Source organism: Macrobrachium rosenbergii, chromosome 27 (genome assembly GCF_040412425.1).
Source record: "Macrobrachium rosenbergii isolate ZJJX-2024 chromosome 27, ASM4041242v1, whole genome shotgun sequence".
Taxonomy (NCBI): Eukaryota; Metazoa; Arthropoda; class Malacostraca; order Decapoda; family Palaemonidae; genus Macrobrachium; species Macrobrachium rosenbergii.
In genome coordinates, this window is record NC_089767.1 from 22,802,200 (window position 1) to 22,874,288 (window position 72,089).

Below are 72,089 nucleotides of genomic sequence, written 5' to 3' on the forward strand. Positions count from 1 at the left end.
GGGACTTGCTGTTCTTAATCTAATTCAGTGATATGGTATCTGGGGGTCTGGTTAAGTTGAAAATTTTGGGCTGTGTACAAAAGCAATTTGGTTTTATGTTAATTGCCAATTTTACTGATATTTAGGCTTCAGTGAAGTACTTGTAACAGATGCAAAAAAACGAGCAGGTAAAAGAGAACTGCTAATTTATTCATGATCCAGGTGGTTTATATAGCGGCAGACTGACGTCGAGCCGCGGAATACAATGGGAGCCTCAGTGACCTGAGGTCGATAATAAATAATAAAAACAGCGATTGAGTACACTTTACAATGAAAATAGACAGAAGTGAAATTGGATACAATCTTGATGCCTGTGAAAGAAGAAATACAAGATACACAATTGACAACAGGCTCAGCGGAGACTTAGCGAATGACACATTCGATGGAGACTCCGCTGACGGCTCTGTAGGTGGCTTTACAAATACTCCCCCCCCCCCAAGACGTGGGACACGTCTGATCAGTCTGCGTATCTGCTGGGGCGCTGAAGGGTGCCATGGCTGTGGGAGAGCACCCTGTGCATGAGGCTGCCTGACTGCGGGTGAGGGCGGCCTTTTTCTGGGGGTGCGCTGTGGTGACGTCTGCGTCTTCCTCCAGAAGGGCAGGCTTTACCCTGTCTATCAAAACCCAATTTTTCCTCCCGGGAAGTGCAAGCAGGAACGCCTTGTTGTTCCGCTCCAGTACGCGGAAGGGGCCCCTGTAGGGCCTGGTCAGTGGCGGGTGGACGGCGTCATTCCTGACAAAGACGTGAGTGGTGGATGCCAGCCCCAGCGGTGTGAAAGTGGCCGACCTGTCGGTGTATGTACGCTTGCAGGGGGCGAACTTGCCGACCACATCGCGGAGCCTCTGCACTGACGGGTTGTGGCGATCTTCTGTCACAAGTTTGCCCGGGACCACGAGGGACTCGCCGTAGGTTTTCTCAGCTGTGGACAGGGCGCCGTCGGCCCTGGGAGCGGTTCTCAAACCGAGGAGGACCCACGGCAGCTGATATTTCCAATCCTTGGCGGTGCAGCGGGCCATGACACGCCTTCAGGGACCTGTGAAACTGCTCGACCAGGCCATTGGCCGCCAGGATGTAAGCCGTGGTGGTGTGATGCATTGTTCCCAGCAGCCGAGCCAGGGTGGACCATAACTCGATTGTGATGTGGTCCGGGACGCCGAAGCGGCTGACCCAGCTGGAAAGCAGGGCCTCGGCACAAGCGCTGGTGGTGACTTCTTGCATCGGTGTGGCTTCAGGCCACCGCGTTGAGCGACCTACCACCGTCAGGAGATATTTGGACCCGCCTGATGGGGGAAGGGGCCCGACGACGTCGATGTGTACGTGGCCGAAGCGCCGCTCTGGCTGCGGGAACTCGCCTACCCTGGACTGTGTGTGACATCCCACCTTGCTGGTTTTGCACTGCAGGCACTGTTTCGCCCAGGACTTGGCATCTTTCTGCACTCTGTGCCAGACGAACTTCTTTGACAGCAGCTTGGCCGTTGTCCTGCCAGAGGGATGTGAGAGGCCGTGAATGATGTCAAATACCTGGCAGCAGCGGGAGGCTGGAACCAAGGGGCGGGGCTGGCTGGTACTGATGTTGCAGAGGAGACTTGGGCCCTCGTGGGTGAGGGGCACGTCCCTCCACTTGAGGGACGTGACGGCGGTGCGGTAGGCTGGGGTTTCTGGGTCCGCGACCTGTTCCCGGGCGAGGTCTTCGTAGTTTACCCCGAGCTGCACCGCGTTCATCTCGACTCTGGAGAGGACGTCTGCCACAGGATTTTTCTTGCCGGGGAGGTACCTGACGGAGCAGGTGAATTCGGCGATGGCTGAGAGGTGTCGCTGCTGCCTGGAAGACCATGCGTCCCCCTGCTTGCTGAAGGCGTGAACCAACGGCTGGTGGTCCGTGAAGATTGTGAAGGGTGTCGCCTCCAGGAGGAACTTGAAGTGCCGGACTGCGCGGTACGTTGCCCAGAGTTCCCTGTCAAAGGTGCTGGAGCCGGCCTCTGCTGGGTTGAACTTCTTGCTTGGCTGGGGAACGCCGTTGACGACCTGCTCTAGGACAGCACCACAGGCGACATTGCTGGTGTCCGTTGTCAGCTGGAGGGGGCCACTGTGATCCTGGTGTGCCAAGGTCGTTGCCTCGGTGAGGGCGGCCTTCATCAGGGAGAAAGCCTGCTGCTGGCTGGGTCCCCACGACAGGGACTTTGGTTGGCCTTTAAGAACTTCTGTTAGGGGGGCCATGGTGTGCGCGATCCCGGGGATGAACCGCCTGTAGTAGTTCACCATCCCGAGGAACTCTTGGATGGCCTTAACGGAGGTGGGGGTAGGGAACCTGGTGATGGCTGAGACCTTGGATGTGAGTGGGCAGACACCTGCTGGGGATACCTCGTGGCCTAGGAAGTCGCCTTTCAGGACGCTGAAGGTGCATTTGTCGAAACGCACGACGAGCCCGTTCTCCTGCAGGCACTGCAGGACTGCCCGGATGTGCTTCTGGTGCTTGCTGTGGGACCTGGAAAATATAAGGTCATCTACATAGCAGACGCAGAACTTCAGGTCCCCGAGGATGCTGTCCATGAGCCGCTGGAAGGTCGCCCTGGTGTTCCTCAGGCCAAAGGTGAAGGCGAACACGTAGGACCCGAAAGGCGTGATGATGGCGGTCTTTGGTATATCCTCTGGTGTGACAGGTACCTGAAAATATGATTTTAGAAGGTCTAGTTTAGTGAATATTTTGGCTCCGTGGAAGGAGGCCGTGACGTCCCGCATGTTTGGCAGGGGCGTAGTGGTTGGGCTCCATTGCGATGTTAAGACGCCTGTAGTTGCCGCAGGGTCTCCAGGAGCCGTCCGGTTTCTGCACCATGTGGAGGGGGGAGGCCCATGGACTGGAGGCCTTTTTGCAGATTCCCATTCGCTTCATTTCTGCGAATGCATTTTTGGCCTCCTGAAGGCACCGTGGGGGAAGCCTCCGGAACTTCGCATGTGTGGGGGGGCCCTTGGTTATTATGTGATGGTAAAGGCCGTGTTTGGCTGGGGCCCCGGGGACTTGGCGGAGCTCGGGCCTGAACACGTCTGGAAACTCCGTTAGCAGCTGTGCATATTGGTGGGGGGGAGACGGAGCAGATGGTGGGCGCCTTGGGTCCCGTTGCCAGCGGGAGGGACCGGCAGGAGTCGGTGTCGAGGAGGCGCTTCCGCCCAACGTCAACTACCAGCCTGAAGTGCACAAGGAAATCAGCACCCAGGAGCGGGGTCCCTACGTCCGCGATGACGAAGTCCCAGGAATAACTCCGGCCAAGGATGGAGATCGACAGGGGCCTGGTGCCGTAGGAGAGGATGGGGGATCCGTTGGCGGCCGTCAGGAGGGCAGCCGGATCCGGTTCCTGCTTGAGGTCCTTCTTGGATGCTGGGAAGATCGATCTCCTGGCCCCCGTGTCGACCAGCATCATCCTGCCGGAGACGGTGTCGCGGACGTAGAAGCCTAGTGATTCTGGGCCCCTGGGATTTTTGGCTGCCATGGCGGTCTGTCCTGCTGGCCGCCGCCTCCCCCGTTTTTTGAACATGCGAATGAACAGGGCAGCAGGCAGTTCCGGGCATCTTTGCCAAACGGCTTTTGGTAGTGGCACAGGCCCGGGGAACTCCATTTGTTGTGGGGCGGTGGTCGCCTCCTGGTGACGACGTTGACTTCCTGCTCAGTGGCTTCTTCCTGCTGGATGGCGTTCACTGGGAGTGTGGGCTCTGTTAACTGCTTCGTTGCCCTCACGCAGTCCGTCAGGTGCTGCGCCGTTTGGATGAGGGCGTCGAGGGGCATGGTGTAGGGGTGAGGAATCTGGGTGCGGACCTCCGGGAGGAGCTGGCGAAGGTAGATCTCCCGCGATAGGCTTAATTCCTGCTGCTTTTGCTGCTCAAAGTCTGATAGTGAGAGCAGGTCCTCGATCATGCCCCATGACTCCACCGTGTTCAGATCATGCCGCGGGTTGACGGCAAGGTTGATGGCGCAGGCGGCCCGGTCAGCGATTGGTAGGGAGCATGTCTCGAGGAGGGCCTTCTTCAGGATGTGGTATGTGAGGGGGCTCGTGGCAGACACTCGCTGGACGAGTTTTTAATATACTTCCTCCGGCAGGGCATTAATGACTGTGTCAGTCTGCAGCACTTTGTCCGTAAGGTCTGCTATCCTGAACTGGCTCTCAACCCTGTACAGCCACGTTGTTGGGTTCCCGTGTGAACGGCGACAGCTTTACGGACAGGGCGGCCTGTGACTGTGTTGCTGGACCAGGGAGTGTGCGGGGCACGGGGATGGGTGTGGAGGAGTGTGAGAGCCTTGGCGCGGGCGAGATGGGAGGAAGGTAGACCTCTGAGTCCGCGAGGTTCGCGGTTAACTGTACGAGGGAGGGGATGTCTGTGTCCATGCTCGCTCCTTGCCCTCTTACTGGAGTTGGGTACTCGCGTCAAAACACACTTGGAAGCGCGCCGTGAGAGTCCATAAATGACGCTGGTGATTTTGCCGACGAGAGTCAGCACGCCCAAACACTGGTTACAGCGCCGTCTTTGGTCCGCTAATGGCTCCAGGTCTACTCCGGGTCACCACTGTAAGAGGTGCAAAAAAACGAGCAGGTAAAAGAGAACTGCTAATTTATTCATGATCCAGGCGGTTCATATAGCAGCAGACTGGTGTCGAGCTGTGGAATACAAGGGAGCTTCAGTGACCTGAGGTCGATAATAAAAAAACAGTGATCGAGTACACTTTACAATGTGAAAATAGAAGTGAAATTGGATACAATCTTGATGCCTGTGAAAGAAGAAATACAAGATACACAATTGACAACAGGTGAACAAAATACATACGTAGTTTAAATGATTGAAATCTCGTGACCTGGCACGTTAGGCGTGACTAATTGTACAGGCAAAGAAAATGGGACGCCATAGAAAACTTGCTCAGCAGAGACTTAGTGAATGACACTTTCGATGGAGACTCCGCTGACGGCTCTGTAGGTGGCTTTACATACTTAGCGATCTAATTGTTTTACTGTAGTCTTACTCGGGACCACCTCTTACAGAGCTGTTTATATGTGCCTTGCTATTTTTCCCCCTTTGTAGGTAGTTCTGTCATTTTATTAAAGGATGATTCCATTATTTGAGGATTCCAATTAATGTAAGAATGTAAACCTTTGATCCTATTGAAAGGAATTAGGATGAAAATTTTTTTTTTCGTGTCTACTTGGGATTGCGAGGAAGTATGGTATGCAAGAGTGATCTTTCAGGTTTAATAGTGTTTTTTTTTTTCATATTTAAGAGACTTTTACATAGAATATATTCTAAGATTTTGGTCTCATATATCTCTAAGAGAATATATGTTAAATGTTAATTCAGGTTGTATGATGAGATATTACAATGTATTCTGGATGAGCAGCTTGTTAAAAAATAATCTGGTCTATTTTGCATTCGTTGTAATTTGTTGTACTAGGTACTCTATACTCTTTTTGCTAGTAAAATGTTTTATTTTTGTAGGTATAAAATACCTGCATTTCCAATTAACCCCCTCCCCCATTTTCACTATGGACAAAGGGAAGGTTAAAATATGTAATATCACAAATTCTTAACTTCAGTAAAATTGGCACCATTGTAAGAGAACTTTTGAAAAGGAAATTTTGTTAAATGTAGAGAGTTTGAGCTTGTGTGATGAAGGGTAATTGGAGGAAATAAAAACTATATTACCAGACATTCTTTTATTTAATCAGAAATCTTACATTTTGAAAATTCTTTTTTTTTTTCTTCGGAGCCAGTAGTGCATGACACTTGAGGGAGTGTTGTCAACCATGGGGGGTAACCAATCTGTTAGCGACGTCAAAACAGCTTCTTGGAACTTTTCCAAGTTGAAAACAGACAAGAAGGAAAACCCTTTAAGTTTCCATGTGCTTTCCCAGAATTATTCCCATTTTCTGTCACTGCTAGAGAATATAGGTCCCTTTCAAATATAGAAAACAGTTCTGTACTGTAGTCGAGAGTGGTAGGGGTGATTATATTACCATAGACATGCAGCCATTCAAAATAATGGCTGTAATTTTGTAATGTACTTGCGCAAATGCTTCGTAAACAAGTACAGGTGTAGTCTGATAAGATATATTACATGAATCCCTCAGATTTTTAACGCCAGAATTTATCTATGAAGCACACAAAATCCTAGTTTACTGGTGGATACAATCTACAGAAAGTAAACACATTTCTGCAGTTTACTTTCGTTTGCAGTCAGCTTTGGAAGTCTGGAAAGGCCTCTCACGACATTTTACAAAAAACAGGTACCCAGCTTCATAGAAAACCAAGAAACAGTAAGTAAACAAGTGATGCATATATATGTATATATATTCATGAGCATATTAGCCACTTGACATAACTTGGTACCCAGTATCTTGGCTTCTGGGCTTCAAGGATAATTTAATCGTAAACATTTCTGGACATGGTTATTCATTCTTTAAGAACATTTTTTCAATATGTAGCCTTTAAAATTACGTATGGGTCTAAGCACAACCTGGGTAGGTTGGTTTATGGTGCATGACTTCTCCAAGCAAAGCATGCAAGCGTGCCATGATACTTAATAGCCTATGTAAGGTATACAGGCAGTTTAAGCATATTTAGTATGAAATGATGCTTCAGCAACACAAACAGCAGAACTGCCTTATTAACAAAGAAGCCCTTCAGCAGAAGAGAAATATAGATTAAAAGTAAATGGACTTCTCTAATACATGAAGCATTTTCCACTGTCAAGTGCTAAAAGTGGGCAAACTGCTTCTGCCATTTAAAACGGTGGATTGAACAGCTTCTGCCCAATGAAAGGGTGAGCTGAACAGTTTCTGTGAAGTAAGTGTCAACTGAACTGCTGCTACCAAGTGAAAGGGGAACAGAACTGAATTCTACCAAGTGAAAGGCAGACTGAACTATTGCTCCCAGGTGAAAGGCACTTCTGCCAAGTGAAAGGTGAACCAAACTTCTTTTACCTATAGTGAATGGCACACTTAACTACTGCTGACAAGTGACAGGCGAGTTGCACTGCTTTTACCAGATGAAAGGCTAACTGAACTGCCTTTGCCAAGTGAAAGATGAATGGAACTGCTATTGTCAAGTGAGAAGTGGGATGAACTGCAATTGCCACAGAGTTGCTAAACTGCAGCTGCTACATTAAAAGTGAGCTTACCTGCTGAAAGCAGAGTAAAAATCTAGCCAACCTGCTGCTCTTAGGTGAAAGGGGAGCTGTTCATCTACTACCATGTGATGCCTGGTGTTGTCAATGAAGTTGCTGCTGCCAAATGGAGTTACGGGAATTGCTGCTGCCAAGTGAAATAAAAACTGAACTGCTGCTGCCACATGAAAGGTGACATGAATTGCTACAGTCAAGTGAAAGTTGAGCAGAACTACTACTGCCTAGTGAAAGGTAGGAAAAACTGATGCTGCAAAGTCCAAGGTCAGCTGAACTACTACTGCCAAGTCAAAGGTGAGCAGAATTGTCTTTGTCAAGTGTGCATGCCTTCAAGTTCACAAAACATGTAAGTTCACTGAAATGGAAGTTTAAAGGGGGAATGCTTTCCACTAAAATGGAAGTTTAAAGGGAGAAGCAAGAAAAGCACAAGATTATTACAGCCTCATATTTTAGCAGAATTTGACCAATTGGGACTTTAATTCCAAGTTTCTAGATTCCAAAAATTCTCTTATGCAAAGAATACCATAACCCAGGAAACAACATATTACTACAATGTTAAATTACTGACAAGTATTTTTATAGGCATCATGCTTTCGTTGCTGTGCCATGAACTTCCCAAATGACACTAGTTACCATTTCCTAGCTAACTGAAGGTTAATCAACTTAAGAACTGAGCAAAAAAGCCGAAATACAGAAATTTGATATTACTTTCCCAATAAGAGCTGAATAAAAAAGAAATACAGAAGTCTTGGTACAGTCAAACCTCTTAAAACCGGCATTCTTTAGTCTGGGAACTCTCGCGGTTCGGCTTGATTTTGAATCAGCCGCCATTAGTTCATTGAGCTGCCAAGAGGGCAGTGCCACATTGTTTACAACTTGACAGCAAACTTCATGGCATATCTCTTTTGTTTTTATGAAAATCATTAGTAATGAAAAAGCCTGAAGTCAAACATGTTTTCAATATTAAATTTAGGCATATATTTTTTTTAAAGATTCCACTTGAGAAGGCTCCCCAAGTCAAAACTTTTAATCAAAATGAGACATTTGGCAATACATGAATTTCTTACTCTTTGAGTGCTTGAAAGATGTCACTTCTTTTTTACAGCTGTATATTTACCCATTCAATATGCCACCCGAGATCAGATGATGATAAGAGGTAAGAAGCGCAAGCAAAAATCTTTATCTATGCTAGAAATGTTAATAAATGGTGCTACTGTATTTTGGCATTTCCCGTTACCAAATATTTAGTGTTCATTTTCTACACCGAGTGATTGCCGAAATCCATTATTTTTGTCATTTCATTATCCTCTACAATAAAAATGAATGAAGAAATAGCAATAATTATGAAGATAGTAAATCTAGGAGATGAAAATCACCAATAATATTCTGCAGATACTGAGAACAGAAAATCACCAATAATATTCTGCAGAACAGTTAAGTAGTTGACTTACTGTTAGGCTAACTCGGGAATGTACGCTAAAGGTGTTAAAAGTATACTTTCAAGAACATTATAGAGTATGAAGTTGTCAAATGATACAGTAAGTGAAAATATGAGTAATAAAATATGTCAGCAACTAGGTTACTTGTATATGGAATTAGCTTGCAAGACGATGTTTACATAGGGGCTTAATTTTTTTAGGGGGGTCATCTATATTCTGGGATTTTCTATGGTCCAGGAGTGGCCTGGTCCCAAAGTTTCCAGATTTAAGAGGTTGGACTGTACAACAAAACAAGAGTACAAACTTACTATACAACACCCATTATTTCAAGTACTTAGTGCAATTGACAATAATTAAAGCTACCTGACTCTTATTTCATCATATTTCTGAAATCAATGGGAACTGTATGGGGTGTTAAATTTACAACCACCTCCAAAAAATGTCAATGATATTGCAAATTATTTAAAATTTGTAATGTCTACAATATCCAAGTCAGTAAGACCTATACCTCAGAAATGAAAGTGAATTTCTTAAGCCATTTATGTTAATAAAGCCACAGGCATTAAAAGGTTTCCTGGTTAAGATATAACTAAATACATTATGCTTCTAAACCATGACAAGACAATGCTCGTACATTAAAACTTCTCTTCACATACCTATCCTTAAATACTTAGTGCCCCGAGTTTACCTATACATCATTATGAAGCCCCCATAAGATAGTGAAGTTTTTAAGTGTAATAAAAAAAAACTCCTATACTAATCTCCTCTTTACTTCACTGCCAATTTTCATTCATACAAAACCTAACTGTATCCTACAAAACAACAGATACAACTTAATTATAATTTACTCTCATTGAACAAGTACAAAATCCATCTGAGAGTTGAATTTCCCTTGTACAAGAGACCTGGAAAATACCTAGTGTTCTAGTGAAGCAAAATACTGTGCTGTATTGCTAAGTTATGAGGGGGCTTGGACTCGTTTGAAAATTTTATGTATGTAACATTTAAGCAAATTAAACCCTTCTACTACAAGTTTCCCATTTACAAGATTAAAACCTTTGTCAGAAAAAATCTCCCCTTAATGTATGACTTTTTTACTTAATTCACTTACCTAAAACACCAAACTTGTCTTAAAATACCAATACCAACTTGAAACCTTTACACGCCCAATCTCTTAAAATATGCATTGTTGTCATTACAATAATCCTCCTGACTGTATTTAGCTATATTCTAACAAGTAAACATTTTAATTCCTTGGATTTTTTGGCTCATTTCTGTAATAATTTAAAGTAAAGATTTTTAATAATTTTATGCCTGATACATATAATCAAGATGCCCCACTGTCGTGGCAAACTTCGCACAATTTAAGAGTTCCAGTTCAGTATCTTTAAATTGTGGCAGGTTCTCCATTTGTCAACAACACTCAGGAAAGAACTAAAATTCTGAAATTTTTTTTTTATCTAAGTGTATACACGTAAATACTTGTGATAACTGTACAAACCTAGCTTCTACATAACCCTATTCTCTTGCAAGATGCAGGTACCAATGTTTATGTACTATACAATCACAGGACCTGGAACCTATTAAGAAATTAATTTTAAACTTTGCTATAACTTAGTTGATGCAACAAAAGGATTAAAGGATTTAGTCCCTACCATAATGGAAACTACTTCGGCAATATCTACAGAAGAACTGTCAGGAATCAATGGTTATGACAAATTTTTAGCCCAACATTGGTAATAACTTCCTGGCGCTATGCTCCTTAAATATTCCCGACTACCACGACATTCTCCTAGAACATAAATAGCCTTAATTTTTCATGACCAATGCACTAAAAATTTCATGTAACATTACCTATACATTATCTGAAACATAAGTCACTTGATGGCTAATAATTTATATTATGGGATATTCAAATAGCTAACTATATTCTAAAAGTACTAGACAACCTGATAACACATTTAGCTCATAAATTAGCTGATACTATGATATTTAAGTAAAAAACTGTGAAACAATGTAAATTACCCTGATAAACTATATATTATAAGATTTGCATTATACAAAAAAGGTCCCATACTAGTTTTGATAGTGCAATGAAGAGAAACTATCCTTACTAGTAGGCATGTAAAGCATTTTTCATGACAGCAAATAAAGCTTCAACAATGTCATTATCTACAGTTTACATCTGAATGACCACCAATTTCAACCCATACAAACTCCATTTAAAAAAGTTTCATGAAATTATGGTCGTTTTTCACAGAAAAATATACATTTCCAAGGGAGAGATTGCTAAGTCCACAACAGCTTTGTGGTATTACAGGTGATTTCTGATTGTGGTGGTGTCATGGTCTACCTTCTAGGTCTTCAATAGCCATTGCCTTGCTTACCCAGGTCTGATGCGGACAGTTGTAGATGATTTTCTGAAACGATGAGGAAAGTTTTATTAAATCATGTCACACTCAGGTCTTTTTAACTTACAAGGCATTAGGGCATTGGCTTCAACCTGACTAGCATCCTATACCAAGAGAGTAAGTGTTGAAAGCCAGTAGCATTTTTGTTTGGGGGACTATTACTGAAATGCCTTAAACTTACAGCTACAATAACTGTCAATAAAACTTGGATTGCAAACTTAATTACTTAATAAAAAAGGGGGGAGAGGAACTACCATGAGCTTCTTAGAGAAAACTTCGATCGGCAAAATACAACAAAGGGTTCTGTACCAGAGTTATTACTATTACCCGACTGATTAAAACAATTGAAAATATTTCTACAATTTTGCAAATAATTAAAATATATCTGTCCCCAGGACCCTCTTATTTTTGTTCAAAGTTAAAATACTCTACAGTACTTTTTGGCTCAGTCATTTTGTGAAACCTGTTAATAAACACAATACAGGGTAATGCATTAGAACTACTCAAAAAATAGTCCAGCAGAAATTAAAAAATTAATGCAAAGATTTTTATTTCTTAAAGTTAAGCATACCAATAAAATTCACCTTCTCAGCTCAACTCTTTAATATTTATTGCCTGAGCAAATTCACTCTCCCATTAAAGGCCTATTTGTACTGATGGTTCATAAAATAATTACAACTACCAATACCCTTTATTTCCCCAGATAACAGTAACTTCAAATGGTATGATTTTGCCTTCCAGTCAAACAAGATAGAAAAACAACCAAAATAATCAGGCTATCCATTAAATTTATCATATATCAAAGGGACTTCTGAGCACAACTCATACTATGCAACAACTTGTCAACAGGACTAAAAACTTATGGAAAATTTTCAAAAGATTAATAAAAACTACTATGGTACAGAAGCAGCCTGTAGCAGGAAATCAAAGCTGTACTTTTGATCTGGAACCAAATATTCCATAAAGACAAATTCATACCAACATGATTTTATATCTGTGTATCTTCCTTAATCACCTAACACTGGACAATCTTACAAACCTTTTATCTATACCCTAATCTGTTAATCTGTTTCATGTCATATACTTTTACATACCCTAAACTCCAAAACTTTTGAACCTACTGTCTACCAGGTTGAATTCTGCATTCAAAATGTACTATTATATATGCCATTTTGGCTGCAGGTACGGAATCTGATTCAAAATGTTATCTTTCAAGAGCTGAAATTTATCAAAATTTGGGTTTTTACACTTGTACCAAAGAAAAAATGTTTAGCTTGTAAAGCCAAGTTGTACAGTCTCTGCTGATCATGTTTGTAAAGTCCTCACTAAGCAAGTTTTCTTTGATGACGGCCCATTTTCTTTGTACCCACGATTTGTCACGCTGGACGGGCCAGGTCACGTAAAAATTCAATTGTTTAAACTGTGTATGCAATTATTTATCTGCTCATCAACTGTGTACCGTGTATTTCTTCTTTTGCAGGCGTCAAGATTATACTCAACTTTAATTCTGTCTGTTGTTGCATTGTATATTGTACTCGTTCGCTGTATTTATTTATTAATTGTTATCGACCTCAGGTAACCCTTGCTTCCATTGTCTTCCGTGGCCCGACGCCAGTCGGCCGCCATATAAACCGCCTGGACCTTTAATAAATCAGCAGTAACTTTTACCTGCTCGTTTCTTTTGCACCTCTTATAAGCTTGCTACTGAATTTAGGAAGTATCTTACAGACCTGAAAATGATTTACTCATACTGCAGGAGATGTTACAAGTTTCAGGAGATATGAATTACCGCCTTAATGACTACAGAGAAAGTAATGCTTCAGAACTGTTCTAAATTGTACTATTAAAAAAAAAAACTTCCTCTAAAATTGTGAATGGGAATCTTCTCTCAATTTTGCCTGTTCAATACCTGCTGTTGAAGTGAAGACTATTAGATCAGCTCTGAAGCTACTTGAAATCTATGATAGGAAGTTGACAACTGAACTCCACTTTTTAATGAAAGACTGGGTTCATCACTTTGCAACTATAAGATCAATCACAATATTGCAAAGAAAATAATGAGGTGGAAAACAATCAAGGAAGCCCTAGCTTCTTTCACTAATAGTAATTTCTAACAGTACTGGGATTAGTAACTAATTAAATACAAAGAATGAGATTCAAATTTAGTATTCCTCTCTGGTACACACCACCCACAAGAGGCCTAAGGGGATAGAAGTATTTTGTATACTGTAATACAGGTTCTTTCAATTTGGGGGTGTTGCATACTGGAAGTTATCCAGCAGATCACTTTCCACTTTTAATATGAGAAACCAAGAAAATTTATAAATGCTTTCAAAAGTGATTCTTATAACACAAACTTAGTACTGTAGTTTGAATTTTATTTTCAAGTTTATTAAAATGCAGTAATATGCCTCAAAAATATTTACTATCAAATCCTGAAATTCGAATCCAACTTTTTTTGTCACTAAAGCTTTTATTTCCAGTCTTACCTGCTAAATCCTGTCCAAGAGTATATTAACAACCATTTCTTCAATGAACAAAACCTGCATCAATCTGAAAAAAGATTAGGTCCTTCAGTATTGATTACCAAACTTTGTAAGTTATTTTCAAGATTTACTACATTACCCAGTAAAATTTATTTTAAGGATTTTACTATATCAAACACTTCATTTTATATTAATAGTAATACTGTACTATATGCAAATACCTGAACACAGTAAGTAAAAACTATTACGAAAATTTTAAATGTAACTGTCCTGTATGACTTTTTAAAATGTCAGTGAAACAGCCTAACTAGAGCCAACAGTTCACACACATTCTGTACCAACTACATGGTGCACCCACCTAAATAAGGATACAATTAAGCTTAAGTCTCTCATCAATTAGTTGAATACTGTAACACCTAACACCACTGCTCAACAATAATTCCCAGATGACTATAGGATGAAATATATGCGCTTGTACATTATTGATTAAAAATCAAAAAGCTAAAATATAATTGATGCTTTAATTCAGAAGCATATACTTAGCCTTGTGTTTCCCAACACTGACTTACCTACTGTAGCTATGGTAACATTTTGTTCTTAATTCTGAGCACAGATGAATCACCAGTTAAAAATTTAAACCAAAATTCAACGTAAATCTGCTTTTCATCATCATGCTGTAAATATGACACCACACTGTCATCTCTGTGGTAATTAATTTTAAAAAATCATGGTACTATCAGCCTCTCTGATATGTGATTTTTTTTTAACGAAACGGTATTGTCAACATACCCTTGCTAAAATGGGTTCAAATGCCCAGCAAAGTAATAATAGCTATTCTGTGAAAAAAATCCTTGGTAAATTTGTCAAGGTTACGAAGAGCTGTATGAACCCCTAGCCATAACTTGTATCAAAGGTATGATGGCGTTAGCTGGCAATGCTTAATGCACTCATGCCGATATACTGGTTTTTAACTATTTCTAAGTTAGTTGCATGTTTTGCTCAAGTTCAGTAAGATTGGCTGACTGACTTATGGATTTTAGGTATACATGCCAAGCACTGGGGCAACTATGGCCATTCAGCGCTTAAAATAAAAAAAATGAACTAAAATTCATTAAAACTATAAGATAAAAAATGTACCAAAAAATATACAGTAAACCCCCGTATTCGCGTTCTCAAGATTCGCAGACTCACGTATTCAAGGATTTCTCTTCGGAACGTATCTACCCCTTATTTGCGGAAAATTCGCCCATTCGCGGTATTTTTCACTGAGAAATATTCACTAAATACTGTATTTTCGTCTCACTTTCATGACTAAATGCACCTTTCGTGATAAAACTTGAAATACTCTAGTGCTCAAGTTACGTTAATTCACCTTATGATAATTCGATTTTATAAAATATTTTTAAATTTCGCGCGGGCGCAGGCAGCAGCGTAATCAGGCAGTGAGAGAGACCAAATTACTATAGACAACTTTTCCTCCATCTCTTTATCCCATCTTCTAGTTAAAAACGTAAAAGAGAATGATAAAAGTATTGTCAGTAATGTTATACTCTTGCGTAAATACCTACAACCATAAACAACCGACCAAGAAACTTGTTTTGCTTATAACTGAATTGGATAACAACAGCCGTTTACCTGCATTTCAACCATTCATACGGTAACAAACTGTTACCGTAGGTTATGGCACAAATGACCTTAAGTAGAATAGGACTGATATATTTTTACATCATACCCTTATTCGGTATGGATAAAAGATCAAAGAAATATAAAGCTAAATTTAAGCTGCAAGTTGTAGCTGAAGCTGAGAAAATGTTCAAGCTGCTAATGACTATACTGTAAATTATCGTGCATCGGCAACATGGATGAAACTCGATCGTAATTAAAATGGGAAAGCATTTTCATCAAAACCACTGGGCATGAAAGAACACATTACTGCTATTTTTACGCCAATAAACGATAAATACGTAAAGCTCGTATTATGATGAAATCCATTGAAAATTGCGAACGGAATCTTTTTTTTATACAAAACAAATGCCCCAAACGGCCATCGTCATCTATTATTAATGAAAATAGATGAATTAATTTCAAGAGACGTATTTTAGTTATATTTCGACTTAAAAACACTTTGTATAACGAAAAATAACCTTGCCTCTTAAGTATCGAGATTTATTTAAGCTAACTAGAAGTAAGAAAAGCGCTCTGAATGAGTTAAATGCGGCGAAATAAATGCCGCGTAAACATTGCCAAGCCAAAACATTTATCACTGTGATTGCAATTTATAATACAAAAGCAATAAAAGAACATACAATATGATTGGATACAGTGAATTACGGCATAAAATTTTAAACCATGGAAAAGATGCATACTCGTTATGTTGACGTTTGTATAATACGATACGCGAATATAGAGTACAGTATAATGTAAGCTACACTACCATATATGTATACAATATACCATAGTGCAGGCAAAGCTAATTCTTGTTTATTCAATTTCTCTTTGTATTGAATTACCATAAGTGACTTTGCATCAACCTCCAGAATTAGCCGATATTAATACTTACTATACTGTGTTATAAAGAGTATATTTTATAGTGTAGGCTAGGCTACCATATATACAGTACATGGTACCGAACACCCTAGTGTAGGCTAGGCTATGTTCGAGATACGTTTTGGTATTTCTTGTTTCTTATGTTTTGTCCGACAGCCAAGCTCGTATCCATGTTCATGCCAGAAGTCGTTGCCAGTGCTGTTAAGTCGTCGGATCCAGGGGAGGGAAAACTATTAGCCAAATCCATAAATTTATACCAGTCCACATGCAAAGTCCAAAAATTGCACACCTGACACCCAAGAGCCCCCGCAGACCCATACAGCGCATTAGAAAGGGAAAACCAGGCAGCTTCTACTGCCCGACTTCCCCACCCCAACACACTACCAAAGCCTGCAAAGAGACCCCAAGATGCCAGGCATGCACACATCAGACCACCACACACAAACCGGCTCATCCACCCACCAAAACTGGTTGGTTATATCAAGTATCGTGGATCAGTCAGATATTCGCATTCGCCACCAATCGCACAAGTGGGAGTTGACTCCCAACAGTCCTTCCCATACCCTACCCTTTCGGGATAGCACCAATACGCTTGCAGTGGCCCAGGTATAAGCCAATCTGCCTGCTGGGAGTTCTGTCCCCACTAACGGGGACAGACTCCCCACTCCAAATGTGCTGGTGGGCTTCGGACAAAAACCTGGAGTACCACCCCCAAAAACCAGCCCTCCCCTGGATTCCGATGGGCTGATCCCCGGAGATGGTTCCGCCCCCCAAGATAGCAATGAGAGAATCCCATCACTATCTTAGGTCCAAACCATATCGGGTGGCAACCCAACCACCACAACTCCCACAATTAGCTTCGAATGCGAACCCCTTACAAAAAACGACCCCTTCTCAGATTCATCTAAGCAGCAAGTGTGGAATGTCCACGCTATTTAAACCAGAAACTATGTAGGATGATTCGTCAGGACCCTTAACACCTCACCTCGTCAAGGTGTCCTACTCAAGGGGATATCCTGCCCTAAAATGGAGGGCTGTAGTATCTGCAAAAATACAAAACTGAGAAAAATGGTATATACAGTTGACCCTCGTTAAGACGGACTAATAGGGGGGCCAGTGTGTCTGTCTAATATATATATATATATATATATATATATATATATATATATATATATATATATATATATATATATATATATATATATATACATATATATATATATATATATATATATATATATATACACATATATATATATATACACATATATATATACACATTGTATATATATATATATATATAAATTTATATATATATATATATATATATATATATATATATATATACACACAACATATATATAACACACATATATATATACTGTACTTAAATTTTTATAGAGTATGCATAATAACCCAATGTAGAAACGCTAGAATTAAAGCTCATGGTAAAAGATCAAAAATGAAGAATAAAACAAAAATTATAGAATTCAGCCACATGTAGATGCCTAGGCTGAGACAAATGCATAATTGTTAAGTAAAATGATGTGGTGTCTCCAAAATGAAGAGTAAGATTTTTTTTCTTTTTTCATGTTTTGTTATTTTAGTTATTTATTCATTATAGTTTATTATCTATATTAATATATAGTTAAATAAATGTGAGATGATTAAGATCAGTAATAAAATAGTGGAACAATTAAGACCACAAGTTCACTAACACATTTTTTCAACAAAAGCATTCCGTAAAATGCAAAAATATACATGATCAAAATGATTGTATTCAACTTGAAAATTTTTACAATAAGACTATAAAATACATTTCATCATATCGATCTTAGAGAGGGTTGGTTTTTTATTGAAACCAATGTCGTCATCAGTTTACAGTCAAATCTGAGGACGGTCCGGGAACAGGATTCGCAAGTGATGATGCATCACCACAACAGACTGTTGTGGGATTTTTTTATAAAATTATTGTTGAATTCATGTTTTCATGAAGAAATAATTATATAAAGCAAATTGAGTAATTTTTGCCATCAGCAGTCAATCACAATCATGGCAACCTTCAAACTTAGTGCCGTTACGACATATGTCTATAAACAGAACAGAAGTAGAGGGCTGTCATTGGCTAGCAGATCTCCATGGCAAGGAGCCAGCCAATCAGGTTTTAGCTGTATTCTGACTGAGAAAGAACTTTTGCTTAGGGAAGCTGACGATGACATAAGAGTGTGTTTTGAATACAAAACACTTTTTAATTGTGTGTGTATTTTACTGGTTACATGAAGAATGAAGAATAGAATGAATTCCTTCTTATTACTTTGAGTGCAAAATTGTTGGTTCAGAGATTCTTCAGTAACAAAATTATATAAATTTCTTTTTTGCTTCAGATATATTTACTAAAGCTGCGTTGACATACCTTTAAAACAAAACTCTTCTCTTTAACCTCTTGAGGATAGAATTACACTGCATAAAGGGAACAGGCATTCTCTCTCTCTCTCTCTCTCTCTCTCTCTCTCTCTCTCATTTGCCACGTAAACACAAGTATTGTCCAGTAACTCAGCTTTTGTCTTCGTAGAGTTTACCTTTGTCATGTCTTTTCTTTCCTAAAAAACATACAAAGCATCGAACTGTAGCTACCAGTTGGGCAGTACATAGGTAAAACTGTTAATGCTCAGTGATTGGCTACGATACTTCCTACCGTTCCAGACAACAGCGTTTCTTAATGACGGTACATAGCGTGTCCAAGTTAAATTGGTTGGTTACAAGTTAAAAGCATTTCAGTTCAGTACAGTATAAATACAGAACAGTATATATATAAAAAAATATAAATGAAAAGTTTTTTGGTAAAAAGGAAAACGGTACGCGACGAGTGGAGGAACAGTAACTATCTTAAATCGTGGTCGAACATTACGTATTTTAAATTGGCTGACCCACTTCGGTGTCTGCCTTACCTGATGTCTGGGTTAATGAGGTCCAGCTTAATGAGGGTCAACTGTACTGCAGTTTTCCCTTGCCTTACTACAATTTTGCAGTTACTGTACAGTAAACCCCCATATTCGTGGTCCCACGATTCGCGGATTTCTCTATGGAACATATGTACGCATTATTCGCTGAAGATTCGCTCATTCACAGTATTTTTCAGAGAAATATTCCCTAATTACTGTATTTTCATCTCATTTTCATGACTAAATGCACTTTTTGTTATAAGACTTTAAAATACTCAGGTAGTGCTCGAGTTACGATAATTCACCTTATGATAATTAGAGTTTGCAATGGGGTAAGCAACCATCGTACATTAATACACAATTACCGTAGGTTATAGTACAAATGACATTAAGTAGAATAGGACATATATTTTTACATTATACCCTTATTTGGTATGGATAAAAGATCAGTGAGGAAATATACTGCTAAATTTAAGCTGCAAGTTGTAGCTGAAGCTGAGAAAACTATGTTCAAGCTGCTAATGACTAAATTATTGTGCATCTGCAACATGGAACTCGACCGTAATTAAAATTGGAGAGTATTTTTTAATCAAAACTACTGGGCATGAAAAAACACATTACTGCTATTTTTACGGCGATAAACGTAAATGTGTAAAGCTCGTATTATGATGAAATCGAGTGAAAATACCTAACGGAATCTGGTTTTTTTTTACAGAAAAATGCCCTCAAACCGGCCAATGTCATCTATTAACGAAAAAGTAGCTAAATTAATTTCATAACAAGAGTAATATTTCGACTTAAAAACACTTCATCTAACGAAAAATAACCTTGCCCCATGTAAATAAAGCATCTAGAAATTCATTTATGCTAACTAGAAGCAAGAAAAGCACTCTGAACTGAGTTAAAGTGGTGGTTATATAAGGCGAAATAAAACACTGCGTAAACTATTTCCAAACTAAAACATTGATAGCTATGATCGCAATTTCTAATACAAAAGCAATACAAGAACATATACGTATTATTGGAGACAGTGAATTAAGGCTTAACATTTTAAAAGATCCGTGGAAAAGTTGCATATTCGTTGTATTATGTTCATATAATACGATACGTGAATACAGAGTACGGTATAATGTAGGCTACTCTACCGCATATGCATAAGATATACTGTACCATAATGTAGGCTAAGCTAATTCTTGTTTGTCAATCAGTTTCTCTTTGTATTGAATTATCTATAAGCCACTGTATGAACCTCCAAAATTAGCCGATATTAATAATTACTATACCATGTACGTATAGAGTATACAGTACTTTATAGTGTAGGCTAGGCTACCATATATGTATACATGGTACTGAATACCCTAGTGCAGGCTAGGCTATATTCAAGATACGTTTTTTCCAACAAACGATGGTTTTTTTTTTTTTTGGAACCTCACCCTATTATAAGTAGGATTATACCTGTATAAGCATTTTTTTTTTTGAACTATCAAAATAGGCAGTTCTAAGTGTTTTTAGAAGGGTTCTATGTATTTGCGGGTTTTAGCTATTCGTGGGGAGTGGGTACAAATCACATGCGAATATGGTGGGTTTTACGGTACTGCAAAAAGGACCCCTTAAATACTCATGGAATGCATTGAAGAATCATTCTGAAACTGTAGTAACTTGTGCATTTTGTAATTCAGAGTCCAATAGGTGGCATATCTAAATTTCAAAAACTTTGCAGATACAGTGTACTGCAGTTTTCCATTTTAGGGCAGTATTGATTGCTATCACAAATAAGGTAACACTTAGCACACTACCTTGAGGGATACCACCTTGTATATAGGAAGAGGAAAATGCAGATTCAATGTGACTTAGGTAGCAATCTCATATAAAATCCTTAATGAAGTATTACATATTGCCTCCAATGCCCCCAGAAGCCAACTACTTCAGTATACCATCCCTCTAAGTGGAATCGTAAGCTTTCTCCATATCAAAGACGACTCAGACTTGATTCTGGATGCAAAAGTATTTTGGATCTCCCTTGATAACATTAGTGGGTCTATAGTACGTCTATTCTTTCTGAATCCAAATTGCCTATCAGATAAAAGATTTTTTGTTTCTAAGTACCAGACCAATCTGCTATTCACCATTCTTCCAAATAGCTTACATACAGCCTGAGAGAGCTATAGGCCTATAACTTAGTTCTGGGTTCTTACCAGGCTTAAGACTGGGGACTACAACTGATATCTTCCAAGACTTTGGAGAGGTATGAAGTTTCTATTGTCATTAAGGGTATCCAAGAGGAAGCCGCTACTGGTTTCTGGAAAGTGCTCTAACATTTCATACCTAATATCCTCTCCCAGGGACGCTGATGATGAGTTGGCTAATGCATTGATCATCTCATTCATGGTGAAAGGTATACTGAAAGCCTCTTTATTATTGGACTGAGGTGGAACTAATGATGTAGAATCTCGGATTCGCTGAAATTCAGCAGAGTACTGTATTGCACTATGAACTTTGGCAAAGTGCTTGCCAAACATCTCTGCCACTTCTTTATGATCAGATTTATATCCATTCTCCTTGATGATAGTGGGTCTGGAGTATATTTACCTTGCAATATCCTGATCTTATTTCAGATTTGACTAGATAGCATTTTTGCTGAAACCTTCAAGATGTGCCTGACGCATGATTGTCAGCCTTTTATTATTCTTTACTGCTTTGCACAAGTTCTGGGATAAGCCATTTTGTTTGCCTCAAGTTGATCTTGAATATCTACGAATGCATCTTCTAGTGACTTTCCTAGCAACTGAAAATTTCTAACTCCACCATGGAACAGCTGGATGCCATGGCAAACCTACAGTTCTAGGTATTTATTTCTCTGAACTATCTACTGCAGTACCACTTAAGTGCTAATAAGCTTCAATCGGAGAAGGGAAGTCCTTGGAATTTTTTTAAATGTGTGTTAATCTTTCATATGAACTCTGATCTGTTTCATCAGTTTTCCACTTTAGGAGGGATGGGAGTGGAGTGTTATGAATAATTTCACTAGTATGGACCAATGGTCACTGCCATTAAGGTCCTTACTCACTGACCACTGTTATTCTAGTGCAAGAGCCAAGGAGCATACAGTATAGTTAAATCTATGGCAGAAGAGGAATTATTGTATATATATACCTTGTTGGTGATCCACTGTTCAATGATAAATTGTTCTGTCAAGTAGCCTAACTGCTCAATAATGTTACCCCCATCTACTATATACATTACCCCCTCCAAAGTAGTTTTGCATTAAAATCACCCATTAATATCAATGGGGATGGCAGCTGGTCAATGAAGTGTTGAAGGTCAGATATTTAATTGCCTGTTACTAAATCGTTCCCTGTCAGGTAACTGCTCAATAATGTTATCCCCCATCTATTACATACATTACCCCCCTCCAAAGAGTATGTTTTGCATTAAAATCACCCATTAATATCAATGGGGATGGCAGTTGGTCAATTAAGTAATGAAGGTCAGATATTTAATTGCTTGTTACTACACATAGGTCCAATCTAGGCTGCAGATATAGAGAACAAAGAATGATCTTTTTATAAAAATATAAATTTGTACAGCACAAGCCTGAAGTATTGTGTCAAGTTGGATGATGGTGCATTTTATATTTATGGATATAAAACCTGTGCCTCCTTGAGCTCTTTCTCCTGTTTGAGGAGTTAGAATAAGCATGAAACATTATCCTAGATCATTAAAAACGAGTTAAAAACTAAAGACTCTTCCTTGCTAAACTCCTGCTGGCGCCTCAATATCTCTGACACAGAAAAGACAATAAACTGAGCAAAAGTTCAATGAAAGATAAAAACTTGAACAATCTAAACAGACTCCGTTTCAGCATGTCCAAAGCACTTGTCAGTCTCGAGTTCATCTCTTCACACTACAGAGAAAAGAAACCGAACCCTCTACTGAAGACTATTTAGGCGACGAATAAGCATCTTTATCGCAAGATTGCGAAAGTGGTACTCTGCGACTTCATAAAAAACCATAAGACAAGCCCTACCAAACCTAGAGGGAGCTTTGTGTGCCTGAGTACAAGAAAACTTATGAAACAAGCTCTAATTTAAGGAGAAAGCTTGGGTTCTCTTTTCAAATAGTTGAAGGGCACCAAAACACTAAGACAAATGAGACCTATTCTCTGCGTGGCCTCTTTCCTCAACTAAATGAGCACAGAGCAAGGCGCAACACTCCAGTAAACGCCTATCAAACCGAAGGAGATCCTCTGATTCAAACTTATCCACCAGAGGGCAACAGGAGGAGACAGGAGGCAACAGCTAGCGGCATCTGGTGACAGGAGGTGACAGCAGCTGATTACTGTATCGCATCCACGACTCGATGAAAGGGAGACAGTCTGAAGTGACTCAGCAGAGTCCACAAGAGTCAGCTGAGTGAAAGAAAATGGTAAATATTGGGAGGCAGTGGGGAAGAGTACAACACTCCCACCTCATCCGAAAGTGTCAACATTCTTTATGAGCATTCCCATACAACATCCTTAGAAAGCTATAAAACTAGAATGTTAACTAGCTTGGAAACACGAGAAGATACTGTAACCATGGTAGATTTGGAAAGAAATATTAATTAAGGCAAGGTAAGAGACTTGCCGATAGTTGAAAAATCACGTTAAAGAACAAACAAGAGCATTTCGATCAACCAACTGAGTTGACATAACAGAATAAAAAACTTGCTACAGACATTTTTAATAAACTGTCTACATATATACCATATAGTCCAACTAGTGCTAACCTCCTCAACCCAAGTGCTGATGATGGCAGAAGTCGCATAAGTAGCAAAAATTCAAGTCTACCAAAACGATCTTTCGGCTAATGCATTGTACAAGGTGATGGAGGGCCCAGAACCACATCTCCCCAAGAACCGGCCCAGTTCCCTGGTAGCGGACTCTTCCAACTGTCACAGGGTAGTCCTAGGCTCAGACTACAGGTGGGCGGGTGAACCGACACCTTTCCTCTTATAGGGGAACGTGAAAATGATCACACACCATGGGGGGACCCAGACTGGTTCCCTAACCAAATTAGACAAACCTTGTACAATAAACCCCCTGTATTCGCATGGGATGCTTACCACACCCCTCCGCAAATAGCTAAAACCCTGGAATACTTAGAACCCTTCCACAAACACTTAGAACTGCCTATTTTGATAGTTCAAAAACACAAAAGAAAACTAAAAATACTTATACAAGGATTATCCTACTTATGATGTGGTTAGGTTCCAAGAAAACCCATTGTTTGTTGGAAAAAATGAATCTCGAATATAGCCTAGCCTACACTTGGGTATTTAATACCATGTATACACACATGGTAGCCTAGCCTACACTATAAAGTATACTCTATACATACATGGTATAGCAATTATTAATATCAGCTAATTCTGGAGGTTCATGCAGTGACTTATGAGAATTCAATACAAAGAAACAATAAAAAACAAGAATTAGCTTATTCTACACTATGGTATATCAATATATATACGGTAGCCTAGACTACATTATACTGTACTCTATATTCACATAATATCGTATCATACAAACATCAACATAATGCATATACATCTTTTCCATGGATCTTTTAAAATGTTATGCCTTAATTCACTGTATCCAATAATATTGTACATATTCTTATATTGCTTTCGTATTATAAATTGCTATCATATTGATCAATGTTTTGGTTTGGAAATCGATTACACGGTAAGTTCATTTCGCTTGGTTTGGAAATCGATTATGCAGTAAGTTCATTTCGCTTACCTCAGTTCAGAGCACTTTTCTTGCTTCTAGTTAGCGTAAATGAATCTCTAGATACTTTATTTATATGGACAAGGTTATTTTTCAGTATAAAAAGTGTTTTTAAGTCAAAATAAAACAAATTTGTCTCCTCGTGAAATTAATTTAGCTATTTTTTTCGTTAATAAATGACACTGGCCGTTTGGGGGGATTCGTTTCGTGTAAAAAAAAAAAAATCAAGATTCCGTTCGCTATTCACTTGATTTCATCATAATAAGAGCTTTATGTGTTTATTGTTCATCAGTGTAAAAATAGCAGTAATGTGTTCTTTCGTGCCCAGTAGTTTTGATTAAAATACTTTCTCTCCAATTTTATGGTCGAGTTTCATCCATGTTGCCGATGCACAATAATTGATAGTCATTAGCAGCTTGAACGTTTTTTTCTCAGCTTCAGCTACAACTTGCAGCTTACATTTAGCAGTACATTTCCTTGCTGATCTTTTATCCATACCGAATAAGGGTATAATGTAAATAATATCAGTCCTATTCTACTTAACTTCACTTGTACTATAACTACGGTATTTATTACCGTACATTGGTTGAAATACAAGCAAAACGGCCTTTATTTGATTCAGCGATAAGCAAAACAACAGTTTCTCATTCGGTTGTTTATGGCTGTAAGCATTCATGCACGAGTATAAGGTTACTAACAATACTTTATCATTCTCTTTTACCTTTTTAACTAGAAGATGGGATAAAGAGATGGAGGAAAAGAAGGTGGTCTATTGTAACTTGGTGTCTCTCGCTGCCTGATTGTATGCTGCTGCCAACGCCCACAGGAAATCTAAAAATATTTTCTAAATATTGTCATATCGGTATTAATTGCTTATCCCATTGCAAAATCGAATTATTGTAGGGTGAATTGTTACTAGAGTATTGCCTGAGTATTTTAATAGTTTTATCAAAAGTGCATTTAGTCATGAAAATGAGATGAAAATACAGTAATCAGTGAATATTTCTCAGTGAAAAATAGTGAATAATGCATATATATATGTTCCATAGAGAAATCCGCCAATAGGCGAGTCCGCGAATAGGTGAAACCGCGAATACGGGGGGTTTACTGTACTGATGAAAATAAGGTGGACGTCCTGTTCTAAATTCTCAATACACTTTCCCTGAACCAAAAGGGGAGCAGGTGGAGCTAAAGATGAAGCCTTAGTACTAACTAAAGCAACAGCAAAGGAAAAACCTAGACTGAGACGAAGGACCTGGAGACCGGGGAGAAATGACAGGCTAATAACCTGACCTAACTAATTACTTCGGCAATCTGCTTCCTTTCTCTTCCTACACCAATGAATTAAAGCAGAAAGTCCTTCAAAAATCCCTACTTCCTCACACTTCTCAAGACCACACTTTATACCATTGCAGCCAGCATAAACTGTGTATCTCCTAAAAAAAATCAACATCCTGCTAACAGTATCATTCCTACAAAACCATATGTTATTAGCCTTTATTCCAGTGGAGGCACACTAGGAAAAATAAATGTACAGTACCATGACAGCAACAATCAGCAATGAAATACCAACAAAGCACCTATACACAATGGTGCAAGGAGAAGTCTGACAAGAGCTAAAACATTCAAAACACCTGGTGGAGAACAGGTGTACTAGACAGTCATCCAAGCAGCCATTCAACCTTTTGTTTGAATGCCGACTTGCCTATTGGCGTGGAAATATAAGCCAACTTGAACAGTGGTAAGATTCATCCCAAATAATGTCAGTTTATTATGTTACCAAAACTAGCATTTAATTTCAGTGTTCTTACACAATTAGTGACCTATTCAGAAATAATAGACCACTCCAGGCTCCTCTCAAATCAGGGAAGCCTGCTCAATTTTAACTTTGCCCTACTTGAAGTATAATTCTGTTCAAGCATGGAATGTGGAGCTTGCATGAGCACCTCATTAGATTGATTGATAATGAAATTTAGGTCCAAGACCAAGCGTCGAAACTCATCAGGATTACTCAGTGCCATAATGAAGGTGAAATATAAATAATGATGTGACTGATAATGAATAGGTGAATAACACTAGTAAAATTCAGTATCAAAATATGAATGTAAAAAATGAATATTAGATAAAACCAACAAAAAATTTACACAACTTTTATATTTAAAATATATACTATATAAAATGAATGACTAAAATCTTTATTAAATATACTAAAATCATCTCATTAAAATAGCCAGATTCTTTTGGATAACCCAAACAGTTATCTACCTCAAAATTATTTAAAATTTCTAAAATAGTTTTCCCAGTTACTTACAACTTTGCCTTAAGGCAATTAAATTTAGGACAGTGCACCAGCATGTGTTCAACGGACAGCTGACCACCACAGTGAGCACAAACTGGAGCACTGGCTCCCTCTAAAATATAGCTATGGGTGAAGCAGGTATGGCCAGTCCTAAGCTGCGTTAGGATGATCTCAAATGTTCTGTTACGATTAAAACCCAAACTCCAAAAATTAATACTTTTCCTAATGTTTCTGTTCTTCCTACTTATGGATAAAAAAGGGGAAGACTATCTTTACTGCTATTTCATGCGAATGTATCGTCTGATAACTGGACACATATCCAAATGTGGCACCTTATTAGTTAAATCACATCTTGCAGTGCTATACTATCAGCCAGTCCATTCCCTTGTAGACCAGTGTGCCCAGGGATCCAACAAAACTTAATTTGTGGTGAACAGAAAGATAAAAAAAGCCACTCCTGAGCCTCTTGAATTAAGGGATGGGTAGGGTTAAACTTTAGGGATTCTAAAACACTCCTTGAGTCACTATATATTACTGTGGATTTAAATTTCTTATCAGATGCAAAATTTAATGCAACTATGGCTGTTGCTTCAGTAGTGAATATGGATGAGGAGTCTCAACTTTATATAAGATTCCCCCTCACACACCACTGCACATCCTACTCAATCTTCAGATTGTGATCCATCAGCAAAGATTTTCCTGTCATTTATATGCCTCTCATGCTCCAACTTTTTTCTGACTACTACTTCCGGACGATCTTCTCTCTTTAATGCAAAGATCTATTGCTGGAATAAACCATGGAGGGATAGCAGGATGTTTAACTTTTAGGATCTTCTGCATTCTTACACTTTCATCCTCCAGTTCACCCAGCTGTCTGATTTGAAATGGTGTTGTAGATCTAGATCCAAAAAGACTTAAGTCAAACTGTGTTAAGATCTCAAAAGGATTCTCCTTTGAGCTTTTCAGCCGCATGGTGTATGTCAGACCTAGCTCATGCCTTTTAAGTCCAGTGGTAGCTGAAATACTTTCAATGAGTGAAGTTCTAAAAGCTCTAGTGCAGATCCTAGGCCCATATTATGCACAACATCCAGTTCCTTAAGTTTGGTCCTTGAAGCAGATAAGTGAACTTGGCAGTCATAGTCTTAGATAAACATACTACATTATAAAGCCTGAACAACAATTTCTTATCAGCAACCCAATTAAAATTAGATACTACTTTTAAAACTTTGCGATCTTTACACTTTTAACTAGTCAATACGATTATTCCAAGTGAGCTTTTCATCAAAGACCACTCCTAAAGATTTTACTTCAGTAGAGTAAGGTAAAATAGTTCCATTTAAGGTAAGTGTAAAGTCACCACATCGACGCCAGCGAAGTGTTTCGAAGGCGTCATTAATTAAGTCTCCGCTGAGCAAGTTTTCTTTGGTGACTTCCCATTTTCTTCACTCAATTAGTCACGCCTAAAACGTGCCAGGTCACGCATTTTCTACCATTTTAACTTTATACGTATTTGTACAAATGAATGTCACACATTATGTATTGTATGTTTCTTCATTCACAGGCATCAAGACTGTATCCATATTGAAATTCTGTATGTTTTGTATTGTAAATTGTACTCGTTCACTGCATATTATTGTTAATTGTTTTGACCTCAGGTCACAGTCAATATCATTGTCTTCTGTGGTCCGGTGCCAGTCAGCTGCTATATAATCTGCCTGGATCTGTAATAAAGTAGCAGTAACTTTGACCTGCTCGTTTCTTTGACACCTCTTACAGTGGTGACCCCCAGAGTATCCCGGAGCCATTAGCGGACCGACACGGCGACTTAGTCTTGGCTCCAGGAATTCTCCAAAATGCTCTTAGCGGACTAAACACAGCGCTGTAACCAGTTTGAGCGTGCTGACTCTCGTCGGCGTACCCCACCAGCGTCACTAGCGGTCCCACAAGGCGCACAAAAGTGCGTTCTGACGCGAGTACCCCACTCCAGTAAGAGGGCAAAGGAGCGAGCATGGACGCGGGTATCCCTTCCTTCATGCAGTTAACCGCAGACCTCGCGGACTCGGAGGTCTACCTACCTCCCATCTCACCCGCACCCATCCCCGCACCGAGGCCCTCCCGCACCTCCACACCCACGCCAGCGCCCTGAACACACCATGGCCCGGCAACACAATCGCGGGCCGCCCTCACCGTAAAGCTGCCGCCTTTTATACAGGGGAACCCAACGATGTGGCTGCGTAGGGTGGAGAGCCACTTCAGGGTGGCGGACCTGACGGACGAAATCTTGCAGGCTGACACAGTGCTCAACGCCCTTCCGGAAGACGTGTACAGAAAACTCGTCTCGCGAGTACCCGAGACACACACCCTCACATACAGCGCCACGAAGAAGTTCCTCCTCGAAGAGTGCTCCCTGCCTATCGCCGAGCGGGCCGCCCATGCTATCGACCTTGCCGTCAGCCCACGCCACGACCTCAACTCAAGAGACGCATGGAGCATGGTCGTGGATCTCCTATCACTGCCAAATTTCGACGGCACAAAAAAGCGACAGGAGATAAGCTTCGCACGGGAAATCTACCTTCGCCAGCTCCTCCCGGAGGTCCGCACCCAGATTGCTCACCCCTACACCATGCCCATCGAGGACCTCATAGAGTCGGCGCAACACCTCACAGACTCCGTCAAGGCTTCACAGCGGCTAAAACCGGCCACACAGTCGGTCAGCTCTGTCCAGCCGGAAGAGGACGTGGAGCAGACTGTCAACGCCGTCGCCAGGAGACATCCACCGAACAACAACAGATGGAGTTCCCCGGGCTTCTGTCGTTACCACAAGTGGTTCGGAAAGGACGCCCGAAACTGCCTGCCGCCCTGCTCGTTCGCCCGTTCAAAAAACGGGGGTGGTGGCGGCCAGCAGGACAAACCGCCATGGCAACCGAAACACCCAGGGGCTCAGAACCAGGTGGTTTCTACGTCCGCGAAACCGTCTCCGGCAGGATGATGCTGGTCGACACGGGGTCCTTTAAATCGATCTTCCCGGCATCCAGAGAGGACCGCAACCAGAAACCAGACCCGGCCGCCTTCCTGATGGCCGCCAACGGATTCTCCATCCTTGGCCAGAATTACTCTTGGGACTTCATCGTCGAGGACGTAGGAACCCCACTCCTGGGGGCCGACTTCCTGGCGCACTTCGGCCTGCTAGTCGACGTGAGGCGTAAGCGCCTCCTCGATACCGACTCCTGCCGGTCTCTCCCATTAACAGCGGGACCCAAACCCACCATTAGCGCCGTCGCCCCCCACCAGTATGCACACCTACTGTCGGAGTTCCCTGAGGTATTCAAGCCTGAGCTTCAACAAGTCCCCGGGACCCCAGCCAAGCATGGCATATACCACCATATAGCAACTAAAGGGTCCCCGACACATGCAAAGTTCCGAAGGCTTCCCCCTCAGCGCCTTCAGGAGGCGAAACAAGCATTCACAGAGATGGAGCGAATGGGAATCTGCAGAAAGGCCTCCAGTCCGTGGGCCTCCCCCCTCCACATGAAGAAAACAGACGGCTCCTGGAGACCTTGCGGCGACTACAGGCGGCTCAACATTGCAACGGAGCCCGACCACTACCCACTACCCAACATGCAGGAAGTATTTGTAAAGTCACCACATCGACACCAGCGAAGTGTTTCGAAGGCGTCATTAATTAAATCTCTGCTGAGCAAGTTTTCTTTGGTGACTTCCCATTTTCTTCACACTCAATTAGTCATGCCTAAAACGTGCCAGGTCACGCATTTTCTACCATTTTAACTTTATACTTATTTGTACAAATGTCACACATTATGTATCTTATGTTTCTTCATTCACAGGCATCAAGACTGTATCCATATTGAAATTCTGTGTGTTTTGTATTGTAAATTGTACTCGTTCACTGCATATTATTGTTAATTGTTTTGACCTCAGGTCACAGTCAATATCATTGTCTTCTGCGGTCCGGCGCCAGTCAGCCGCTATATAAACTGCCTGGATCTGTAATAAAGTAGCAGTAACTTTTACCTGCTCGTTTCTTTGACACCTCTTACATAAGTGCTGGAATGGTTTCCTTAGTTCGGAGCATACATAACCGAACAGCAACAGTTTTTGATTCTTAAAATCGAAACCCTTGCTCATTAGCCCACTTGCTTACTTTGATGGGTCTTTGTATGAACCTGCTAGTAGATATGGCATATCCTGTGTAGTACAGAGCCAAATCATCTACAAATAAAGAGCCTTTTACTAGTGATATCTTTACTACTTCATTAATGGCAACATCAAAGAGGCTGACACTAAGGACACTACCCTGAGGAACTCCCTCTTCTTTTAAGAAAGGTCGCAATACATTATTCCCAGGTTACAATACATTATTCCCAACTCTTACCTTTATATATCTTTGATAAAAACGAATTGATAAATCTGATTTTCACTTTAATGCCCATCTCATACAACTTTATGATGCTAAACACCATGTGGTGTCATATGCCTTTTCCAAATCAAAGAAAACTTCTGTTGTTTGGCTCTGTTTAACAAAACCTTGTATTTGGTTTGAGTGCCTGAGCAAGGGATCTAAAGCAGATATAGTTTTCCTAAAGCCAAACTGGAATGGAGAAAGCAAATTTTTTAAGTGCCATAAGTCTGGTGTTAATCATCTTTTCCATCAGCTTACAAACAACTGGTGAGAGCTAGTGGTCTGTAGCTGCTGGGTAAAGAAGGATCCTAGTTTGGTTTCTTCACAGGGAGGATTAATGATTATTTCCAACTGTCAGGAATAATACCAGTTTCCCAGTTTTCATTTATTATATCTAGAAGAAATTTCTTTGACTTTTCTGGGAGATGTTTCAGCATTTCAAAGTATTTGATCTTAACCAGGGGCTGATGGTTTGGTATTCTGCAAGGCATCTGAGTTCCTGCAGTGTAAATTTTGCATTATATAGTTCAAAATTATTTTCACTTAAATCACGAGAAATCTGGGCATTTCTAATGTCTTGGAATTCTTGAGAATAGTTCTCACTACTCTATATTCTTGAGAAGTGTTCTAATTTTTCTGTGACCCCCTCTGGTTGGGTTATTAGGTCACCACTTACCTTAAGGGTAGGCAGAAGTTCAAGGACGAACTTGCCATTTAGTTTCATTTTCTTTTAGGTCACCATTTACCTTATTTCTTCCAAATCATTTTGGATGGTGTTTTTGAGCTAATGCCATTAATGTAGTACATCAATGACTTTCTTGCTTTTTTAAAATATTTTGCTTGGCCACAGCATGTTGGTAAACAACTTTGGCTTGTGCCATTCCAATCCCCTTATACTTTTTTTAGCATTTTCTACTTTCTAGTGATCTTTCTCATACTACTGCAGGTTTTGTTCCACCAAGGAACTACTGGTCTACAGGGCTTCCCTTTTGTTGTTGGAATAGAGACAATTGCAATGTTGATGGTAGTGTCATTAAAATAATTATATGCCTCTGAGATGGATGAAAATTACTTTACATTCTTCTCCATGATAGCAGACTGGCTAAATTTCTTTGTCTGCTTCATCTACTGTACCTTCTATTTAGGTGACGACTCAGATGGCTGATACTTACAGTGATTTTATATGAACTGAGAAGTGGTCACTCCCATTTGGATATTCATTTACTAATCATTCATAATCAATGTGAACACTAGATGAGCAAGTGTTCGAGCAAAAGCTCAGATTGATAACCGAATAAGTACTGGAGCAGGTACTATAAATCATGGCTCCATTATTAAGTATAGTGATATTATGACCATCCACAATACCCTCCAACATACTACCCTTGGCATCTGCCATGTTCCCACCTCAAATGGGGTTGTGAGCATTAAAATCTCACAAGAAGGAATGGAGTACAAAGCTGACTGATCAGTAAATGAATATCATAAGTGAAATCCAAAACAGGAGAGAGGGAGCAAACTGTAATTTGCTTGTCTAAAATGAAAGTTACTGCTACAGCTTGGATATAAGTACGAGATGAGTATTAATTGATAGCCAGGAGTATTGCAACGACTTTAAGAGCAATAATTGCTGCACCTCCCTTAGTTCTATTTCCAATTGGTGGTGAACTATATATGCTTTAATTTAACCAGGACTATATTGTGTGCTTCCAAGCTTAGTCACCTGAAGAGACAACACCTGGGCTATGGTCATGGAGCAGCACCTTCAGCACTTCACTTCATCCCTAAGACCACAACAGTTGCACTGTAGTATCGACTTGAAAACCTCTTTGTGCCTGGTGGAAGGCCCTTTGAATGGAGGCTTCTCATTTAATCTCCTTATGAGCATTACCAAGAGATAATCTGGATAGGACTAGTCTTGACAGGTTTGGTTTATTATGTTAATTTACTTGTGTCATTTTGTTTCCCTTTCTTGTCAATTTGTTTAAATTCAGGCTGGGGTTCTTGCATTGAGCTTAGCACTTCATATCTATTACTAAGTGATGCATGTTTAATTGGATTTGATGGAGGAGAGGATGAAGAGGAACATCTTTGGTGCTTTTGCTCCTCAGTCTCCATTAAATCAGGCAGAGACACTGCCTGAGACAATTCCAAGGTGGTTGGGTTAAGTGCCATTTTTATCCTCCTTGGAGGCTTGCACTCTAGCCTCAACAGGCTGAGCACCTGACCCAGACAGCTGGGCCACTACCACAGGGGTTGATGCATCTGCTACTTTAAAGGGTGCTGTCACTGCACCCCTAGTGGTAGATAGGGGTAGTGGCTTAAGAACTTGAAGCATAGCTCCTAGGCTGTTGTCTTAATTGTCTTTTTGCAAAACCAATCTTACTGTATATGCCCTGCATTGGCTTTATTTAGTGCAGACAGTTCAAATATGTAAATTTCACAGTTTTTGTTATTGGATTTATGTTCCCGTTGACAAATAGCATTTTGCTTTTATATTACAGTCATTATGATGGACACCACAGCAATTTATACAAATTCTAGCATTTTTGCAGTTTTTTGATAAGTGGCCAAACTTAAAACAATGACAGCACTGCATTGGTCTTTGCTGGAAAGGACGTACTCATACCCTTTCATTTTCAAATATGACATGAGAAGGTACTTCAGAATTTACAAAGATTAAAATGATCATGCTGGCAATAGCTACCTTTTTCACTCAAACTGAAGTGGGGCTCATTTCTAGATTTTTTTCTTCTGTCATGTCATATAGGTCTTTATCAAAAAGTACTCATCTCCCATAATTAAAGCTCAAGTGGGGCTTTATCTCTATTTCATAATTTTTAATGTCCAACAAGGTCAGCAGGAGATTTGTAATTAGTTTACTGCTTTTATATAAGTAACTTACCCATTAATTACTTGGCTATGAGTTTCTACTTGAACGGCAGCTTGAATTTTGAAATTCGGGGTAGCGATTTTGTTTTGTGTGGGTGACACTTTTAAGGTAAGAGAGGAACGACTAAGCCAATATATCAATTTGTTTCTGCTACTTTTATCGTCCACACAGTGTTGACTAAGCAGCTTGGTTTTGACAATTGTTGTTTCTTCCCATCCAGTGAAGTATTCTTTGTATGGTAGCCTTTCGGCATTGTTTTTTCTCGATTGGATTTTTGTTACTAATTGTGACTTTTTAGCTAGTTAGTATGTCAGACACTAGCTCTTCAGTTTCCAGTATTGCAGCAAAGGCTTTAACAAAAATTACCAATGACTCATACCCTGTGCACAAATTGCAAAGGGCAAGTTTGTCTTATTGATTTGACATGCGACGAATGCAGGGATTAGGACGAACGTAAATGAAAGACCTTGACTTTTCATTTGAATAAATTAGAGATTGCCAAGAGGAAGGCAGCCGCTAAAGTTAGCAAGAAATTAGCTAGTCAGACAACTCCTAAATCTAATGATGTAGTTATTCCTGCTGTATCTCTCTATTGTTCCTGTTTCCCCCGTATCAGTACATACTCCTAGACCACCTACTTCTGCAACTGATTTTCACACTTCCGAGCCCAATCAATTTGCCAGCATGGAAAATAAATTTGAACAGAATTAACATGGTGGTAGGTACAGTGGCCCAATTAGGGGCATCGATGTGTGTCCTTATGGATAAGTTTGATAAGAAAACAAAGTAAAGTGTTAGTGGAGGAGTGGCTGTTCGTCCTGCTGATTCTCCTAGGAATCGGTCACTGCCACACCCCCTGGAGCCAGGGAGGGGGCATACCATTAGCCCAAGGGAAGTCAGTGAGGTCTGCCCACAAGTAGTTACCCCCTCAGACCTGCCTGTTGCATCCCAGGTTGCATCAAGAGAGTCAATGGAAGGTGTGTGTGATGTGAATCAGCTCTCATCTAGTTTGGGAGATTCTTCGCCATACCACAGGCGCCAATAGCGTTTTCCTGAGGAGTCACATCCCTTGAAGAGGCGTTCTTCTTCCAAGATCTAGCTCCTCGACTTCCCAGCAAAAGGTTGAGGGAGCCTCCTCTTAGTCCTCAACCCTCTTGCATGCAGCAAGTGGGACAACCCTGAACATTTCTCCTCTCCTGGATGCCAGGAATGAATATTTAGTCACTCCTCTTCGTCTAAGAATCTTCTGTCCGATTCTTAAGAATTTGGTCCCTGAAGGAGAAACAGCTTCATATCAACCAACGAGAATTGAAAGCGGTTCACCTAGGCCTCAATTATTTTGCAACAAGTCTGCAACAAGACGATCGCAGTACATGCAGACAACACACAGCCTTGGCCTACATAAGACATTAAGGGGGAACACACTCACTCTCCCTGTATGAGACAGCAAGAAATTTGTTGTGCTGGGCAGACCAGAACCAAACCCAATTAGTCAGGAGGTTTATCAGAGGCAAATGCAATGTCCTGGCAGACGAACTAAGCCACTGGAATCAAGTCCTTCCGACAAAATGGACATTAGACAATCGGGTTTGCTCCAACCCTTAGAGATTATGTGGACAACCGACCCTAGACTTATTTGCAATGTCTCGGAATCACCTTAAACCTCTGTTCTGCTCCCCTGTTCCAGACCCTCTCGCATGAGCAACAGATGTGACAAGTCAAGATTGGTTGAATCTGGACCTTTATGCTTTTCCACCCTTTGGAATAAGGGGAGTTCAAGAAGTTCCGCTCTCACAGCAATGTAAAGATGACTGGTGGTTCACTTTTGGCCACAGAAGGAACTGTTCCCAGACCTTCTGGATCTCCTCAGAGTTTCCAAGGCTCCTCCCTGCTATTCCAAGTCTTCTCAGACAGCCACACTGCAGGATTTTCCATGAAGGCCTGTCCTCTCTGGCCCTGACAGGCTTCTGATTGTCAGTAGACTTGTCCGGGTGAAAGGTTTTTCGAGATCGGCAGTGGAGGCCATTGCCAAATGTAGACATGCCTCTTCCAACAAGCTCTACCAGGCAAAGTGGAAGTTTTTTTAGGACGTGGTGCAGAAGAAATGTAGTTTCATCATCTCAGATGCCTATCCCTCAAATGGCAGATTTTCTTCTTTACTAGAGGTCTTCTCCAGGAAGGTCTTCCACTATAAAGCTTTCTGTCACAGAGGCCTTGACATTTCTGCTGATCAGGCCATTGACTTTAAATTCAAGCTTCCAAAGAATATGGTGTTCAATCAAAAGGAGTACCAGAAGGCAATGGGAAATAAGGAGATAAGTTACTAGAAAAGCAACTGGATTATCATCATCTTGGTGTAATCCTAGTCAGGATCGCAGTTTTATGAACCTATTCCAGGAGTTGAAGTTTTATATCCTCCTCCATCTATCCTTTTTTTGATAATACCTCCCTGAACAGTCTCTCTCCAGCACGTTGATCATCATATCCCTTCATTAAATCTTCAAATTATCTCATCCTTGATTCTTGGGCCTTCTCTGCTACTTCACTTTTGCTGATCCTCTGATAAATTAATTTTTTTTTTAGCCAACCTCCTCTATCATTTCACTCATCCACATTAGGTACTGTATATCCTCATTTCTGCCACAACTGATGTTGGTATATTTTCTTCCGTGATGTCACTTCTAGCCCATAGGACATTGGTCTTACCAATACTTTACACACTGTCCTTTAGCCTATGGGGGACTTTTGTTATATCTGACCGGCCAATAAGAATTAGAGGAATTTAATTCTGGTGATAGAAATTTATCTATGATGTGGTTTGGATTCCACAACTGTAGGTCCTGTTGCTAAGTAACCAGTTGGTTCTTTGCCACGTAAAATAAATCTAATCATTCGGGCCAGCCCTAGGAGCTGTTAATCAGCTCTGTGGTCTAGTTAAACTAAAGTATACTTTTTTTTTATGGAGTACACTTGATATCCATATTACCCATAGCAACTATTAGTGATCCCAAATACTTAAAACACTAGATGTTCACCTCTCCCAGCATATCAAAGGCTTGCTTAGTAATTCTCCATCTCATTTTTCTTACATTTCAGTCTTTGTTCACCTTCTCTAAACCTGTCCAGCTTTCTCTCTAGTTTTCTGAAATTCAAATGTCACCAGCATATATCATCACTAATTGGGTTCCTCCCTTACATCTAGCACAATACCAAGTAAAGGGATTCAGCAGTCCTGGTGCAGTCCTACCTTGACCTGGATGCTTCTAGTGATCTTTATATTAAATGACCACTCATTTTTCTAGTGTCTTCCATTTCCTACATCTTTTCCATACTTCCTGTGTATCACATGCCTTTTCTAAGGCAACAAGCCCTCTGCTTCTCTACTTCTCCAAAAATTGACAATCTCCAAAAACTGATGTAAGGAGACTATTCCAGCAATTGTGCCAGTTCAATCAAACGGCAAAAAGCTGTCTCATGATCTTAACCAGTCCAAGTCTCCCATCTATATTTCCTTCACTACTTTCAGGGTATGGGCCTTTAATTAATTCTTTTGCACTACAGGACCCACAACTTTGGCAACCTCACTTAAAATCTGTGCAAGGGTGTTCTCTCCACTTCTATAGTATAATTTCCTTCTTTGCAAAAATTTTCTTAAATAGACCCTATGTCCTCCATGCCTAAAAGAGTAAGCCATCTCCAAAATTTGGATTTCCATATCCACTCGAGTATCTTTCATGTCCTTTTAGTAATTTTTCCTAATATTCTTTTCATCTCTCTATGACAACCCCCCTCTTTTCTCAGCTGTTTGTCTACTCTGATTTGCTCAAGTGAACTGTGTTCAATGTGCTTTAGTGTCTTACTTTGGCTAGACTGAAAATCTTCCCTTTGGATTCTTTCATCTATTAACAATTGATTCAAATGACACATGCTTTATCCTTGACTTCTGGTCCTATCCACTTGGCTTTCTCATATACCTTTTATATAAATTTATCCTCTTCTGCATCTTTCCACATTGCTCCTCTTGTTATTTTCCAATCCCTTTCTCTTTTGATGTCTTCACAGTTGTTATATATCCACTACCTGGATCCACCATTCACTGATGTTTCACTTGCAAGATCCCTTCCAATACCTTCTTTGCACTGCCTTCCTAAACAGACACTTAGCTTGAACACTATTTTCTTGGGCCAATACATTTCTCACAGCCCATGCATTTTCCACTTACTAACCTATACCATGTAGCTATGAGGACCCCAGAGATGACTTGGCAGTTCTTCAGTTCCACTAAATCTCTTTCTGCCCAAGATGTAATTGATCTGACAATCTTGCACAGTTCTCTTACACAATCAGGAGTTCTGGTGCTTATAAAAGGTTTTCCACTTCACATGTCAAAGCATACTGCCAAAGTGATTACCCTTTCTCCATCTCTATTTTGGTTGGAATAGCCCTGTCACCCAAGGAAGCAACCAGCAGCACCATTGCATCAACTGATGTGCCTGTTTAGAAGGTTATTTGTCTGCTTCAGTCTATTCCATTTCCTCATTCATGTCTACCAACCAAAACCCATCTTGTTCCTCAAAGTACAACATATTTCAGGGGCATACACATTTCAGTTAAGCATCCCCCCCCAACACCCTGCCCTCAATCATTTCATTCTTTCTATGCAGTAGAGTAACACCAACTCTAAGTTCTCCAGACAACACAACACGAACTCCTTTATTCTTCCCCCCACCAGTCGCTTTAAACTTGCACCAGTGAACAGAAGTTGGTAAACATCTCAAAGTTCTTTTGCTTCAAACAAATAAGCCTTCCAACAAATCTGCCCTAAACTATAACTTTCCTAATTTTCATCAGATCTGCAACTACATGTCCCTTCCCTGTCATCCTGTCATGTTCCTATGTTCAAAACTCAAAATCTCCAAGGTGAGCTTGCTTCTGAAGCTGTAAAAGCCCTTGCATGGGCACAGAATTTGGATGATTTACCTCATGGCTCATTCATAATTTGTTTTGGCACGTTTTACAGACTGAGGCCCTTCCTGACTCCAACCTTCCTTATCCCAGCTAGGGAGATAAAAAGCATAAAAATTGCTGAGATAAAAAGCATAACAATTGCTAAAAGCCCAAATTCAGAATTATAAACAAGCTCACGAGTCCATTCCTTGAGCCAAATCTCACTTGCACATTTACATATTTAAATTAATCATTTCTGTGAGGCTCCTTGGACCGAATTCTTCAAACTGACTTTCCTCACACCCAAACCTCCCCTCAACCATTTCTTTCCCTTCCCTCAGCTGCCATATCAAAGATAACTGATGACTACAAAGCCTTTCCTCCCCTGCATCTGCTGCCCCTCCCCTCTGAAACATTCCTGTAGCCAAGCCAAAGAAAGTTCCCAATCCCCACACAGCACCTCTCAAACCCCCAGCACCCCTCCTCTCTCCAGCAACTAGAAATGAACTTTATTATTTACTTAAAAATACCTTGCTCCTCTGGATGAAATCTGAAGCATTCTACCCATTTCAAACAATTTTACAACACTCATGTCCATTATGTTACAAGGTCTATGTATGCCACATGTCCAGGGACAGGTCAAAGGGCTGAACACGTAAGCTAGTCAAAGGATTATACATGTAATAAAATGTGAAACCTTTGTCAGCAGTAGTGCTACATGCTACAGTTACATTAAAGGACACAAGATCCTTTAATATGTACCACCGCCAGGTTTCCACATGTAGAAGCCACCAACCATGAGACAAAATGACTTACTTTTAAAGAACACAATGTTTAAAAATATTTAAAACTACTGATCTGGGCAAAAGTCATTCCATGCCTCCCTGGGAACCACCACTGCTGACTAGACATAAAAACATGGGTAGACTAAATTTAGTCATTCCATGCCCGACTGGGAACCACCACTACTGACTAGATAGATGTAACATAGGTAATGTACTTCTAGAAGATAATATAGTGAGGGATGCTGGCATCAAGGATATTTCAATTAAGGTTGCTGTCAGTGTCAATGTCTAATTCGGTTTTATCATCATGCTCTTTGTATATTCATTCAGAAACTCACTTAACAAGTTGGTGATAAATGCAGAATGCAACCTGTCTAAACATCATGTTGGATTTGACTTTGGTGAATCAGACCTTTCATGCTTATACAACTTGCTCCTTTAAATTAAAAATTAAATTGCTCAACACTAAACTAAACACTAATAACTATGCAACATACAAATTTTAAACATTTTGCCATCAAGGATTCATCACCAAACTGTTAAGTGCATTCGGGAATATTACAATTTGCTTCTAACAATAGTAGTCAGTCTGAATATGAAACTACTATACCTGTAGAAATGCAGCCTCTAATTGCTTATATTTAAGACCACCATATCAACCAGGTTCCATCTTGAATGTGTAAATGTTTTCTCATCAACAAACACTACAGCTCTAAATCAACCTCTCACGGCAGCAGTGGTGGGAACTTGCGGCCCATTTCTCAAAAAGTCTGAGCCTCTGTTGATTAAAAATATAAATTAAGGCAAGTTTTCAGAAACATGACAAAATTACCGAACTCCAGCATTAAAAACGTAAAAATTTGGCTTGTCAGACAGAATGCAATAAATTACAGAAAAATGATTATGCAGGAAACAACAAATACCAGGAAATTGTTTTATAAACAAAAATGATTGGGTGCAGTTGAGGGAAAACATTAAATCATACCCCAATGTACAAGGTTATACAAGTCTTAACAATAAAAATACTAGTCAACCAATCTATTCTAGAACTGGCTAGTAATGATATAACAGCTGACCAATTTCTCAGGTTTGAATAGGGATTAACTAACTGCTCAATTTTCTTCGATAACTGGTTTGAATATTTTTCTCTTGGGTTTTGTGGTCACCCATTTTCATCTGCAGATGACTAGGTTAGGCTAGATGTGCAAAGAAATATTTGTAGACCATAAATACATAACATACACAACCATATTAAGAATATTTTACCACTGAAATCTGGTGTTATGCACAAAAATTTATGGTAAATCTGAGCAACAGTTCTGCACTTGTTTCAGTGACAAATAGACACCTATGTTGATCGTAAATATACTGAAGAATCATTCATTTATTTCAGGTTGGGGAGACAATTTTAAGTAGTAAAATAAGACTCCAACTTAAAATGCTTCAGTCAAAACCAAGTCCAAAAATGATGTGATCAGTGTGCTGCTGCTTGTAAACTGAATGCATAACATGCAAAAACCCTTGAAAGAATGTAGTTCTGAAAGACTATGACAACCAATCACCTGTCTTTTTTGAAAAAGTAACCAATTACGCGAGTCATTACGTTACTACAGCCAATGAGAGGGTCTGTACTAAACGCTTTTGATTTTCTTTTGTTTCTCGTCGCGGAAGACTATCATTTTCAAGAAAGGTTAGCCATCTTTGTATTCCCGTGGTCAGTCTGCATTGTGAAGTCCATTAGATAGCATGGAGGAAGCTGGCCCTTCTCAAATAACTCCACCGGATTCATCGTCGGAAGTGTTAATGTGTGTTGAGTGTTTTGTGAATTATGGACAGTTTTGCTATATTTATACTGCAAATATAGAAAATCTTGTGGTATATTCTCAAAGTCAAGGCTTAATTTTATGTGAAAAACTGTGCCCTGAGTGTAATAGTGTCTGTAGAGTTTAAATTAATAAAAATGGTTTTCGGTATATGACAAGTCTGTGGTTCGCAGCTATAAGCGGAGATGAAGGTGTAATTTTTTGTTTCCCTCTTCAAGGGCACCTGGTTTGAGAAGTCACATTTGGATATAGAGAATTTTAAAATTAATTTTCTTATTCTGCCAGGATTGGTTTTCTTACAAATGCCCAAGACAAGAACTGGATTTATCTGACCACTCCATATATGACTGGGCTTCTTTTTGTCCTGAGATGTGTGGGGATTGGGTATTTGTCAAAGTTGGTGGTGAAGGGAAAATTGTAGAGATTGTCAAGTCCAAGTTTGGAAAAAGAAAATATAATGTAGGTCGATTGTTGTGTTTCCTGTTACACGTCATTTGGAACATGAAAAACAAGCGTAAAAAGAATGGCGAATAAATGGATAGCAGGAGCCGTTCCAAAGGCACTTTTCATTCATTACTAGTACTGCTGATTCTAAGCCTTAACACGCATGCGCTAGCTTTCAGTTCACCAATCAGCAGCTGCCGGTTTTCTGCGCTTAGCGAGAGCTTTGAGACTGGCAATTGACAAATTCGACGTTTTCCTATGTTATTTTACTTGCTGAACAAGAATATTACCTCTTGCCAGAACATACACGCTTGCAGGAATCCTAAAAAGTGCAGATAAGGCGCGCAGCACCGTTCTGCCACAGCGACCTATAGAGGCCAAGCTGAAAGCGGAAATGGTAATGCTTGTTTTCCGTTTATGAAAGCTTTGAACAGTATGCAGTGGAGCTAGACTATGGCAAATGATGTTTTTCTATGTTATTTTACTTGCTTTACAGGAGTTTAAGGTAATATTTTGCTAAACTAATTTACCCTTGAGCTGTGTGCGACCCACTGGTACAGACATGGTTTTCAAGGGTCAATTACATTTCAGTTATAGCCAACCACCAAAATATATTAAATTCTTGTTCAACAGGTAAAATAACATAGGAAAACATCAATTGCCATAGGTTAGCTCACCACGGACAGCCGTCTTAGAATTACCTAACATTATTTCAAGTGATATTTTACCCATTTTACTGATTTTTCCCAACTTTGTCTCCCCCGCCCAAAACCCCCAGTTCCCACCTGTGGTCCCCCAAGGTTGTTGGGTGGTTGAAAGGGTTTACCCACAGTTTTATCAATACTGCAGCAAAAAAAGAATTTTTGAGCAATTTCTTGGATTTTAACTTCTGAAAATGCTGAACTATTGTGAAAATGCTGAACTATTGCTCAGAATTACCAAATTTATCATATAATCAAGCTGTCAACTGCACACACTGTTTGCAATGCTGAAACAGTATACAGTAGGGCTGCAGCGATGAATATTAGGAAGTAATAATTGACCTGCAGTGTCTTTGGGTAATTCTAAGCAGACTGTCCACGGTGAGCTAGACTGTGGCAATTGGTGTTTTTCTATGTTATTTTACTTGCTTTACAAGAATTTAAAGTAATATTTTGTTGCCCGGTTGTAACTAAACTGTGATTGACCTTTGAAGACTACATGATTTGAATTACCTAACGCAGGGTAGGTCTAAGCCGGCATTCTGCGGCAAGCCCGCCCCCCCCACCTCCATAGCTAATACGGCAAAATTGTAACCAGTTAACACCTCTAGGGTACGTTTTGTTGGTATTTTTAGGTGTGTTTACTGGTTACAATTTTGCCGTATTAGCTATGGAGGGGTGGGGGGCTTGCTGCGGAATGCTGGCTTAGACCTACCCTGCGTTGGGTAATTAAAGTCGCGCAGTCTTCAAAGGTCAATGACAGCTTAGTTACAGCCGGCCGACAAAATATTACTTTAAATTCTTGTAAAGCAAGTAAAATAACATAGAAAAACGTCAATTGCCATAGTCTAGCTCACCGTGGACAGCCGGCTTAGAATTACCTGTCTTTGAAGTTTCATGAAAGAACCTTCATTTTAAACTTGTCGACTGGAGTGTTGTATCAACATTACAGGTGTTCCATACTGTTCTATATAGGCTACTAACTAAGGATGTCGTGTGAAAGGTCAGCCTGAGAAATTTTTCTCTTTTATAGTGCTTTGGTTCAGCTTACACCCTTCACTTACTTTATGGCAATCAGGGTAAGGTTACCTAGGGGAAAGAAGGGTGGGGGTGCCCCAGATCTGGAAAGGTTAGACTTGGATCTATCCAAGTAACTCTCCATTTTCATTTTGGAATATGGGGATTCCATCCATTGACTGCATATATCAATATTTTTCCTACCTTCCTGACAGGTAGGCCTACATAGTACTCTTTGGTTTCTGTCACCTCATGGCCACAGTTATTGATACTGAAAAAAAATGAGAGAGAGAGAGAGAGAGAGAGAGAGAGAGAGAGAGAGAGAGAGAGAGAGAGAGAGAGAGAGAGATTGCACCTAAAATAATTGGTAGAATGCCCAAAAACTCAAACACATCAGTTGGAAACATAGGACATAGGCTAGGAACTGTGGTACCATAGTGTCAGCCCCTATTGAGTGATTGGTGTAGTACTGGATTAGCCTACAGTACTTTAAAAGGCAATTTATCTGAACGCCAACATTTAAGCACGTAAAACTGAAGACCACTAGGCTACCACAGGCCTGGTTCTGGCCAGTTGCAGACCAGAATATGTACTACCTTTTATGACTGTGTGCAGGTCTTCTGCTTATGTTTATGATACCTAAATTCTGTCCTTTGTATTTTAACATTCATCCCCTGGGTGCTGGTACTAACCACGCCGCCCATTTTGCAAGTAAACTAGGCTAGTCATTACTGAACCAAAGGGGCACTGTAGTAGTTTTCAGTTTTGCCTTTCACCAGTGTCTGAACATACAGCGTTACTTAAAATATTTCTGTTAAGTTCTAGCAGAACCTGGCATTCATCAATGGGGTAACCCCAAGGGAAAGCTACCCTAGCCCATCTAAGTTCACTACTACTAGGCTACACCTAACAGAAACAACTATTTTGTCAATACTCCTAGGCTACACTTAACAGAAACACCTATCTTATCACTACTCCTGGGCTACACCTATAGAAACACCTATCTTATCACTACTCCTAGGCTACACCTGATAAAAACACCTGGCTTATCACTACTCCTAGCTTGATAAAACACCTACTTACTCACTTGTAATGTAAGCTACACCTAAAACCTTATCATACTCTTAGCTACACCTAGAAACTTTATCATCACCTGATACAAACGCTATCTTATCACTACTCCTAGGCTTGCACCTAATTGTTGGACCCATCTTATCACTACTCCTTGGCTACACCTAATAGAAACTCCTACCTTGTCACTACTTTTTCTTAGGTTACACCTAATAAAACCCCTATCTTGTCACTACTCCTTGGCTACACAAAATAGAAACACCTACCTTATCACTACTCCTGGGCTACACCTAATAGAAATGCCGGTAATTCTGAGCCGGTTGTCCGCGGTGAGCTAGACTATGGCAGTTGACGTTATCCTATGTTATTTTACTTGCTTTAAAGAATTTAAAGTAATTTTTGTCGGCCAGCTGTAACTGAACTGTGATTGACCTTGGAAGACTACACTACCTACAGGGTAGATCTAAGCTGGCATCCCGCAGTGAGCCATCCCAACTCCCTCCTACTTTATACGGATGATTGTGAAGGAGTAAACACCCCTAAAAATACCAACCTAACATACCGTGACAGGTTACATAAGAAAACGTTGTCCCCGTGTTAGCAATTCAAACCGTTCGTCTTCAAGGTCAATTACAGTTTAGAGACCAAAATTTATTTTAAATTCTTGTAAAGAAAGTAAAATAGCAGAAAACATCAAAGAATAGTTAGCTTTTGCAATCAGGAGAATTCTCCATGCCTATCTTATTACTACTCCTAGGCTAATAAAACATCATGCTCTGGCTACATTCTAATTTTAACACTTATCACTGCTCCTAGGCTAATCTAATACAAAACACTTACCACTGCTCCTAGGCTACATCGAAAATCTGATAAACAGTTCAATAGTTTAATTGAAAATAGATTCCTACGTTGTTTGTAAATATACTGAAGAATCGTGGATTTCAGGTTGGGGAGACAATTCTAGTTGGCAATAAAATAATTCAAATTTCAAATGATTCGGTCAAAAACAAAGTCCAAAATGATGTCGGTTTTGCTGCTGTTTGTAAACTGATTGAACATAAAAAAATACTGTCCTCCTAAGAATGTGATTCACCTGTCTTTTTGACCTAAGACTAGTTTTATAGCCAATCAGAGGGTCTTAAACGGCTTTTAATTTTCTTTTGTTTCTCGTCGGGAATGAATATAATTTTCCAGAAAGGTTAGCCATCTTTTTTTTTTCGGTGCTCAGTCTGCATTGCAAAGTCCATTAGGTAACATGGATGATGGATGAATTTTCTGGCCCTTCTCCAGTGTATCTCAACCGATTCCTTCAATCTCATCAATTAGCCTGTTGCGAGTGTTTTGTCAAAATTATGGACAGAATCATATGAGCTTGCCAAGAATCTTTAAAAATGCGGATAAGCTGCGAAGCATAGCATTCGGCCACGGCATTTCATTTACGTTTTCAACTGATACTTTACTAATTTTACTGTTTTTCCCAATCTGTCTCCCCACCCCAAAACCCCGGTTCCCACATGGATTCCCCCAAACATTGCTGGATGGTTAAAATCCTACTTCCCCACAGTTTTATTGATACAGCAACATAAAAAAAGCGTTTTTGAGCGATTTCTTAAGTTTAACTTCCGAAAGTGATGTGGAACTATTGCCAGATTTATGCAGCCAACATCTAATGTCAGTTATCACTGCTCCTAGGCTTAGAAACAATTATCACTGCTCCTAGGCTACATCTTATAGAAACACTTATCACTACTCTTAAGCTACACCTAATAGAAACACTTATCACTACTCCCAAGCTACACCTAATAGAAACACCTATCTTACCACTACTGAGCTACCCTTGATACAAGCGCCAGTAGATCTACATAGTAGCTCTGCAGTGGCGATTTCCTTCTAACTTTACTTTATCTACAGTTTTTTGGTTGCTAATTAAGGATTTACCTTCAATTTTTGTTGCACAAATGTAATTAACTAATTAACCTGTAATTAACCCCAGAAGTCCATCCAACAAGGGGTTTCCATACGCATTCTTCACAAGACATAGCACGGGTACATCTGTTTGGAACGGTTCATATCCCATCCTGCAAGGGTAATTTAAGCCTGCTGTCATGGAGGTGCCTATGGCAGTTGGCGTTTTCTATACCTGCTGAACAAGAATTTCAAAAATTTTGTCAGTCGGCTGTAACTAAAGCAAAAGACTCACACTGGTACCGTCCCTGCACTCAAACGCCTATTGTATCACTACCCCTAGGCTACACCTAATAGAAACACCTATCTTACCACTACTCCTAGGCTACACCTAATAGAAACACCTATCTTGTCAATATTCCTGGTAATTCTAAGCCGGCTGTCTGCGGTGAGCTAGACTATGGCAACTGACGTTTTTCTATGTTTTACTTGCTTTACAAGAATTTAAAATAATATTTGGTTATTTTTCGTTAGACTCCAGCCACCTTCTACATTAAAATTTATATTTTTCTTGAATAAAAGACAAAAACTACAAACTTATTCTCTATGCATTATCTTCGCAAATGATTAATAACAGAAAAAAAATACTAAACTTACATAAGTTGCGAGTTTTTTCTAAGTCCATTGTTTATGTTTTCACTTTTAAGATGGGTAGCTCTTGTTACGTTCGTGTGTTTGTTTTCACTCCTGATAAATGCGCATTGTGACAATTTTCGCCTACATGCGCAATGACTCCACCCACTAAACAAGATTCTTCAATTAGAATACAGTACCTGTAGTAAAAGCATTACTATTGGCACCTGCTTTTTGCTGGACTTCAGTTGGTGTGTTTTACGACGACAACCCGTTTGCGCAAGCTTCCCCTCAGTTGTTCCTTATCTGTGCTGACCTACTGGAGTTGAATTTTGAATCGTCCAATCAGAATTCAGATATTTTTATACAGTACTTTTTCTTTCGTGTTTCCAAGGATGTTGTTGGAAAAAGCCGGTTCAGACTGAAAACCAAGTTAGTGTAGTCATGGCTTCCAATTGTGACTTGTGCTGTAACTGAATATGAGGCTATTAGCTTTTTTAAGAAAAATGACGAATCTGTACAATTTTTCAGAGATCACATTCTTCCAAAGAAGGTGAAGTGTCCCAAGTGTGGCAAGGATTGTGTTCTACGTTCACCCTGGTGGTGTTGCTGAAACATCAGACTCGAGTAGTAAGGTAAGGAAACAAAATCTAGTCTAGAAGTGTCATTTTTAATGCACTGACTAATTGCTAATGTCCTGTGACCCTGTTGGAATATACGTGCCTCAAAAATGCAAAGAAGGCGCTGGCGCTGTTTGCCGCGCCGTCCCATTCCTTTTGCATACATATAGAGTAAGCAAACTATACATTTAACAGATGATATCAGAGCACAACTAAACAAAAAAAACTACCAGAAAATTTGGTTTTCCATGCAAAACGGCTGGCTGGAGTCTTCTGAAAAATTACCTAATATTTTGTCGGCCAGCTGTAACTAAATTGACCTTTGAAGACTACGGACATTGTCCATAAGCCAGCATTCCACAGCAAGCCCCCACCCTCCATAGCTAATTTGTAACCAGTAAACACCCCTCCAACATAACTTACCCTAGAGGTGTTTTACCCATAAAGCTATGGAGGTGTTAATGTTGGCTTGGACCTACCCTGCGTTAGGTAATTCAAGTCATGTCTTCAATGGTCAATCACAGTTACAAACCCAAACTATTACTTAAATTCTTGTAAAACAAGTAAATTAACATAGAAAAACGCCAATTGCCACAGTCTAGCTCACGCGGACAGCCGGCTTAGAAACCATATTCCTAGCTACTTAATAGAAACACCTATATTACCACTACTGGGCTACACCTAATTGAAACACCTATCTAATCACTACTCCCAGGCTACACCTAACAAACACCTATCTAATCACTACTCCCAGGCTACACCTAACAGAAACACCTATCTAATCACTACTCCCAGGCTCACCTAACAAACACCTATCTAATCACTACTCCCAGGCTACACCTAACAGAAACACCTTATCTAATCACTCTTAGGCTACACCTAACAAACACCTATCTAATCACTACTCCCAGGCTACACCTAACAGAAACACCTATCTAATCACTACTCCCAGGCTACACCCTAACAAACACCTATCTAATCACTGGCTACACCTAACAAACACCTATCTAATCACTACTCCCAGGCTACACCTAACAAACACCTATCTAATCACTACTCCCAGGCTACACCTAACAAACACCTATCTAATCACTACTCCCAGGCTACACCTAACAAACACCTATCTAATCACTACTCCCAGGCTACACCTAACAGAAACACCTATCTAATCACTACTCCCAGGCTACACCTAACAGAAACACCTATTTCATGTAAGCAATCACACCGAAATACAACGTATTCTGCTAACAAAGACACAGGTTTAGTAAACAATCGATTTTGGACTTACCGGGCGGGCCATCAACGGCTACCCTAGCAGCCTACCATGAAGTTAAAAAAAAAAAGACAAAATAAATCATATTTCAAGAGCATACAACTTCCCTATAAAACAATGACGCTTCTGTGACCTATGTAAGCACAACAAATACATTAACGAAGGACTTACAAGAAATATAACGAAGTTCAGTGATTTTTTTCGTCGGGAGCGACGACACCTTAGTCACAGGCTTCTACCGGTTGACTGACTCGGTCTGAATTTATTGTTGGTCACCGTCACTAGGAGGAAACCAAGGACTCTGGAATCTGGAATCGGGATAGTATAGATAGTTCCAAGTGCAGCCAAGAGAGGGATCACCCGTGCACCTGTGGAAGATACATAAAACATACCTCGAAAGCTGTTTTCCCCTTTTTTGGCTTTATCAAAACGAACACGTTAATTTTAAGACATTATGCCATGATTCTCTCGCTCTCTCTCCCTGGGAATTTTAACTACGGTCTATCACTTTGTCTTGTCAAATGTCAGTCCCTTGCTATTCATATTGAATACTCGGCGGCCGGGCTACGAGACGTTTGTTTGGCGGCCTCTGATTGGCTGGTACCGGGAGGTAGGCGGCTTGCTGACTGTCTCATTTTTATGTCTGTAGCTCAGAAAACTAATATGTTTTTATATTTCTTCGTTTATCTCACGTTTTGCACAAGATAGGAAAGTTTTGGTCATACCATAGGATTCGGTATTAACTGTACAACTATTTCATGATTTCCTGAAACCAATAAGATAAAACACAAAGGAATTACAACGAGTGCAAGTGAAGAGAGAAACATTTAATTCTTTATACCTGTTTTTACTTATCACCGGATTTTGCATCATTCATGCTATCGAAATAAAATAAAACTTGTGTTTTCATACAATAAAATAACCCTGAATACGCTGGTGCTTCCAGATTTTAGATGCGTGTGATATATGAAGAGAAAATGAAGAATCTGTCTTATGTTGCATTCGTTCTTGACCCAGTTTGGCAGTAGTGCCATGAGGGTGATCTGCAAACAGCGAAAGCTTTGAGGCGCCGTTGACTGCTGCCAATTAGTGATATGAGGTGTTCGCAGTTTCGACAATATTTGCCGTATTATTATGTCATTGCATTTTCTGTAAATAAATGCATAGAATTCCCATTATGTTGTCGAAGTTTTTCACTCCAATATCATATATGTCCGTATGTCTGGACATATCTGATAAGAAAAAATTAATAATCAGATGGATGCATGTCTTGGCTTCAATTTGGTCTAGGTGAGAAATTTGAGTTCATTATTATGGCCGCTTGTTTCTCTGGTAAATAACATCAAAAGCGTATGGTTTTTATATGTTCTTTCAATGAACAAAAGTACATCTCTTTATTTCTTACCATAAAATCTATTGGCGATGTAACGAATATAAAATTCTGTCTTTTTCAGAATTTGTTTGAGCTACTCTTACGCCAGAATATTCATTCCTTTATATACATGCTACATTTGGTTAAGTAGGCCTGCTATTTATCATGTAGCCTACAGTGTGCAAATTTCTCACCTAGACTAAAGTGAAGCCAACACATCCAGATGCATCCATCTGATTATTAATTTTTTATTATCAGATATGTCCAGACATAAGGACATATATGATATTGGAGTGAAAAGGTTCGGCAGTCATGATGGGAATTCTATACATTTATTCACAGAAAATGTAATGGCATAATAATACAGTAAATATTGTCGAAACTGCAAACGCCTCATATCACTAATTGGCAACTGTCAACGGCGCCACTGGCATTCATTTTAGCAACTGGCAAGCGTTGAAGTAGGCCTTTGCACTTTCCAGTATTATGTTGGTGGATCTTTACTATGTATATACCAGCACTTTTCTAAGTAAATTCATTACTTAAGTGTCGAATATTTTTCATTAACTATTTCTTTCTCGGATATTACAAGACTGGTTGTCTGAAATATGAAAAGATATTGGTAAATGCGGATGTAGAAACCTGATTTTACAAGTAACATGTAATGAATTAATTTAGCTCCTATAATGAAGAATCCAAAACTAGACTGATTTTGGGCAAAGTCTTTCAGCCTCTTTAAGTATTTCACCAATGCATACTTTCACTTGAGATTTATATGGATACTGAGAGCTATAATTCATTCTTCCTTGAGTTGTAATGAAAGTTTTTCAAAGTGAAAAATCATCTTTGCGAAGAAACGAGAAGGGTCACTTCAGAATCGCAAAACAAGTTTTAAATGAAAATAGATATTTCGAGCTCAGTTGCCCCATTTAGAGAGTACGGAACATAACTTCCCGTGACGCAGAATTCTCTCTGCCACAAGCTTCCCCCGTCGAACACCACGGTATTTCAGTATGAGAAATACGAATTTAAATTGATTATTGAAACCGCTTTCAGTCAAGAATGACTTGTGAATAAGCTTTTTATCTTGTTGGCTCTGAAATAATCTATAGTCAGCCTGTCATAACAAACTTTCGAAGTCTGTCTTGGGAGACACCGCCACTTCTTGGTGGCATTAGACCAACACAGTCCACATCTGGATACTGACTTGATAAGCAAGCATGTGGTAAATACTGTATAATAATAAAAGGGAGAGAGAGGCAGCGAATGTTGACCAAAACAAAATCCTGATAAACATTCCTATTTAGGGTCGTCATGTTGTTATGCCGTGATAAACTAAACTCTTAATGTTGACATTTCCCACAATACATTATTGAGTACGTTGCATCTAATTTGTTCTGGGACGATGGCATACACTACGTACTGATTTAAAGCAAAAACGTTCACTTTTTTTTTTTTTTTAGATCGTAAAGGTTTGCAGTAAAAATATTTTCCTTCATTCATGAAGCCTTTATATCAACCGAAAAGTGCAACTAACATCAACAGATAAAAGAAAGGCCTGACAGGAAGCTGTGTAAGAGGGATTCCCGGGCCTACTAAAGTTTTATCTTTAATTATGTCATTCCCCAAGTAAATGTGGGCGTACAGTACGTTCGCGTGAACGTAAGTATACACGAGTACACATATTCATATGACTCATGTTAATTAAAGGGCTATTTTTTTCTTAGAATAATAGGTATGATGAAAACTATCATTCTTCATAATTGTTTACCTTACATTACAATGTTAACTGGAGATTATTTAGGCCTAGAAGAAATCCCTGCATCATTTTGATTACTTGCATCAGCTTTCTCCACATTAAGGATCCTTTGATTGATTTACTAATTGAGTAACTGTAGTCTAAGTCTAAAACTTGGGCTTTGAACGTACGGGTGTCTACTCATGACATATTCAGGCACTTAAGCCTATGGTTCGTGAAAAGTCTGGACTCAACTTGGGCTGAAACGGGTTGGACGTATTCGATAGGCCTAATGGCTCTAGTCTCAGAAATTCGATAGACACTGTAACACTGTATTGTGGTACTTTACTTGTTCCAGTTCAAGCAAAAAATGAGGTCATGGTAAAAATGATGTCATGGTAGAAGATCCCTTGTCTTGGCTCCACACTACGAAATGAAACTAACTCTGAGCAGAGGAATAAATTTTACTAATTTTGATATACAGTATATATGTAGTGCACCCATAATGTAAACGCTATGGCACTATACTTGACTGCACTATGGCTGGCATAAATAGTAATAAACTACATAATGCTGAAAAGACAACTGATCTTACTTTTGTCAGGAGAATTTTTTTTTTATATTGGTTACTTTTTTATCTTTTATTAGTTTATATTGGTTACTTAGTGAAAAATTTTTCACAGCACTTATGGAATAGTGTGGTTTTTAGCTCAATTCAGCTCATCATTCAGACTTTTTTTTTTTAACAAACTGCAGTAATTTACAACTAATCAGTTTTAAAAAGACACCAAAAATGAATATCATGGCATAAAGCTAACAGCACACAGTCTGATCAAAGAAACACATCAGTAAGCACATTCTCGACAATCATAGATATTTCTGCAGCTGTTTCTTTACGTTTTGATGCGCAACAGCTGGCACGGAAAGGCAATTTGTCACAGTTCTGTACTGTGGGAAAAAAATGACATATCTCTTGAGAAGGGAAATCAGACATAGTACAGCACTGATTTGGGGACAGTGAAGAGAAACTGCAGAAATTAATGAAAGGGTTTGAAAGTGTTTGCAAGAGGAGAATGTTGGGATTAAGTGTGATCAAGAGAAAGGTTAAGCGGCTAAGCAACCAAGAAAATGAAGTAATGAAAGTTTGTATGGTTGGTGGAAGAATGGAAATGGTTAATTCATACAGGCGCGTGGTAGTAATTTAGATATAACTTACGATGGTAGGTGAGAAAAGTAGCTCACAATAGGTGAAGCAAGGATGTGATAGGATGGCCATAACAGGTTTGAAAGATGATCTAGTGACTATTGAAGACAAGGTAAGAATGCATGATTGGACTGTTATGCCAGCTCTCCTTTATGGAAGTCAAGTTTAGGTGCTGAATCGAAATGAAAGAAAGAAGGTAGAGGTGTAAAGACGAATATTATTGCTGTTTATGTATCATATGTGACATAAAAAAAAACATGAAAGGGCAGAAGCTTAAACGTGCATGCAAAAGTAAGGTGAATGATAGTATATGTGAAGGGGTTTGAAAGTCTGTTAATGAGCCGCCTGTATAGGTGACCGATTTAGCCAATGGTGTGAGCATTTGAACAAGATGTTCATCCATGATTCAGCAGCTAAAGTATGAATATGGCAGTGACCGTTGTGTAGTTTTCTCTCTAAGGCTAATAGCTGTTATGAGAATTGGCTTGATTCTCAACAACCAAGAGGTGTCTCCATGCTGGTTTATAGCAAGAATTTGGGGATAAATAGTTATATGAAATTTAGGGAAGATCTGGTGCCTGGCTGTGACCCACCAAAATCGACTGAATACCGGTAATAATTTCATGCTTAAATTATACACAAATAACAACGACATTAGAGTGATATCTAACATGATAGTTAAGAATAAGCCGGTAATTTTTACCCATTCCATAGTGCCAACAAGTATTTAGTAATACAGTGGTTAATTTTCTCTCACTTCAGCTGTTCACATACTGCTAGGAAGATAGTATAAAGGAGATAAACTCTGACGTCTTGCTGTAAATTATGCAGAAGAATCTGCCGGCATTAAGTCTATAGAAAAACTACACCTGAAGGTTAACAGAACAGTGTACAGTAATGTTTGGCTTGGAAAACATGACATACCTATTCCAGTATCTCAAAATTCTTTGATAAGAGCCATTTTAATGTGAAAAAAAAAAAAAAACATGAAGTTTACCCTGTTTTACTTGTCAAAATGTCTGTATTAATCATGATAAAGAATTTCGAACTCAAATAAAACTAACCCTAACTTTTATTAGACTACAGATTACTTATAAGCAACTTGTGGTAATCATCGTATTTCAGATATACAATAATGTTAGAAAATATAACATGATTAATACATCTTACACCCATTCACATTTGTTCCAAATAACGAAAAAATGCATGTTGGTCTAAGAGCGAACCGCGCGCGCGCGCCCGAGAGAGAGAGAGAGAGAGAGAGAGAGAGAGAGAGAGAGAGAGAGAGAGAGAGAACGAATAAACAACAGTCAGGGGTAGGATCGGCGCTTCATATAGATAAGAGAGCTGAGTATGCGTAGTGTGAAAGTCATTGCCCGTCACCACATACGCGTGTCAGACTCAGAGCTCCGTTCAGCAGCGTCCAAAGACATGCAGTTTTTCGCCCAGTTAGACCAACCGCTCTTGTGAGTGTTTTGTACAGTCTTATTAGACTGCGCGGAACTGTGAATCTAGGAAGTCAGGAGAGGAGAAGAGCGCTAGGGAAGCGGTTCAACGCCAAGGAAGAATTCCAGCATATGCTTTCTGGTAGGTAATGCCATTTTCGTAAAGAAAACGTTGTACGTTCGTATATATGCAAGAATAATGTGCAATACGAATGTGTGGGAATTGCCGAGTGTTCTATATAAAAACATAGAGAAATAAAAACAGAATTCAGTAAAAATTGCCTGGCCAAACCACACATCCCCTGACTGATGCATTCCTATGGCCACCAAGACTCGCCTAGAAAAACGCTTTTCTAAATACGCGTATTTATAGTGATAGATTTCTAAACGCCCCATCAGTCTCGGGTTGAAATGACATCATAGGCCTAATAAATTAGATAAAAATATGCGACTAATTCATTAATGTTTCCTAACAGCCATGCGTCTAATGTTCCAAAATGTTATGGATCCGTGTCCTTTATATATAAACACATTTAAATGAGATGAGTGTATGGTGTGAAAGTTGCCTTGGACGTACTACTTGTAAGCCTCCTGTGTAGTTGTATGAAGCAGCTGGTGTTGTAGAAGTTTTATGCACAGGGATTTAATGGCTTAAGTGAGAATGTGGCCGTGATCATTATCCTTTCGTTTATGTGGGTTATAAATATATATATATATATATATATATATATATATATATATATATATATATATATATATATACACATGCATATATATGTACATATATACATGCATACATAGAGTACATATATATATATAATATATATATAAACATATACATATATATATATATATATATATATATATATATATATATATATATATATATATATATATATATATATATATATATATATATATATGTGTGTGAGTCTGTAAACGTCAGTAAAATCTCGTTTTACTGTTCTACTGTGCACTATCAGTGTTCAAAATAATTTTACATTATTTTATGTAGGCAGAATTCTTTTATCATACGTGTGTGATGTGTTCATACAAATTCTGTTGGGTATTTCAAGGAGCCAAAGCAAATCTTCGAATAAATGTAGCGGCAGATTATTGAGATAAGGTCTTGCAAATAAGGTCGAATCAGAAATAATAATCATACAAGATCTGAACACCGAATAAAAATATGATAGTTACAGTGACCAAACTAAAAGGCTTCTCTTCTCTGTAGTTTTCGGCCAGTTTGATCATTTACGTTTTCCTTAATATAAATGTGGTTGACAAATGATTTACCCTAAGTTTGAAGTCTAAAAGACACCTGTCTTCAGATTTCAGCCTTATCTGCCTTTACACTGACGTCATACCACCATCACATCCGGCAATAAAATGCCATATGTCATCTAGTCTTAACGTTCGACCTTGTTCTGTTGTTTAAAATGTTGCGAGAGTACATGCTACGTGTGTTACCTACAATATTCAAGGGTTTTATTTATGCATTTGTTTATTTATTTATTTATTTATTTTTCTAGCGTCACAGCTCTGAGTCTTATCTGCAGGTCTTTGAAGAATAATTTTCAATGTCGTTGTGATTCGCTTGTGGCGTTGTCACCTCGTCATCCCTTTCGATGTCACTACTGCCTTAGATTTCCTAGCCTCTTTCTTTCTCTCTGCCGCTATAAATATCTGTCTATCTATCTATCTATCTATATCTATCTATCTATATATATATATATATATATATATATATATATATATATATATATATATATATATATTAGTATATATTTCATGCTGAACGCTATATAACAAATATTTACGTAACTGACTTCTTGGTAGAAGAAGATAAGGCGAAACTTTCAAGGGAGGTCACTTTGTGCTTCACAGCAAAAGTAGCGGATTCCCCCAAAATTTCTTATCGTTAACGTAAGCGCTTCCGCTAATCCTTGGCTTCCCGTCCTAGACCACAATCTATCTACTTCTGAATCTAGATAATCTGAGGTCTTGTTATTCTACTGTGGATAAAGTAATGACGTATACACCCCTACACTTCTTACGCTTTTTAAAGTCTATCATTCTTTGTGGTTGTCTTACAGCGTCGAAAATATAATATATGCTGAGAATAGACGTGACACTGCTGTGTGACTATTTTTTTTATAATTTTAAATTACTTGTGTTCTTTTGGCCACGGCAGAGTACTCGTAGTTCTTACACAGGAAACAGTCCTATCACAGAGATAACCACCAAAATGTCAGGGATATCTTTTTCTCTACTCACAAACAGATTTTTTTTTACTATCTGTGGTGAACCTTTGTTCTGGAAATTTATTTAACAATGGCTGCTCCAAATACAGGGTGGTGAAAATTGTTGCCAATTATTGTCGTTTCAGCAAAACTTAGTATTCTTCCATTTAATCAGGGGCGTCATTGGGGCGGGCGCTGGGGTCAACTGCCCCCTCAAGACTCAACTTGTCCCCCCAAGACCCAAGTTGCCCCCCCAAAAGCCTCAACTTGGCCCCCTCACCCCCAAGCCCCAAGAAGTAACGGCATGTTTTCTCTTTAAATGTGCAATCATAAATATATAAAATTTCTCTGAAATATTATGTTTCTTGATCTTTGTCTGTCTACTAGCTACCAGTGATGATGAGATAAAACATATAATAGTGGGAGTATATAATTTTTGCTGAAAAACCTTGCTCACGTGGCTTCAAAAACACATAAAATAGCTCAAAATAAAATTAAAAAAACTCAGCTGATTAGGCTCGCTTCGCCGGCCAAACTGTCTTTGGCCCCCCCAACAAAAATCTGAAATGACTCCCCTGCATTTAATACCAGGTGAACCATAGCTGGAGCATCAAATTTGTATTTACGATTATCAGTGGGACTTTATACTTGATATTCAGTCGGGAGGGGGTTTAAGTATACCTAAGCCTATTTCAAAACCATACCTACACTCTTTGCTGAACAGATTCACGGAAACAGCAACGGTTCTGGATAGAAGCAAAGGTCATAGTAATCTGCCATGTGTTGCAAGTGCAGGAAACATTTCCGCTGAGATGAAAATGCAACTCATTGCTGAAAGGAAATTAGCAGAACATAATGCTCTTCAATTCCACGACTCCTGCTCCGTCACAAAGCAAGTCCCTCAGAATAATTTTCATGCTTGAGTTTGGACAAAGTATAATGGTTACTCACAACAGCTGTTTCCTGTGACACTGGTCACGTCGGTATCTATGTTCAATCCGTCAAGCTTTTATCAGTATTATGTTGTTTTCTTGGACCTAGCAGAACATGTCTGGTTGCCAACCATGGCTTTTCCTAAAATCCAGTACATTTACCACTTCCCGGAATTCAAAAGCAAAGTTTTAGTATTGTCTGTCTCTTTTCTGAAATTCTGCTGCTTAGCCCTGCGTTTCCATTTAATTATTGTTAGATTAAAATGTGAAAGTATAGACCCATTATGCAGTGCAGGAGCTTCAGTGTGAATTATCCTGAGGTATTTCCCTCATAAAACTTCGCTGAAGAAATTAATGGGACGTTAGACTAAGGTCTAAATCATTTTAGTGGAACCCGTAACTATGAAAGACAACAGTTACACTAGAAGCATAGTCTAAATTATTATTACCTTTTTCGTGATAAGCACAGGCGCTACATTAATAATAGAGACAAACTATAGCGTCAAAATTCTTGACAACGGTCATTATTATTGCAAGGTTTATCGCTATCATCGCTGATGACCGGTGCTGAGTCACACGGACATTGTATCTAATGAAAATGTCACCCTTGGGAAAAAAATGTAAAATGTTTACGTTCTCTTGGAAACATTTCTCACAAACATGAAGTCGCAAAATTATTCTGAGAGGTTAAAAATGCATATAAGAAAACGCTTAACTTACTTAAAACTGGAACGGATGTGAACGTTATTCGATAGAGAAACTGGGTATACTATACTTCAGATATACTAGAGGCTATACTTATAACCTTATCAAATTCGACGGATTAAGGAGCATTGAAATATCGTTGGCTGTTGGACTTTTGCAGCACTCCTACAATTCACTAGAGAGAGAGAGAGAGAGAGAGAGAGAGAGAGAGAGAGAGAGAGAGAGAGAGAGAGAGAGAGAGAGAGAGAGAAATGAGCTGTTCATAGACTGTCTAAAAAAGGAAATAGAACTAATTAATTTTAGGATATCGCTGCTAATTCTTGGAGTTAACAGTCTTTGCTAATACCCCACTGCGATCACCGTCCAACTTAAATTGTTGCTCTTTGGTGTGGATGTAATATTGTTGTTTGAAGAGAATAAAAAAAGATGATGACAAACTTTGTTAATAATGAAGACTGGTATGTAAAATACTTAAAGAAAATATACATGAACCTAAGCTCCTTCTTCGACAAGCATTAATTCTTTTATGAGCTTTTAATATTTCGCTCGAAATGCCATGGATAAACCTTTTGGCTTTTGCAATTTTCGTTTACAGGATGATGAAGTAACCCATCGGAATATACTTTTGCCTATATTTTAACAATGAATATAGTGAATGACTAAATAACAATTAGATACTTAATGATCCACGTAAACAGGCAGCAAGTGGCATTAAACGACAAATATTTTTTGAGTGGTTCACATTTGTCAAATGTAAAAGACATCCTTTAGGCCTATGTCCCGCTTACCCGCTCATGTTCGACCTCTCCTCACGACGAAAAGAATACCTAGATAAAACTTAAAGATCAAGACATGAAACAAGTTTGGCTGCTGTTGTAGACCCAGATCACCGAAACATCTAATGTGCTTCCTTATGTATGTACAGTCACTCAAAAATGTTTTGCAACATGTTCCAGAAGTTTTCGTTCACCTAACAGTAATTTGTTCTTTTGATATTCACAAGGAAATGTAATTTTCTTATTCGATTTTAGTTATTAATCATACGGTTAACAATATAAAAAAAGAATGGTGAGTGAAAAATCCATATTACGAAAAATGACGAAACATTTTGAAAAATTTCACTTCAGATGATTGGGCAAAAGAGTCAAAGAAGAAACTATATCTCAAATCCAGATAAAAGCTTATAGACTAATAAATAATATTGAATAACCATCAATGAAATTATTTATAAATAAAAAAAGAAAGAATTCAACCATTATCGTTGTCAAAAACAGAAAAGAAAAAATCTCATAACGTCGTATGTTATCGTGTGACTCCACATTCAGGCAGGAAAAGTTTAAGCTGTCTCGTCACTTGCACCGATAAGATGGGCAATAGACTAAGCCGCACCACAATCAGTAGCTTGCATAAGACTAAGACTAATGTTTCTATTGTAGATATTGCTCGGCAGCTTAGCGTAAATAAAACAACCATGTATAGAGGATACAACAACAGAGAAACGAGAAACATGATAAATTCATTGTAAAAACTGGAGGACAACCCCATTGTTGCACTACTGTTAAAGATCATCATCGGATGATCACTTAAGGAGCTCCGCCTAACTCCTCCCTGACAACCGATTTTGATATAAAGAGAGAACGTTACGCTCTCCCTTCAAGTGGCTGCTCAAACCATCCGTAACAGGCTACATGAGACCAAGATATTATTTCATCATACTCCTGTCAAGAACACTTCATATCAGCGAAACACAAAGAATAGATGCTAGGGTTTGCATTATAATATATCCAGTGGCCGATGATTGCTGTACGAGTCATCTTTTGAGATGAGGAGGAGACATTTTCCACTGATGAGCATGGTAGTCTTCTTCACTGCTGGCATTTAGCATTAACTAAATTAATGTTGAACTTCTAGCTAATTTTAATTCTTTAGAAACTTAGATAATAAGAAATACAAACATAGGCGTTATATATTCAGTTAACTTCATAAGGGGCATCAAAATGATAGGCCTAAGTAGCAATGAAAGAAATGAGAAATTACACATGATAATGGCATTATATATATATATATATATATATATATATATATATATATATATATATATATATATATATATATATATGTATGTATGTATGTATGTATGTATGTATGTATGTGTGTGTGCGATTATATTCTATGTATTACAAAAATAGACGTGAAATCTGTTAGTCTAGTTCAGTATATTTTATACTAAGTTTCACTAGTTCACAATATACATAGGATTAGTCATTCAAAAATTTAATTAATAATAATGTGAAGCAAATCTTTACAAAAGTCGTATTTGTTGATGTTAATAAGACTAATAGTTCAACTTGTAACAGTCATAGGCCTATGTCTACAAAGTTCACACATATGAAGGAGATAAAACAACGATAGTGATGGCAGTTGGAGATGAAAATATTAAAGCATAAGAACAGCGATGACCTCTGAAGTATTATAGTAACATCCTTTAATTAAGTAAAATATGACAACAGTAAGCAGTATCAGAAAAAGCCCTGTTTAAGGGAAACTACAGGTAATTTCTCGGACCCACCACTAGTGTTCAGTTGTTTCACGCGCTTACAACTGAGTTGCCAAATAGCGCCAGATGTCGCTATTATAAGCTGTTTGTCCGAAAACTTTTGAAGTATGTTGCAAAACTTTTTTGAGTGATTGTACATATCAGCTCCTTGCCTAAACACTTGTTGTCACTGTCTTCACATTTCTTGTGGCAATTAGCTAAGATTTGTTCACCGGCTAATGCTCAGAGGGGATACCTCGCTTTCCTTTCCTAACCAAAAGTCCTTCGAAACATATTTTTCTTGCAGAGGGTGTGATTAATTATTAATAAAACGGGGGTTGTCACGAATACCTCCTGCCTTGAAGAAGCTATGCTGTTGGTCAAGAGTCTTGGTTTCTGAATTGCGTCACCGGCAACCATCCATTGATAGGTATGGTCCCAAGTTCAATTTCCGCTCAGGTCTGATAGATTTTCACGGGACTCGGTGAGCTAGGGATGGGGTCAGAGGAAGCAAAAGGGTTAGTCTGCAAGTCGTCGGTAGCCTATGTCTTCCCTCGCCAGATCTCTCACGGGTCTAGAGGTGCTGATCGTACATTATGCAAGTCCGGTTAGACCCTTGTATACCAAAGTGCAGTGACGTCTCCCATTCCTCAGCTCCTCATTAGACATTAGTGATCTGTAAACCTTTAAGTAGCTTTAGATTCAAACAGTACGGGATAAAACAATGATGGACTGAAACAAAACTAGCTGATAATTCTACTTGAATAGGCTGTATTGGCTATCTATATTAGAGCCCAGTATGTAGCCTATATATACAGTATAAAACAATGATGGATATATATATATATATATATATATATATATATATATATATATATATATATATATATATATATATATATATATATATATATATATATATATATATATATATATACATATATATAGACATATATATATATACATTTGTATTTATATATACATACATATGTATATATATACTGTATATTAGTCAAATATTTTTGGAAATGCCTCGTGATACCCAACTGTAAACTTGGTAAACGGATCAGTGGGTTCAGTCACACTATAATCGCAAACTGTTGACTGAACAGAGAAGGAACAATTTTATCCACGAAATTAAATTTTGGCAATAAACAGTTCGATTCTTTGTAGAAGTTTGTTTCATTTGCAGTTTATATTTTCTGTGCTTTTCAAATTAATTTTTATCATAAATTCTAGACGCCTAAAGGTAAATGTCCCGTTAGTCTCACATAAAACTGGTTACCAAAAACAAATGACATATTTCATTATTCTTATTGATACACAACACTAATTTGATGCATTTCTTTATTCTTTTTTATACACAACACTAATTTGATACATTATTTTATTATTTTTGGTACAGAGCACTAATTTTATACATTTTATTATTCTTTTTGATACACAACACTAATTTGATACATTTTAGTATTCTTTTTGATATACAACACTAAGTTGATACATTTTATTATTCTTTTTGATACACAACACTAATTTGATAAGTAGATAGAAAGCCTAAGTCGTCAACAGGTGAAAAAGAGGTTAGAGAAAGCACTTGCGTCTTCAGTGTATGGCTCAGGACCGTCACCTGTCTCAAATGCTTTGGACAACTTCCGGTGACCCAGAGTTGTCAATTCCGGCTCTTCCGCGTACGCTTTCGCCTGTGATGGATCGAACATCGCTTTCAAAAAGGCAGTTTTATCCATTGACCTGTTTTCTTTTTTGTCTCGTCAACTAAATTGAATTTTATCCTTTTTTCGCCTTGATCAAAAGGGTTTGATTAAGTTTTGCCACCTATCATTTTTCTTAACTAGGTGAAATTTGTTAATTTTCAAGCATGCATTATTTAAACTAGGGGGGGAATCATCAGTTGAATGAAGTCGAATCTGGTTGAGCACTGAGTTATATGAAGATGAACATTCTTTCTGTGGAAACTTTTAAAAAATATGTCGAAGATTTTCGATTTTCAGGTTTTGGAATAAACTCCAGTCTTACTGACATAGATACTACTGAATATAGTTTTGATGGGTTGCGTATCCTATAAATATAATAACATACATATACGAATGCCTATAAAGGAGAGAATACTAGATACAAATTGCGGAAACACATGGCATGAAAAGTCATACAAAATTGAAAAGTTGCATTTTAGCATCTCTGAAAGAATTCTGTTCGAATATAATTTCCACTGTGCTTGCCTCCGGCAGGGATACCATTAGATTTCGCCAAGGCAACTCTCGTAATGTAGGCCTACCTGGCTGGAATGACTTGGGTTTCTGGAGGAAATCATAGGTTGGGGTCTCTGGTGTCATTTTCTAAAACTAGGGTATAGTCAGTTTTGTAATAGGAAAGTTCTGCATACACATTCACGAGAAATGTTTATAACTTGGAGGCAAAATGGTAGCCCGAGGGAAGGACACTGCATTGCTAACGAGACAGGCGGGAGCGCAATTCAAACTTGCGCTTAAGCACTGCAGAATAAATGAAAAGCAACTAAGAGATGATGCAATGTCTAGAAAATTAAAATCTGGCGATTACCCTAGTCTTAGGAATGACATTCAATCCATAATTCCCAAAACTAAGAAGCTATGACAGAGAGTAAGAGAAATCGTCGGCGACGAGGCTATCACAAGAATGTGGGGCGATCACTTCAGCGCTATTCTTAATTGCATAAACGATCAAGACTCCCGAGGGGGTGTAGATAACCTCCTTACTGATAACATTCAGTTTCATTTCGCCGGTCGCATTAAACCAGGCGACATCAGCGATGCCATAAACAACTTACCTAATAATAAATCGCCCGGCTGCGATGGTCTTCCTGCAGAAGCTTTCAAATTCTGCCACCCAATAATTTACATTTTGCTAGCTGTCCTATTCAATGCGTGCATGATTTACCAGTTTCTCCCAGACTCCCTACGCTCAGTTTACTTAATACCATTGATCAAAAACAAGCTAATGGATGCAGCTGACCCTGGCAATTATCGCCCGGTTGCAATTACTACAATTGCGTCAAAGATACTTGGGTCTGTTCTTCTAGTGAGACGTCTCCCCTTTCTACGCACTACTGACAACCAGTTCGGATTTAAAGGAAACCACTCAACCAACACCTGAATCTACAGTAGCCTACATCCTGAAAGAATTGATGAACTATTACCCATCATCAGCCACTCCTGTTTTCCTATGTTTTGTATAGATGTGGGAAAAGCATTTGACAGAGTAAACTATCGGGAGCTGCACAAAAGAGGCACACCTTTATATCTAGCTGGCATTTTATATTGCTGGTTCTCCTCACAACAATTCTGTGTCAAATGGGATAACGCATTGTCGTACACTTCGGCTCCCTAAACGGGCTCCGGCAAGGGGACATTCTCTCTCCATACCTACCTGTTTAATACGCACACAGATCCCCTGAATGTCAAACTGAATTCACTTCCAATCGGATGCACTGTCAACGAAACGAATCCAGGCAAAAAAAAAAGTCACAGGTAAAAAGCCATGGGAAAAAAAGTCAAATTAACCTTTCAGGTGTAACAGTCTGTATTTCCCCCCTGTCCGAAATTCCCCCCAGGGGAAATATGGCCCAGGATATATTTCCCCCTGCGGGAATTGAACGACATTTGTAGCTTCATGATTATATATACCTATATATATTATGTATACAAGAACAGAAAAAGTAAACTTTACTTACGATATCTGTAAAAGTAACAAATCTGTTGACACACTACGATTCTGCTACCTTGGGGTCTGAGTGTACCCCATGTACTATATCTCAGCGAGAAGCAGTAACGACGTAGACTCAGTCGGAGTAGCAAAGGATGAGAGTCCAGTCCAGAAAAGGAAACTACACAACATGATGTGATTATAGTGCCAACTGGTGCCGAGATACAAGAACGTTTTCCAACCATGGGGTACAACTGTACCCCCAGGTGGTACTGCAGGGCTATAGAAAGAACTGTTTTGCTGTGCCGGGACTCTCAATGTGGCCGCCCGAGCTCACACCATAGAGCGTCAAAAACATTGAGTGGCTGATCTTCCTGCCGAGCGTATGACCTCGGGAGGCCATATTGAAAGTCTCGGTCCAGCACACAGTACTCTACTGTAGAGATTAAGCACTAAGGCAGCTTTGCTTTTTTTCACCTCTTGTTTAATTGTTGTAAGATATGTTATTTTTTACAGGTTAATTAAACATCACTGTAAAATATATTCAGAAATATTTCTATTTCTGAGGTGTATTGTAGTTGCAGTTAATAATTTTGTCTTCTAATCTGTAATCTCATATATTTGAAAGTTAAATATACTCTGATTAGAAAAATTCAGTCCCTTTTTAAGCAGTCAGTATTCATTATGCTAAAAAATAACTATAAATAAAAATAACAAAAAAAGAAAGCGCCTAAAATTTTTATATGAAGTACAGAATTTTGCATAAAAGAATCATGTACTTTAATCAGTATGTTTCTGAATTAATTTTCACTTGTGAAAGATTTTGAAAATATATAGATTGCAGCGCATACCTACCATGCTCGGCATCTTGTAAACAAAACCGACGAAAGTTAAAGCTAGCAGTCATTTCTTTGGAATGATACTGAGAAAGAATTGTTAAATAAAGATGTCATAAAGTAATTTTGAATTGTTTGGGATAATGAATAATAAAAATACATGCAGAATCCGTAGCCAAGGGGCCTAAGTGGCCCTTAATAAAGTCACAGAAGAAAAGTCACATTAGTTTATGGTGGCAATTTTACAGTAATAAAACAGAAAACGTTTTGCATCTTTCCTAAATAGTGACCCCCAAAAGCTTTCGAGGGCCGTTATCTAGGACTAGTATTTCTGGGGGTTGTTGCCTCTATGATATTTACAGCCTTTTTTTTTTTGTTTTTAGGGTAATCCCCACGGCCTTGTACTAAACACGCTGCAAAGGTGGATACATACCGGGGGAAAACCTTTGGGGGTCACTATGTAGGAAAGATTAATGTGACTTTTTTTTTTTCTTTTACATGGGTTCGGGGCCTAGCACTTGCTAGCTTAAGATTCTTTTCCTTTCTGTTACCATTCTTAAAGGCTACTTTTTCTTGCCGTGATGGTTCGACTACTTTTGTCATAGAGAAATTATTTTTATACATTCGAAAACAAGTTGTACTTAGAGAAAGGTTTAAATGATAGGTAGCACCTTGCCAAATGAATAATTTGATGGTATAGGTCTAGCCCAGGCTACCAAATTTCATTCTCTTGCTATTACGAATTTTAAGTATGAGACATAAGGTTCGATGATAACATACATTTAAAAAAGAACGAATATTTTTCATGTTGATAAGAGTAATAGCAGTTTTCTAGGATTTGGTGAAGTCGCCCTAAAATACTCATAACAACATGTTTAAAAGACGAGACTTGTCGATACAACCAGTATCCTGCACACCTTACTACTAAACCTTTTCAATATCGGACAAGCTCGCTTTTACTTATATGATGTGGCATATATAAGATGAATGATGTTGCGATTTCAAAACTGAAGTCGCCATTGCATTATGTGCTACAATACCACGCTAAAAGTATGACATTTTGACACAGAAAGGATTTGCTACAAATAAAAATAACAGCTGTTTTTATTTAGAATGCAACAATAGGAGTTTTCTACGTTTGGTCGCGTCGTCCTGAAACATTCTCCCCAAGTGTGCCGTTTTGGAATTTCGTTGAGAAACCACGAATGGTGATGTGCATTTCTGTAAACAACTCAAACGCTGCCTTTGATGTCTAAAGCTGGAAAAAAATGGTGGCACAGACAGTATCCTAAACGTCTACATACTGCCGGACTTTCACTATAGCCGCCCGAGGCTACACGCTCGGCAGGGAGATCGCCACTCCATGTTATTGACGCTCTATGCTTCCAACGTGGACGGAGACAGAGAGAAATTCTAGCTTACCTGGCACAGGGGACACGTCCTGCGATGACCCATCTCTGATGAAGCCTTTGCCTCCGCCATTGACTCTTATTCTCGCTTTTTAAATTTCCTTTTTTGCACGATTCCTGTTCCTTTATCAAAAGAAGTACAAAATTAAAGCCTCCTGAATAAGATATTAAAAACTAATGATTAGCTCTGAATTTTAGCTGAATTTGGTATAGAAATTCTTTATACGTTGAAACCACTCGGGTAAAGATAGCTAGTGATCGTCGAGGTTTTATATCACTAAATGCGGTATCTCATCCACAGCAAATTCCTAACCTTCATCATTTTTAGATTGCTCTACTCAGATTACCGGAGTGAGCAACTGACCATGAATTATTATAGTCGTTGAAGGTTGAACCCTCTCAGAAATTGTTGGATACTCTTTAAGCTACATAGTCTAGACTCTAGAATCCACAGGTCCAAAATCTGCCCATTTAACTGTTTCACTTCTAGGGTGTTTTTGGTTAAATAGAACCAAAATTCGAAACATTTAAAAAAAATTGCGTATTTTCACATGGCGCTATGATATCAACGCCATGTGAAAATCCGCAATTTTAAATTTTTTTTAAGTGTTTCGTATTTTGTTTTTATTTAACCAAAACACCCAAAAGGTGAAATGGTAAACGGGCAGATTTTGGATCTACGGGCTCTAAACTATGTAACTTAAAGGGTATCCAACAATTTCTGGGAGAGTTCATCGATTATGATCATAATTTTATGCTAATTTTGATTAGTTGTGCATGAATATATATGTATTTTGATGTATGATGAATTCAGTGGTTTTATTTATTTCACCGTAAAACTAATATATAATATTGTAAATTAAATAAATGCTGATTTTTTCATTTTGAAAGAAAACTAGATAATTGCATTTGCTCTATATTTTTCCGTAAAGAGACAATAATAAAACCATAATGTTTTGAGATTTCAGTTTCCTGTGATATATTTCATATATAACGAGCTACATGAAGGAGTAAACGGGTGCGGTAAAAAAAAATGTCAGCAGCGATCTTGTAGTCAGCTAGACGAACATCAGACTGAGAGGCAGCATTACACGTCCTTCCCCTAACCCCCTCCCCCACTCACGGGACTTTTTGTAATTTTTTTATTTTTTATTTTTGAAATCTATAGAATCAAAATCTCTTTGTTTACCATTATGATCTCGGTGGCTTTGAAATACTAGAGACAAAGTTCATCATTTCAGTACGTATTTGATATATAGGCCTATTCATAATTTCTTTTGACTTTACAATTTATCTTATAATTCTTAACAAGTTACCCGTCAATCCAGAGTGCGAAATAAAAATCAGTGATTATCGTCTAATGTGCAAAAAAAAAAAAAAAGTCCTTTTAACGAGGATATTGATAAGCAGGAAAAAACCTCTTGTTCGTTTACTATCTCTCTCACATCTGGAAAAAGAAATTCTTGATCAGCAAGTCCAATGCCCATCGTATGAAAAAAAATAGGAGTAGTATTTTAGCAATTTGAAATAAAACAAATACTAACAGAAAATAGAGAAAGGAACCATATTTAGTGTCTCACAAGTTTTCCTCTTCATGAAAAGTCTAAAAAGTTTTCAGCCTCTACTTCAGAATGACCCTCCTCCTCCTCCTCAAATATGTCTATTAATTATCGTGGCATTAAAGAGCCGCTACACCAAATAAACTGCAAATCGTCGTCGACTTGCATCAGCCATGTCAATTAGGAGGGGGCATATCAGGATGCTGTCCATTTGCCTTGTTCCTTATTCTGTTAATGACGTCTGGCATGGAGGTAACAAACTCATAGGTAATTCTACATATTAGCTCCGCGCTTGTTTTTACCTTTTCAACTAGTTTTTTCTACACTTTTAGGGGTTCTGATACTGACGGTGCATCTGTTTGTTGTCGGCCAAATGGAATGTCCCTTCGCCGTGTTTAGTACTGGCCCAGGGGCGGGGGCGGGGGGTGGCGGTTGGGTATCCATACGTTAACAAGTTATTGCACTTGCCGGACGGGATATGAACCGTTCAAAACAGACGTACCCGTGCTCTGTCTTGTGAAGATCGCGTATGGAAACCCCTTGTTGGATGGACTTCGGGGTTAATTACAGGTTAATTAGACTCGAGCGCCAAAAATGAAAGGTAAATTCATAATTAGCAACCAAAAAACTGTAGAAAAAGTCAAGTTATAGTGCCGTCGGCGACGCGGAGCTACCCTACAGTTCTACCAACTCATATATCAAGGAAAGAATCCCTGATGGTGGGATGAAGCGCTGTAGGAATATTTTATGCCTTAGCTTGCTTGCTTACCGATGTTTCATTAAAATTTCTGTATACACGAGGCAAGTGAAATGGTCAAGTTCAAGGATTGTTTTTTCCTATATATATGGTGTTTTTCCAAGGTTTCTGAATGTACCTAAAAATTGTCGATACTTTTTCAAAAGTCTTAATGGCAATAATTTCCCCTTTCTGACAAAAGCGCTAGCTTTATCACACCCTGTATAAGCATGTAAGGATGTCAATGCATCGCACATTTCAATCCCAGTTTTTTGAGAAACTTTTTTCACATCAACAAGATGCCTCTGGTTACTTGCTCCATTGTCAAATAAAACAGTTTGTTTTTATTCTCTGTGAAAACTCCACAAGAAGAACGATTTACTAATATCAGTCAGGTGCAGAATTATTCTCGTGTCAGCCTCTTCTTGTGAGGAATGCAACCCAGAATTTTGCTCTACCTTCATACTGACACCATCAATACTACTATGTAGTTATCCACTGATTAGTTTTAATTTATGATTATTAATTTTTATTAACATTTTTACATCTATTTCTCTTATTTCAATCATAAACTCATTTTCATTTGTGTTATTATTTATTTTCTATATATTTTATCAACTTTGTTATACAGTTCTTTTTATTTATTCATTAGTTTGACTTAAATGTATTGATTTATTATATTTTATATATTTATGTATTACTTTATTTGTAGATTTTTTGTTTCAATTTTACATTCATAATTTTGATTTAACTTCTTATCTTCTTTTGGTTTAGTTTATATTTGTTTACTTATTTCATTATTTTTCTGTTTTTTTTATGTTTGCTATGTATTAATTTCGTTTTTTGAATTAAATTTAACTATTGTATTTATTTACCTATTTTGTTTATTCATTCATGAATATTTAAAATTTTATCTATATCTATGTGTCCATTTATTTATTTATTACTGTTTGTTACGTATATCTATTCAAATTCATCTGTTTTTATTTATTTTTGTTCTGGTGAATTGGAATTGAAGTCATTGTTATTTATATACAATGAGTAAAGTGAAACTGTGAAATCCTAATTCACTAGTCATATACGTATGTTAGGTTATAACAATAACGTCTTTTTTTCATGAAACATCTTTAATTCTCAACGAAAGCCACTCTTCGAACAGTCTCTCCTGAACTCTAAGTGGTAATGTACTGCAGTCTCAGGTCATTGTGACTTTGTAGACTATCGGAGGTTAATATAGCTACACAAAAACGATTTATTTTTCTCTGATAAAATCATAAATTCGAGTGGCTCAGTCAGACGTCGAATATTCGGATCAACCGAATAGGCCTATGCTTAAAGTGTGCACTGGCCTTGAAAAGAGGGACCTACTTCTAAATCAACTTCAAGTAATAAGACCCCCAGTTGGTAGTAAAATAAACAGGCACATAGAACATAAACTAAAGCTAATTCACACACAGTCTTCAAGTATCTTCACATGACAACAACTACTTTTTGCTGAGTGACTGTTTTCCAAAAATCGTCAGAATTCTTTTCTGCTACTAGCAGTAAAAGTACGTGGTAAAACTAGGCCTACTGGTAGTTGTAGTTTCCTAGTATGAATGAAAATTGTGGAAAAACAAACTTCCTATCAAAGAGATAGAAAAGGTAGAGAGAGAGAGAGAAAAAAATTCTGATGGAAAGATATCGTTGCGTTACCACATCCATATCTGAGACAATCAAACAGCCATTCACCTCAATTAATCCAATGGCATGAGGGAGAGTGTGACGAATTGTTATTGCTTCTGCTATTCCCTCAGCTTTTGATCATTTTTTGTCCGACTCGGACTCATTTTTAAGCCTACGATGTATTTACCTGAATTTATTTACTTATTTATTTTTAATATTCTTAGCGTGTTGCACACTGATATCTATTCTTGATGAGTTGCTATTCAGGAGGCAATGACGCGCTCATAAAGCTGCCATTTTACCACTCCTATTATTTCCTGAAAGTTTGGAAATATATTGTGTTTGTTATGTGAAAAATGGAGTAGTGAGCATATTTCACACTTTCCTA

At 38.8% G+C, this 72,089-nt stretch overlaps 1 protein-coding gene and 1 long non-coding RNA gene across 4 annotated transcripts in view; one reads left to right on the plus strand and one right to left on the minus strand.

Annotated features, from left to right (window-relative positions):
• Positions 1 to 5,718: 5,718 nt before the first annotated feature.
• Positions 5,719 to 50,221, minus strand: LOC136853493 (uncharacterized). The gene is made up of 4 exons (XR_010857479.1): positions 49,794 to 50,221; positions 40,746 to 40,913; positions 13,539 to 13,602; positions 5,719 to 11,058 (listed from the first exon to the last, which is right to left on the minus strand). It is a non-coding gene; the product is annotated as an uncharacterized lncRNA (long non-coding RNA).
• Positions 50,222 to 55,227: 5,006 nt separating this feature from the next.
• Positions 55,228 to 72,089, plus strand: part of LOC136853494 (vascular endothelial growth factor receptor kdr-like) — a 43,417-nt gene continuing 26,555 nt past the window's right edge. For 2 of the 3 annotated variants that reach the window (XM_067129147.1, XM_067129144.1), the window contains exon 1: positions 55,228 to 55,523. The gene's annotated coding sequence lies outside the window, so the exon portion shown is untranslated. The remainder of the gene's footprint in view (positions 55,524 to 72,089) is intronic. The other variant, XM_067129146.1, reaches the window with a different exon arrangement.